Source organism: Pseudophryne corroboree, chromosome 1 (assembly GCF_028390025.1).
Source record: "Pseudophryne corroboree isolate aPseCor3 chromosome 1, aPseCor3.hap2, whole genome shotgun sequence".
Classification (NCBI taxonomy): domain Eukaryota; kingdom Metazoa; phylum Chordata; class Amphibia; order Anura; family Myobatrachidae; genus Pseudophryne; species Pseudophryne corroboree.
Genome location: NC_086444.1, coordinates 166,304,886 through 166,376,974, shown reverse-complemented (window position 1 = coordinate 166,376,974; position 72,089 = coordinate 166,304,886). Strand labels below are relative to the sequence as shown.

The 72,089-nt window shown below is 46.1% G+C and overlaps 2 long non-coding RNA genes across 2 annotated transcripts; one reads left to right on the top strand and one right to left on the bottom strand.

Annotated features, from left to right (window-relative positions):
- The first annotated feature begins 12,594 nt into the window (after window positions 1-12,594).
- On the top strand, window positions 12,595-67,520 carry LOC135058999 (uncharacterized). The gene is made up of 5 exons (XR_010245424.1): window positions 12,595-12,912; window positions 39,063-39,160; window positions 54,193-54,220; window positions 64,253-64,356; window positions 65,057-67,520. It is a non-coding gene; the product is annotated as an uncharacterized LOC135058999 (long non-coding RNA).
- On the bottom strand, window positions 30,241-49,304 carry LOC135059010 (uncharacterized). The gene is made up of 2 exons (XR_010245436.1): window positions 49,062-49,304; window positions 30,241-32,340 (listed from the first exon to the last, which is right to left on the bottom strand). It is a non-coding gene; the product is annotated as an uncharacterized LOC135059010 (long non-coding RNA).
- Window positions 67,521-72,089: the final 4,569 nt, after the last annotated feature.

Sequence of the window (72,089 nt, the reverse complement as noted above, 5' to 3'; positions counted from 1 at the left end):
TCACCAGAACGAAGAAAAAACCTTGTAATGCCGTGAGTAATATACCAAACTTCTTAGCAAATTTACTTGGCGCAGTCGCAGTGCGAACATTGCGCATGCGCAGTTTGCGGAAAATCGCTGCGATGCGATGAAAAAGAACGAGCGAACAACTCGGAATGAGGGCCATTGTCCAATAGCCATATGCACTATGGAAAGTTCAACACAGGAAAACATGTACAGGACACTGACATAGGCCACAAGTAAAAATACATACATTAACAACCACAAACACACACATCTTCATTTTGTAATGAAAGGAAAAATATTACAGATGCAATATATAAATTGCTCTGTGATGTGGCACTCCAAACACACATTACCACTATATGAGCCAAACCAAAAAAAAAAAACAAATTAAAAAATTACACTGCAGTGTTGTGTCACGGTACAAATACAAACTCAAACTGAACAAACAAATAGTGTTTTTTTTTTTAAAAAATATTACATTTTGTAATAATGACATTACACATGTAAGTGGTTTCCAAACCACTTTCCACTACTCCAGCCTCTAACATGACAACCACTGTTTTTGAAACATTGCACATGGATAACCTAAATATAAAACATAGTCCATATTAAAAAACTAAAAATGTCCAAAAGGAAAACATTATTGCAGGACAATTCAATGACACACCAAGTCCAAACTACACATGCAAAATATACTGGGGAAAAACACATGACATACAATAAAGTAAGATGTTACATTGGCTTTTGTATAAAACATTACCCAAAACAATGTATTTGCTGACACACACTTGAAGATGGGAGTAATATGCAACGTGACATGACACACATTTAAAAAAAAAAAAAAAAAAAGGTCATAGAATGTTAATGCAAATACACATGCTCACCATTCTTCCTGGGCCTATCTGAATCCCGGACATGGGTTGCAGAGACTACTTCAGGAGGTATTACACTCCGCATGGGCTCCTCATACTCCAGATATCTTGCAATATAGGGCTGGCCACCACCGGTTTTTCGAGCCGACTTCGCCTCCTTGGCCATTTTGGACTTGACACGTCGCTTTATGTCATAGTACCGTTTGCGGCACGTGTCCTCCGTCCGCTTGACCACCCCCTCACTATTGACAGCAGCAACAACTTTCGCCCACAACACCGTCTTCCTCCATGTTGGCACCTTGGCAGACTCAGGTCCATATAGCTGCCGCTGATACTTCATCAACTCACGCACCAATGCAACATTTTCAGCAATACTACACTTTACATTTCGCCCAGTCTTAGTAGTGGTGCGTGGCTGCGGAGCTGTCTGACTGTCACTATCACTGTCACTTGAGGCTGCTGCAGCAACCTCACCCACCTCCTCCACCTGACTGACCTCCTCCCCCTCACTCACACCCTCCACCTCACCCACCTCTGAGTCACACATAATTGTGTGTCTAAACACTTAACACAGAAAAAAAAATAGACAAACAACACACTCCTCCACTACCACTACACAACTCACACACCCACACCCACACACACACACACACACACACACACACAAACACTGACAAGGGACTATAAAGAAAAATAACTTGGACAAAAAATGAGACAAAACCACAAAAAACAAGACTACAAGAATGACAAGACGACTTTCAAACACAATACCACACTCAGAAATCGCTACCAACACTCCTCACCAAACCACAAATTCACCTACCTCCACAGCACAACCTCCCTCCTCCTCACCACTAACTAAACCCACGAGGTGCGGACGGTTTGGGGCGTATTTATATGGTTGCGCACAGACACTCCTACATCTGAAACACAACCAATCACGAACGGGGATGAAAAACGAAACTAAAAGTGAAAATGCAGCAGGGGTCTTAAAAAAAACCTGCCGCGTTTAACTTAGAAAAAATACCGGAAAAAACAACCAAAAGACGTACGCAAATGACAATGACGGCCGAGAATGGTCCAAAAAAAAAACGACTGGCATCGACATCGGAAAACACGAAAACCATAAAGTCGACTGCTTCGTAACTTTGCGTATATAGTTTCAAAAAGTTGCATGAAAATGCACCCGATACAAAACGAGTTTAAACACTACACAAACCGACTCAAACACGAATATTAGTAAATATTGCCCATTGTCTTCTACGGGAAGCCGAATTGGTCATGGAGTTCAATGCATTCACACTTACTTTCAACCCACACTAATACACAAGGGGGGTAATTCCAAGTTGATCGCAGCAGGAAATTTTTTAGCAGTTGGGCAAAACCATGTGCACTGCAGGGGAGGCAGATATAACATGTGCAGAGAGAGTTAGATTTGGGTGGGTTATTTTATTTCTGTGCAGGGTAAATACTAGCTGCTTTATTTTTACACTGCAATTTAGATTGCAGATTGAACACACCACACCCAAATCTAACTCTCTCTGCACACGTTATATCTGCCTCCCCTGCAGTGCACATGGTTTTGCCCAACTGCTAAAAAATTTCCTGCTGCGATCAACTTGGAATCACCCCCAAGGTTTTCTGTACAGAAAAATATCACACCCTTTGATTGATAGGTTGTCCCAGAGGTAGTACACTTTTAAACAAAATATTACAGTAATCTGCTTTAAAATCGGATAGTTACTTGCTATTGTATCACTATGTTTTCTATCCCGCCTTTAAATTTGATCTCTATTGTGTGGTTTAACTTGCGTTCGCTATTTCACGCAACCTTGAGTGCACACGAAATCATGCGCGTTCCTGTACGTTTACTTCACGTATTTTTTCTACTGTACCACGTGTACACCATGCATTCGCAACTCAATATACCACACTTATAACTATCAATGTAAGCAATAATCCTACTGCTCACTACACCAGGCATTCCCAACCACGGTCCTCAAGGCACACCAACAGTGCAGGTTTTAGTGATTTCCAGGCTTCAGCACAGATGGTTAAATCAAAATAACTGAGCTACTAATTAAGTCACCTGTGCTGAAGCTTGGATATCACTAAAACCTGCATTGTTAGTGTGCCTTGAGGACCGTGGTTGTGAATTCCTGCACTACACAATACACTTCTGTTCCTTACACCCGCCGGAAGTCGCCCACAAGGGTAATCCTCCTTTGAGTGCTCACCTAAACGTTTAGGCCGGACTGCGTTTTGTGTTTTTATAATTACTCCCTTAACAAAATATATCAAATATATAACAAATAAACGTATCCAATTTTATACAGATCTATAATGACTATTACAACCTATGGCAACAATATGTGAGAATGTATGCAAACTATCAGTACGCTTTGTGCGCATTTTCGTGCCCAAAAAAATTACACACAAAAGAAAGTAAATGGCTTTTCCCTGTATTCCCTCAGTTCGCACTAGCACCTCTAAGACTATACAGAACAGACGTGGTCTAACAACATTAGATAGTTTTAAAAACAATACAAAATTACTTAAGACGCGTCTCCACCCTTTGTTGGTAGACCAAAGTCTGTTAGGCCCTGCAAGTCCGTGAGTAAGTGGTGAACCGGATGAGCCCGCAACTGTTAATTCCGTTCAACTTACAGGGAAATGTTGTACCTTATAATACAATGGTTCGGGTCGCTGCGGCCGCTGAATGCAGATAATACCCCTGCGACGTGAATGCACGTAGTGTACGCACGCCGACACGCTGTGCGCACTGTACAGCGACACGTGTGGCTGAATACACTTCTATACACAAACAAGAATGGAATGCAACACCAGTTGTATATGTTATGTTGTGGTCCAACGCAGCAACAAATATTTACTAAAAGGGGATACACACAGAAATACAACAATATCACAAGAGAAGAGCTACAACCAATAGTATATACGTTTGTTCGCCTGTGCCTCCCGGTTCCGGTCCTCATTCAATCTTAGCAAGATGACCTTCAGAGAATAGACTGAGGCTGGCCAGGAGGCCTTGCTTTTATACAATGGTCCAAAACATAATACAAAGGAAACTGTAAGCTTTTCCTTCATAGGTCAAAGGGCTGGTCATTTACAGTACATGGGGGGGTCATAGGTTGGTTTGAATAATTGGGGGCAATGCTTGGTCCAGGTGTACTTGCAGATGTCCTCCACTGGGTTCCCGCCGAATATCACGTGTACAGTAACTACAGTAAGATATGAATATTGTATTCCTGCGCATATCTATGCGCAGGAGCATGCTATAATCTGCAAACTGCGATCGGAATGTAGCCCTTGAAATACTGTACATTTGGATACCAAACACTGTGTCCTAACCTAATTCTGTCCCCTCATATCCTGTAAAGTTGAATATCTATATTGTTCTATTTCTTAAGTAAATGTAACTTGCTGGTGTGGTGTGTGTGGACTATGTGTAAATTATGCACTATGTGGATAAAATATCAGATATGTCTTTCTGGCTTTTCTATGCGAATGCGTATGCTACCGTATTTACTCATAGCACTCGCTAATACGCAGGGCCAATGTACGCAACGTGCGGGTATGCGCACGCACGGCAGAACAAGTACACGCGCGGAGGCCACTCTGTGTGGTGTTTGCACGTGTTGGATGTGGGTATAATATTTTCGACTTTGACAGAACTGAGATCTAAGGTGTATTATATGGCAGTAGTTTCCAAACTGACAGCCGTGACACCCTCGGGTGCATCAGGAAAGGGGGAGGGGCGGGTTAAGGGGGGCATTGCAGTGGTGATGTAGTTTGGTGGTCCACAACCAATTCCAATTATTTATACTTAATTTAATTGGCAAAACCAGTCCCTCCCACTAGAGATGAGCGGGTTCGGTTCCTCGGAATCCGAACCCGCCCGAACTTCAGTTTTTTTTACACGGGTCCGAGCGACTCGGATCTTCCCGCCTTGCTCGGTTAACCCGAGCGCGCCCGAACGTCATCATCACGCTGTCGGATTCTCGCGAGGCTCGGATTCTATCGCGAGACTCGGATTCTATATAAGGAGCCGCGCGTCGCCGCCATTTTTCACACGTGCATTGAGATTCATAGGGAGAGGACGTGGCTGGCGTCCTCTCCGTTTATAGAGATTCGAGAAGAGAGTGAGACAGAGAGAGACACAGTAGTAATTTGGGGAGCATTAGGAGGAGTACTACTACTACTAGTACTTGCTGAAGTGATAGAGAGAGATAGTGTGACTGTATTATCTGACTTGTGGGGGAGACACTGACAGTGGGGAGCAGTTAGAGTCTGAGAGCAGGACTCAGGACTCAGGAGTACATATAACGTACAGTGCACACTTTTGCTGCCAGAGTGCCAGCCACACTGCCATTGTTTGTGACCACACTGACCACCAGTATAATATATATTGTGATTGTCTGCTTAGGACTCAGGAGTACTACTTGCAAGTTGCTGATAGTGTGACCAGTGACCTGACCACCAGTTTAATAATCACCACCAGTTTATGAGTTTAATATATATATATATATATATAATTGTATATAATATATATATAATATTGTATACCACCTAGCACCTACCCGTGTTTTTTTTTTCTTTTTTTTCTTCTTTATACATACTACTATAGTAGCTTACTGTAGCAGTCTGCGGTGCTGCTGAGCTGACAGTGTCCAGCAGGTCCGTCATCAAGTCATTACATAATAAATATATAATATATACCTGTCCGGCTGCAGTACTAGTGATATTATATATACATATATATTGATTTCATCTCATTATCATCCAGTCTATATTATCAGCAGACACAGTACGTTAGTCCACGGCTGTAGCTACCTCTGTGTCGGCACTCGGCAGTCCATCCATAATTGTATACCACCTACCCGTGGTTGTTTTTTTTTTTCTTTCTTCTTTATACATACTACTATAGTAGCTTACTGTAGCAGTCTGCGGTGCTGCTGAGCTGACAGTGTCCAGCAGGTCCGTCATCAGTCATTACATAATAAATATATAATATATACCTGTCCGGCTGCAGTACTAGTGATATTATATATACATATATATTGATTTCATCTCATTATCATCCAGTCTATATTATCAGCAGACACAGTACGTAAGTCCACAGCTGTAGCTACCTCTGTGTCGGCACTCGGCAGTCCATCCATAATTGTATACCACCTACCCGTGGTTGTTTTTTTTTTTTCTTCTTTATACATACTACTATAGTAGCTTACTGTAGCAGTCTGCGGTGCTGCTGAGCTGACAGTGTCCAGCAGGTCCGTCATCAGTCATTACATAATAAATATATAATATATACCTGTCCGGCTGCAGTACTAGTGATATTATATATACATATATATTGATTTCATCTCATTATCATCCAGTCTATATTAGCAGCAGACACAGTACGGTAGTCCACGGCTGTAGCTACCTCTGTGTCGGCACTCGGCAGTCCATCCATAATTGTATACCACCTACTCGTGGTTGTTTTTTTTTTCTTTCTTCTTTATACATACTACTATAGTAGCTTACTGTAGCAGTCTGCGGTGCTGCTGAGCTGACAGTGTCCAGCAGGTCCGTCATCAGTCATTACATAATAAATATATAATATATACCTGTCCGGCTGCAGTACTAGTGATATTATATATACATATATATTGATTTCATCTCATTATCATCCAGTCCATATTAGCAGCAGACACAGTACGGTAGTCCACGGCTGTAGCTACCTCTGTGTCGGCACTCGGCAGTCCATCCGTAATTGTATACCACCTACCCGTGGTTGTTTTTTTTTCTTTCTTCTTTATACATACTACTATAGTAGCTTACTGTAGCAGTCTGCGGTGCTGCTGAGCTGACAGTGTCCAGCAGGTCCGTCATCAGTCATTACATAATAAATATATAATATATACCTGTCTGGCTGCAGTACTAGTGATATTATATATACATATATATTGATTTCATCTCATTATCATCCAGTCTATATTAGCAGCAGACACAGTACGGTAGTCCACGGCTGTAGCTACCTCTGTGTCGGCACTCGGCAGTCCATCCATAATTGTATACCACCTACCCGTGGTTGTTTTTTTTTTCTTTCTTCTTTATACATACTACTATAGTAGCTTACTGTAGCAGTCTGCGGTGCTGCTGAGCTGACAGTGTCCAGCAGGTCCGTCATCAGTCATTACATAATAAATATATAATATATACCTGTCCGGCTGCAGTACTAGTGATATTATATATACATATATATTGATTTCATCTCATTATCATCCAGTCTATATTAGCAGCAGACACAGGCCCTCATTCCGAGTTGATCGGTCGCAAGGCGAATTTAGCAGAGTTACACACGCTAAGCCGCCGCCTACTGGGAGTGTATCTTAGCATCTTAAAATTGCGACCGATGTATTCGCAATATTGCGATTACTAACTACTTAGCAGTTTCAGAGTAGCTCCAGACTTACTCTGCCTGTGCGATCATTTCAGTGCTTGTCGTTCCTGGTTGACGTCACAAACACACCCAGCGTTCGCCCAGGCACTCCCACCGTTTCTCCGGCCACTCCTGCGTTTTTTCCGGAAACGGTAGCGTTTTCAGCCACACGCCCCTGAAACGCCGTGTTTCCGCCCAGTAACACCCATTTCCTGTCAATCACATTACGATCGCCGGAGCGAAGAAAAAGCCGTGAGTAAAAATACTTTCTTCATAGTAAAGTTACTTTGCGCAGTCGCAGTGCGAACTTTGCGCATGCGTACTAAGCGGATTTTCACTGCGATGCGATGAAAAAGAACGAGCGAACAACTCGGAATGAGGGCCACAGTACGGTAGTCCACGGCTGTAGCTACCTCTGTGTCGGCACTCGGCAGTCCATCCATAAGTATACTAGTATCCATCCATCTCCATTGTTTACCTGAGGTGCCTTTTAGTTGTGCCTATTAAAATATGGAGAACAAAAATGTTGAAGTTCCAAAATTAGGGAAAGATCAAGATCCACTTCCACCTCGTGCTGAAGCTGCTGCCACTAGTCATGGCCGAGACAATGAAATGCCAGCAACGTCGTCTGCCAAGGCTGATGCCCAATGTCATAGTACAGAGCATGTAAAATCCAAAACACCAAATATCAGTAAAAAAAGGACTCCAAAACCTAAAATAAAATTGTCGGAGGAGAAGCGTAAACTTGCCAATATGCCATTTACCACACGGAGTGGCAAGGAACGGCTGAGGCCCTGGCCTATGTTCATGGCTAGTGGTTCAGCTTCACATGAGGATGGAAGCACTCAGCCTCTCGCTAGAAAAATGAAAAGACTCAAGCTGGCAAAAGCACCGCAAAGAACTGTGCGTTCTTCGAAATCCCAAATCCACAAGGAGAGTCCAATTGTGTCGGTTGCGATGCCTGACCTTCCCAACACTAGACGTGAAGAGCATGCGCCTTCCACCATTTGCACGCCCCCTGCAAGTGCTGGAAGGAGCACCCGCAGTCCAGTTCCTGATAGTCAGATTGAAGATGTCAGTGTTGAAGTACACCAGGATGAGGAGGATATGGGTGTTGCTGGCGCTGGGGAGTAAATTGACCAGGAGGATTCTGATGGTGAGGTGGTTTGTTTAAGTCAGGCACCCGGGGAGACACCTGTTGTCCGTGGGAGGAATATGGCCATTGACATGCCTGGTGAAAATACCAAAAAAATCAGCTCTTCGGTGTGGAAGTATTTCAACAGAAATGCGGACAACAGGTGTCAAGCCGTGTGTTGCCTTTGTCAAGCTGTAATAAGTAGGGGTAAGGACGTTAACCACCTCGGAACATCCTCCCTTATACGTCACCTGCAGCGCATTCATAATAAGTCAGTGACAAGTTCAAAAACTTTGGGTGACAGCGGAAGCAGTCCACTGACCAGTAAATCCCTTCCTCTTGTAACCAAGCTCACGCAAACCACCCCACCAACTCCCTCAGTGTCAATTTCCTCCTTACCCAGGAATGCCAATAGTCCTGCAGGCCATGTCACTGGCAATTCTGACGAGTCCTCTCCTGCCTGGGATTCCTCCGATGCATCCTTGAGTGTAATGCCTACTGCTGCTGGCGCTGCTGTTGTTGCTGCTGGGAGTCGATCGTCATCCCAGAGGGGAAGTCGTAAGCCCACTTGTACTACTTCCAGTAAGCAATTGACTGTCCAACAGTCCTTTGCGAGGAAGATGAAATATCACAGCAGTCATCCTGCTGCAAAGCGGATAACTGAGGCCTTGACAACTATGTTGGTGTTAGACGTGCGTCCGGTATCCGCCGTTAGTTCACAGGGAACTAGACAATTTCTTGAGGTAGTGTGCCCCCGTTACCAAATACCATCTAGGTTCCACTTCTCTAGGCAGACGATACCGAGAATGTACACGGACGTCAGAAAAAGACTCACCAGTGTCCTAAAAAATGCAGTTGTACCCAATGTCCACTTAACCACGGACATGTGGACAAGTGGAGCAGGGCAGGGTCAGGACTATATGACTGTGACAGCCCACTGGGTAGATGTATGGACTCCCGCCGCAAGAACAGCAGCGGCGGCACCAGTAGCAGCATCTCGCAAACGCCAACTCTTTCCTAGGCAGGCTACGCTTTGTATCACCGCTTTCCAGAATATGCACACAGCTGAAAACCTCTTACGGCAACTGAGGAAGATCATCGCGGAATGGCTTACCCCAATTGGACTCTCCTGTGGATTTGTGGCATCGGACAACGCCAGCAATATTGTGTGTGCATTAAATATGGGCAAATTCCAGCACGTCCCATGTTTTGCACATACCTTGAATTTGGTGGTGCAGAATTTTTTAAAAAACGACAGGGGTGTGCAAGAGATGCTGTCGGTGGCCAGAAGAATTGCGGGACACTTTCGGCGTACAGGCACCACGTACAGAAGACTGGAGCACCACCAAAAACAACTGAACCTGCCCTGCCATCATCTGAAGCAAGAAGTGGTAACGAGGTGGAATTCAACCCTCTATATGCTTCAGAGGTTGGAGGAGCAGCAAAAGGCCATTCAAGCCTATACAATTCAGCACGATATAGGAGGTGGAATGCACCTGTCTCAAGCGCAGTGGAGAATGATTTCAACATTGTGCAAGGTTCTGATGCCCTTTGAACTTGCCACACGTGAAGTCAGTTCAGACACTGCCAGCCTGAGTCAGGTCATTCCCCTCATCAGGCTTTTGCAGAAGAAGCTGGAGACATTGAAGGAGGAGCTAACACGGAGCGATTCCGCTAGGCATGTGGGACTTGTGGATGGAGCCCTTAATTCGCTTAACAAGGATTCACGGGTGGTCAATCTGTTGAAATCAGAGCACTACATTTTGGCCACCATGCTCGATCCTAGATTTAAAGCCTACCTTGGATCTCTCTTTCCGGCAGACACAAGTCTGCTGGGGTTCAAAGACCTGCTGGTGAGAAAATTGTCAAGTCAAGCGGAACGCGACCTGTCAACATCTCCTCCTTCACATTCTCCCGCGAGGAAAAGGCTCAGAATTCCGAGCCCACCCGCTGGCGGTGATGCAGGGCAGTCTGGAGCGACTGCTGATGCTGACATCTGGTCCGGACTGAAGGACCTGACAACGATTACGGACATGTCGTCTACTGTCACTGCATATGATTCTCTCACCATTGAAAGAATGGTGGAGGATTATATGAGTGACCGCATCCAAGTAGGCACGTCACACAGTCCGTACTTATACTGGCAGGAAAAAGAGGCAATTTGGAGGCCCTTGCACAAACTGGCTTTATTCTACCTAAGTTGCCCTCCCACAAGTGTGTACTCCGAAAGAGTGTTTAGTGCCGCCGCTCACCTTGTCAGCAATCGGCGTACGAGGTTACATCCAGAAAATGTGGAGAAGATGATGTTCATTAAAATGAATTATAATCAATTCCTCCGTGGAGACATTGACCAGCAGCAATTGCCTCCACAAAGTACACAGGGAGCTGAGATGGTGGATTCCAGTGGGGACGAATTGATAATCTGTGAGGAGGGGGATGTACACGGTGATATATCGGAGGATGATGATGAGGTGGACATCTTGCCTCTGTAGAGCTAGTTTGTGCAAGGAGAGATTAATTGCTTCTTTTTAGGTGGGGGTCCAAACCAACCCGTCATTTCAGTCACAGTCGTGTGGCAGACCCTGTCACTGAAATGATGGGTTGGTTAAAGTGTGCATGTCCTGTTTATACAACATAAGGGTGGGTGGGAGGGCCCAAGGACAATTCCATCTTGCACCTCTTTTTTCTTTAATTTTTCTTTGCGTCATGTGCTGTTTGGGGAGTATTTTTTGGAAGGGCCATCCTGCGTGACACTGCAGTGCCACTCCTAGATGGGCCCGGTGTTTGTGTCGGCCACTAGGGTCGCTTATCTTACTCACACAGCTACCTCATTGCGCCTCTTTTTTTCTTTGCGTCATGTGCTGTTTGGGGAGGGTTTTTTGGAAGGGACATCCTGCGTGACACTGCAGTGCCACTCCTAGATGGGCCCGGTGTTTGTGTCGGCCACTAGGGTCGCTTATCTTACTCACACAGCTACCTCATTGCGCCTCTTTTTTTCTTTGCGTCATGTGCTGTTTGGGGAGGGTTTTTTGGAAGGGACATCCTGCGTGACACTGCAGTGCCACTCCTAGATGGGCCAGGTGTTTGTGTCGGCCACTAGGGTCGCTTAGCTTAGTCATCCAGCGACCTCGGTGCAAATTTTAGGACTAAAAATAATATTGTGAGGTGTGAGGTATTCAGAATAGACTGAAAATGAGTGGAAATTATGGTTTTTGAGGTTAATAATACTTTGGGATCAAAATGACCCCCAAATTCTATGATTTAAGCTGTTTTTTAGTGTTTTTTGAAAAAAACACCCGAATCCAAAGCACACCCGAATCCGACAAAAAAAATTTGGTGAGGTTTTGCCAAAACGCGGTCGAACCCAAAACACGGCCGCGGAACCGAACCCAAAACCAAAACACAAAACCCGAAAAATTTCAAGTGCACATCTCTACCTCCCACATAACTGAACCTAAGGATGACATATTATAAACACAATTTGCTTCATTTGACATTTTTTACTGCATTTCTCAATAAGAAACTTTGGCCCAGGGGTGCCGTGAAACAAATTCTGATACTCCAGGGAGTCATGTTTCATAAAAGGTTACTAACCACTGGGCAGGCTTTTTAGCAGAATCTGCAACCCAACCTGAATAACCCCCCAAGTCCCGCCCAGCATTGTGATCGCAATCTATTTACAATCACATCGCTGAACAGGTTATAGCAGATTCCCCCTGCATATGCAGCCGCACCGCCACCATTTTCTTTATCGGAACGGCTGTGTGGGACATCACGCAGCTGCCCCAAAACCGGTCTGGCCACCGTTGAGGAGGACAAATGTTCAACGCTGCCCCCTGAGTGACTACCATCACCAAGAAAGCTATTCTTCTGGAGAGGGGGAGTTTAGGAGGCGCTGCCATTCCTCCTGCCATTTCACCACGCCCCTTCTCCCATTTGTGGTTGCCCTGGTTACAATCTGTTACACATGCTCACAGCAATAACAGGTTCTTCTGTCGCAAAAGAAAGTCTACATGCCAGTGCATTGCTGCACAAAAACATGCTCAATACAGTTTTTTATTTATTTATTTTTTATTAAAGCAGGCAAACAGTAACAGAAGAAGCAGACTGTGGTGTATATAGTTCCCATTGCTGTATATGTGTTCTGGTGGAAGGTTACAACGGATCTTATTTTGTATTTGTATTAGTTGGTGTATGAATCTATTTCTGTGTTCTTTAGTTTCCTGTTCTTCTCCAGTAAAGAAGCATGCAACACTCCCTGTCCTGGTTACATTAAATACTCTTATTGAAATATAAGTAACAGATTTAACACTGGCGACGAGGATTAAACTGTTCTTCAGCATGGCTCCAGGTATCAGTGGAGCACCAGTGGGCTGACACAGCACAATTGTGGGGTGCAAACAGGAACAACTCATTCAGACTGCCAGCAGTACCTAACTTGAATAAAGGAGCACGTGAGTTATATCTTCATTTTCTAAGGAAGGGAGGACTAAGTATAAAGAAAAGATGTCAGGATATATTGGCACAATAGCTGCATTTGATGGTACTATAGAGGACTGGAGGGGAGATGTATTAAGCCCGGAGAAGTGAAAAAGAAGTGATAAGTGAAATGTGATAACGCACCAGCCAATCAGCTTCTAACTGTCATTTTTCAAACCTGTAATGATTGGCTGGTGTGTTATCACCTTCCACTTATTGCTGCTTTATCACTTCTCCAGGCTTAATACATCTGCCCCTGGGCTACATATATTGAGAGAGTGGAGTTATATTGTGTTGTTAACGCAGTGCAAGGAGACAGGAAGGTTCCAGTATTACTCAGTGCAATGGGTGCCCACACATACAGTCTGCTGAGGAGTTTAATAGCACCCGAGAAGCCAGCCAACAAGTCCTTTACTGACATTGTGGACATTTTACAAAAGCACTTAAACCCCAAACCATTAGTGATTGCTGAAAGATTCAGGTTTCACAGAAGGAATCAATATGAAAGTGAAAGCATTTCTAAATACATTGCAGAGCTGAGGAAGTTTTCTGAACACTGTGCATTTGGAGCAGGGTTATCAGATGCTCTAAGAGACCTTTAGTTTGTGGGATGAAACACAGACGTTTCAGACTAAAAGATACCCTTGTTCAAGTGCAGAAAAATGTATTTATACATTGTACTTGGCAGTGCTTAAAGTGGTCTTGGAGTGGTGGTGGTGGAACTCATTTCCCCCACCCCCACCCTAATTAAGCAGAGCCAGGACCAGCGCAGGGGATTAAGCACCTAGAGATGGCTACTGACTCACTGTCTCAACACAGTGACTCGAATCATCAGGAAGTATGAATGATTCGAGTCACTCACTGTTTAATGAGTCGAGACAGCTGCAGCAGCAGCCTCTCTCAGCCAGAGGGAGGAAACTCAGTGTGTCCTTCAGTCAGTGTCTTCTACTGAGTGTCTTTATCTGTGATTGGCCAGAGGCTATACCAGGTGACACCCAGTGGGAGGGGGGAGGGAGCAGTCACGACTCACCAGTCAGTGAGTGCTGTGCTGCTGTGCCTGATCCATTTCATGAATCATGATTCATCCTGAGTCAGCCAGTGAGTTGAGACAGTTGTACACTGTGTAGACTCATACCCCTTTCACATCGCACTAAAAACCCGGTATCGACACGGCATATTGCCGTGTCGAAACGGGTCAGTGTGCGATGTGAAAGGTCCTTTTCAGAATTAGCGGGTCGCCTGACCCGGTAATTCAACCCGGTAAAAAAGAAGGGTTATTACCGGGTTGATTACCGGGTCAGGCGCGGTGTGAATGGGAGCCGTTCCGATGCGACACGGCTCCCATTCACAGCATAGGCAGAGGCGGCGCAGGAGATGAGCTCATCTCCTGGCACCGCCTCCACCCCCGCCCCTGCTGCTGCTGCGCCCTCCGCTGCTATGGCAACCGACCCGGTATATTGCCGGGTCGGAAAGCCAGCAATGGAGCGCAAATGCCGGATCCCACCCGGTAAGTACACGTTTCTCTTACCGGGTAGGACCCGGCATTTGCGATCTGAATGCAGCATCAGTGACTCAGTGGATGGATCTGATTCATGCAGCATAAGCCTGCAGGAGGTGGAGCCCCTGTGGTACAGTGTTCTCAACTCACTGTTCCTGCTCAATGTGATTGTGGGTGGCAAACTCCCTGGAGGCTAGATAGTGGATAATATAATAAATCCAAGCCCACCTAAATTCATCCAATTAGCAAAGTATGCAAAATAAAAAATACAATTTTTATTTGGTTTAGTTACAGACTGAATGATGTGTTTCATGGCTGTTAAGCTTTCTCTCCTCAACCAGAAGTAATGTGCATATTCTGTAACTAGTATGCAATAAGTGGTTATTAATAATATATCAACATAACAGTGAATCTATGTTAATATATTATTAACAATCAGTGCATAAGCAGCTGCCTCCCCCAGATACACTGCACAATCACTGCAGCTGAATAACTCCCGGCCTCCATGAGTCCAGCACTGATCTGCCAGCACTGGCAACTCACTGATTGATTCATGTGCAGTCTCTGCAATACATTAAAATACAAATGAGTCATGACTCATGTGCCGAGACACTCACTCGAGACACTTCACTGAACTGAGTCATGTGTCTCAACTCAGTTCAGTGAATCACTTTGCCCATAAAAGCACCTCCTAGTTGCAAAACAAAAAGGGGTGTGGTCTCACAAAGATGGGTGTTATCACTCAATAGTACCCCTTATTCAGATTACGCCTCACAGTAGAATAATCTTAGGAGGCAGGTCCCTCCTCCCCGGCCAGTGCCATCATTCCAATTATATTTTGGAAGATGACACTGGCCACTAGAGAGCAAAGACTCTAGCACAGTGGTAGTCTTTGCTTTCTATGTGCAGGGCCGTCTTCCCGAAGAGATCACCGGGAAGATGGCGCCACTGCCACTGGCTACAGCATAGGCATACTGGGGAGGGTTAGCAAACTGGAGCCCCTGCTGGGCCCCTCCACCAATACACGTCTTTCGGCGGTTTTGGGGTGTTTTTATAACAACATGGGGTCTAATTAAGACCTGTTTGCTGGGCTGCGTTTTTAGCTGTCCTGCGATCAGATAGTCGCCGCCTACAGGGGAAGTGTTGCTGTGCAATTGTGTGCATTCCTATGTGTAGCAGAGCTGCTAAAAATCAGTATGTGCAGTTTCTGCGCAGTCCAGGACTTACTCTTCCAGTGCGATTGAATCCTGCTGATCAGGGCCGCAGCTGACGTCAGACACCCTCCCTCAAAACACTTGGGCACGCCTGCGTTTTTAGTAACACGCCCTGTACACGGTCAGGTGCCACCCACAAACGGCCTCTTTCTGCCAACCACCTTGCATACGCCCGTGCGAATGAATCCTTTGCACCATCCTGCCGTTGACCGCGATGCCCGTTGTAGCCATCCGACGTGCGTCCGCGGCTCAGACGCATGCGCACTTAGGATCTGTTTGCACAGCAGTGATCAGATCTGAATTAGGCCCATGGTGACAACACTGTAGCACAGAGATTATCAACCTTTTACAACTCGCGGCACACTGAACAAGAATTAAATATTGCCAAGGCACATTCACATATAATGGTGATGCATGGTGCAGTTGTGTGTCCTATGATGTCATGTTGCAGCTTCTCCATAGGTAACGCCTGAGCCACATCTGAGAAAGCCAAAAGAGCCCAACACTGCCCGGGCCCAAAATTAGAACTGGCTCTGCAACCACTAAACCCACCAGTATTGATTGTTCCAGGGCCTCAGTAGCGGCAAAACACTGACGGGCCTGGCTGTGCTTCTATGGCGGCACACCTGGAGACTGCTCAGGGCACACTATTGTGCCACCACGGCAAAGTGGTTGAAAAACTCTGCTCTATGGGCTATTTCACACACTCAGATTTTGTCCAGACAGCAAAAAGACAGACAAAAGTCGGCCTTTTTTTTACCGTGCTTATTGCTGTGCGCATGTATAGCAGCAGCAGAAGAAGAAAAAAGCTGTTGTGTGTGAAAGCTCCCATTCACACACATACTACACTGCCTTCAGGGACGGCACGGCCACGGCCCAGCAGTCGGACATTTCAGTGAATAGATCCAGCTGCAAACCGTGACCGTGCTGAAAGCCCACTACAGCAACAATACTTTATTAAAAAACACACACGGGAAAAACTGGATGTTTTTTTGCCATTTTTTTTGCTGTCTTGTCAAAACTGTAGTGTGAGAAATAGCCCTATGACAGGCGGCGGTACCGACAGCATGAAGCCTCCTCTCCCCTCCCCTGTGACAAGCAGTGTGCAGACCTAGAAGGGGGCAAAGCTACGCGGGGGAAAGGGGCGGAGCTAAACGGGACCAGGCTGCAGCCTGCGACACAGGAGGATAACATGCCACAGCCAGCCTTCTCTAGTTAAGTGGATGGAAGGAGTGAGTGAAAGTGTGTGTGTGTGTGTGTGTGTGTGTGTGTGTGTGTGTGTGTGTGTGTTTGTATACAGTATCTTTGAACTATATAAGCATGTGTGACTGTGTATGTGTGTAATGTATGTACAGTGTGTGTGTGTGTGTGTGTGTGTGTGTGTGTGTGTGTGTGTGTGTATCTGTATGTGTGTGTGTGAGTGTATGACTGTGGCATAATGGGTGTAAGCGTCACTAGTACTGGGGGCGTTACGTGTAAGTGTGATTGGTACAGGGGGCATTGCGTGTGCAACCGTCACTGGTACAGGGGGCGTTATGTGTAAGCGTCACTGGTACAGGGGACATTATGTGTCTTAGCGTCACTGCTACAGGGGACGCTATGTGTCTTAGCATCACTTCTACAGGGGGCGTTACACGTGTAAGCATCACTGCTACAGGGGGCGTTACGTGTGTAAGAGTAACTGCTACAGGGGGTATTGCGTGTGTAAACGTCACTGCTACATGGAGCGTTACATTTGTAAGCATCACTGCTACAGGAGGCGTTCCATGTGTAAGCGCTACTGCTACAGGGGGCAGTAAGTGTGTAAATGTCACTGCTACAGGGGGCATTACGTGTAAGCGTCACTGCTACAGGGGCCATTACATGTGTAAGCGTCACAGCTACAGGGGCGTTACGTGTGTAAGTGTCACTGCTACTTGCGGCGTTACATGTGTAAATTTAACTGCTACAGGGGGTGTTACGTGGAAGCGTCACTGGTACAGGGGGCATTATGTGTGAAAATGTTACTGGTACAGGGGGCGTTACGTGTAAGCGTCATTGGTACAGGGTGCGTTACGTGTGTAAGCATCACTGATACAGGGGGTGTTACATGTGTAAATTTAACTGCTACAGGGGGTGTTACGTGTGTAAGCGTCACTGGTACAGGGGGTGTTACGTGTGTAAGTGTCACTGGTACAGAGGGCGTTACGTGTGTAAGCGTTACTGCTACAGGGGGTGTTATGTGTGTAAGCGAAATTACTACAGGGGGCATTACATGTGTAAGTGTCACTACTACAGGGGGAGTTGTGTGTAAACATCACTGCTACAGGGGGCGTTACATGTGTAAGCGTTACTGCTACAGGGGGTATTACGTGTGTAAGCATCACTGCTAAACGGGGTGTTATGTGTGTAAGAGTCACTGGTACAGGGGGCATTAAGTGTGTAAGCATTACTGCTGCAGGGGGCGTTACAAGTGTAATCCTCACCGCTACAGGGGGCGTTATGTGTGTAAGCATCACTGGTACAGGGGACATTATATGTGTAAGCGTCAGTGGTACAGGGGGCGTTACGTGTGCAAGCATCACTGGTACAAGAAGCGTTACGTGTGTAAGCATCACTGGTACAGGGGACGTTACGTGTGTAAGCGTCAATGGTACAGGGGGCGTTACGTGTGTAAGCATCACTGGTACAGGGGCGTTACATGTGAAAGCATTACTGCTACAGGGGGTGTTATGTGTTTAAGTGTAACTGCTACAGGGGGCGTTACGTGTAAAGGCCCCCATCCACTAGTCAGATTTGGGCAGTTTTCTTCAGATTTCGATGCATCTGACCGTCATATCTGAAGAAAAATGTCACATTGGATGGCTCTTCAGATCCAATGCTCACTCCCGTGTCAGATATGTCTGAACTACAGATCTCTGAGGCTGCCCCAACTATTTATCTGAATCTGAAGAAAACAGGTGCACATCGGATTGTTTTTTTTACTTCAGATGTATCTGATCAGATTCATCTGAAGCGTCACTTGACTGGCATCTCCCTGACCACTCCCACCCACCAAGAGGGGGAACAGCGGCAGCAGCAGCATCAGATCAATCACATGTAGCATGTGTGCATAGAGATATATCTGATGCGATCTGGCACATGATATATTGCATCAGATATATCTGAAGTGAATGTAATGAAAATTAAAGCCAGGGTCTGATCCGATTCCCGGGACGCTCCCGGGAGAGTTCAAGAGAAATCTGATGCTATCTGCAGTTCAGACAAGTCTGAGTAGTGGATGGCCACCTTAAGTGTCACTGCTGCAGGGGGCATTACATGTGTAAGCATCACTGGTACAGGAGGCGTTACGTGTGTAAGCATTACTAGTATGTGTGTAATGTATGTACAGTGTGTGTGTGTATGTATCTGTGTGTGTGTATGTATGACTGCGGCATAATGTGTGTAGGCGTCACTGGTATAGGGGGCATTGCGTGTAAGCATGACTGGAACAGGGGACGTTACATGGAAGTGTCACTGCCATGGGGGGCATTACGTGTGTAAGCGTCACTGGTACAGGGGGCATTATGTGTGTAAGCATCACTGGTACAGCAGGCGTTATGTGTGTAAGCGCCAATGGTACAGGGGGCGTTATGTGTGTAAGCGTCACTGGTACAGGGGGTGTCATGTGTGTAAGTGTCACTGCTACAGGAGGCGTTATTTGTGTAAGCATCACTGCAACAGGGGGCATTACGTGTGTTAATGTCACTGTAAAAAGGGGGCGTTACATCTGTAAATGTTACTGCTACAGAGGGCGTTACATGTATCACTACTACAGGGGGCATTACGTTTGTAAGCATCACTGCTACAGAGGGCATTGTGTTTGTAAGGGTCACTGTTACAGGGGGCGTTATGTGTGAAGCGTCACTTCTTAACGGGGCACTATATGTGTTAGTGTCACTGCTACGGTTGGAGTTACGTGTAAGCATCACTGCTACAGGGGGCGTTACATGTGTAAGCGTCACTGCTGCAGGGGGCATTATGTGTCTGTAACTGCTACAGGGGGCGTTACGTGTGTAAACATCACTGCTACTGGGGGCGTTACGTGTGTAAACATCACTGCTACTGGGGGCGTTATGTGCGTAAGCCTTACTGCTACAGGGGGCGTTACGTGTGTAAGCATTACTGCTACAGGGGGCATTATGTGTGTAAGCATCACTGCTACATGGGATGTTACGTGTGTAAGCATCACTGATACATGGGTTGTTACGTGTGTAAGTGTCACTGCTACAAGGGGCGTTACATGGAAGTGCCACTGCTAAAGGGGGGGCAGTGTGTTTGTAAGCGTCAATGGTACAAGAGGCATAATGTGTGTAAGCATCACTGGTACAGCGGGCGTTATGTATGCAAGTGTCACTGGTACATAAGGCGTTATGTGTGTAAGCATCACTGGTACAGGGGGTGTTGTGTGTGTAAGCATCACTGCTATAGGGAGCGTTACTAGTGTAAGCATCACTGCAATAGGGGGCATTACATGTGTTAGCGTCACTGCCACAGTGGGCAATATATGTGTAAATGTCACTGCTACAGGGGGCATTACGTGTAAGAGTCACTACTACAGGGGGCGTTACGTGTGTAATTGTAAGTGCTACAGGGGGTGTTACAGGTGTAAACGTCACTGCTACAGGGGGCGTTACGTGTGTAAGCATTACTGGTACAGGGGACGTTACGTGTGTAAGTGTGACTGGTACAGGGGGCATTACGTGTATAAGCGTCACTGGTATAGGTGGCATTACGTTTGTAAGCGTCACTGCTACAGGGGGTGTTACGTGTGTAAGCGTCACTGGTACAGGGTGCGTTACATGTGTAAGCGTCAATGGTACAGGAAGCTTTACATGTGTAAGTGTCACTAGTACAGGGGGGCATTACACGTGTAAGCATCACTGCTACAGTGGGCATAAAGAGTGTAAGCGTCATTGGTACAGGGGGCGTTACGTGTGTAAACATCACTGCTACAGGGGGTGTTACATGCGTCACTGCTACAGGGGGCATTACATTTGTAAGCGTCACTGCTACAGGGGGCTTTACGTGTGTAAGCGTCACTGGTACAGGTGGCGTTATGTGTGTAAGTGTCACTGCTACGGGGGGCGTTACGTGTAAGTGTCACTAATACATGGGGCGTTGCGTGTGTAAGCATCCCTGCTACAAGGGCATTATGTGTGTAAGCGTCACTGGTGCAGGGGGCGTTATGTGTGTAAGCATCACTGGTACAGGGGGCATTACGTGTAAGTGTCACTGGTACATGGGGAGTTACGTGTAAGTGTCACTGGTACATGGGGAGTTACGTGTAAGCGGCACTGCTACAGGAGGCGTTACGTCTGTAAGCGTCACTGCAACAGGGGACGTTACGTGTGTAAGCATCACTGCTACAAGGGGGCGTTACGTGTGTAAGCGTCACTGCTACAGGAGGCGTTACGTCTGTAAGCGTCACTGCAACAGGGGACGTTACGTGTGTAAGCGTCACTGCTACAAGGGGGCGTTATATGTGTAAGCGTCACTGCTACAGGGGGCGTTATGTGTAAGCGTCACTGGTACATGGTGCATTACATGTGTAAGTGTCACTACTACATGTGTAAGCGTCACTATTACATGACAACTACAGTTGGCATGTATAAGCGGCACTACTACAGGGTTCATTGTGTGTATAAACGGCACTACTACATGGTTCATTGTGTGTATAAGCGACACTACTACAGGTTGCATTATGTGTATTAGCATCACTGCTACAGGGAGCTTTATGTGTGCTGCCCCTTTGTAAAGTATGGGAGGGCGCAAATTTATAAATTGCAGGGGACGCCGAACACCCTAGCACCGGACCTGGACGTAGCCATACCCCTTAAGGGTGTTATTAAAGAAACATTCACATTTATAATGCCACACGCTATGGAGACACCTGACTTAACAAAGCAGTGCAGTGCAAGACCTCTCACCCCACCAACACATCTGCCACCATCATCCGTGCACACAAATTGGTACAAGCGTCCTGATCACGGAATTGCAGAACAGTTCTCAATTAACAGGATCATCTTGCCAAAAGCATTATCTCACACTGACATACCTATGTCAGGAATGATCATTCATTTGTAGTTACCTTTAAATTATTCTAGTGGCCATAGCTGCCTTTGATTGCAAATGCTGTTCCCACAGAAGTCTTTGCGGACTGCGATATGGGCAAAAATACCAAGCTCCAAAAAGGTTAGATTTTTAGGGCTTGCTTTCCACTATCTAATGCCATCTTGGTAGACATAGTAGGCTAGCATGAGTTCAATTCCAGACCTGTATAAGCACTGTGTAACATGTGTGCTTTATAAAGATAGCTGTTAATCTTAAAGTGGCATTTGACATTGTAGCTTATTTTTTGTTCGGAGATGGGGTGTTAGCAAACCAAAAAAGTTAGCAATTGGGTAAAACCATGTTGCACAGCAGGTGGGGCAGATGTAACATGTGCAGAGATGGCGTCACGTGGTGGTAGGCACAACGTATATAAGGGATGGGGGTGGTTAACAGAAAATATATAAGGGTCCACAAAATTATGTTTTATATATATATATATATATATATATATATATATATATATATATATATATATATACGAATATTCAGCCGGCACTAACATTAGGATTCCAACACTGTAATGGCTGCGGTGCCTTCCGTGAGCAGGTTGCCCCAACCCGATATAGCATCCACACTCTGGCTGCACTCAGGCAGACTTCTATAGCGTTTTTACTGTTGAAAAACTTTTATTTTCATCCTACGGCGTTTGGGGGTATAACCCGTAGTACGGCTGACCGGCGGTCTCCTGACCGCCGGTCAGCTTACCGACGCCGGGATCCCGGCAGCATACGGACGCCGGGATCCCGGCGGGGAGGGGCGAGTGCAGCAAGCCCCTTGCGGGCTCGGTGGCGACCTGCGGTCGCCACAGGTTCTATTCCCACTCTATGGGTGTCGTGGACACCCACGAGTGGAAATAGTCCCTGTTGGTCGGCATGCCGACCATCGGGACAGTGACCCGTCAGGCTGGTCGAGGAGGTCATGTGACTGTCGGTCAGCTGACCGGCGGTCACATGAATACCACCCGTCAGGGACATAGCCATCAGGGACATAGATATATATGCTCGAGATACAAATGTGGGACGCCCTGAGCTATCAGTTTCCCTATCCACGTAGACATGTAATGTGAATACCAAGGTATAAGTTCTGGTGTGTATGTTGCATGCACCCTTAATAATGATGGCTTTCACTCAACCAAAACATCATCTATTCTACTGTATAATAGTAGACTAACGCTGCTCCTCACCTCTATGGGGGAGAATTCAAGTGTTTTGCGCACCGGCTCATTTTGATGAGCTAGTAACTACTAGTTCTAGTATGTTTGTCTGTTCATTCCGGTATCACGCAAAAACTACTGGATGAATTTGGATCGCGTTTTCACTATTAGACAGCTTAGTGACCTAGAAAGAAACTGAATTATGTATGATTTTGATGTGACATCAGGGAGAGGAGCAATAAATGAAAAAACAGACACTTGACATTCGGTGCGCGCAGTGTGCAACCTCTGAAGAGGACTCGAATTGTGCTTCAGAGTGCGGGGGGCACATAGAGAATGAATCAGTATTACTGGGACTCACTCACCTACAGGCTTCATAGCAACTGCACCACCTTCACCCACAGTAGTTCCAGGACTGGGTGAGTGGGATTAAAGTACAGCCAGTTTAAATATCTAGGGTTGGTACCTAGTAGATGGAAATACAATGGTGAAAAAGAAAAGCAAGAAAGAAAGCTAAAGAATGTACGCTGTAATAGTTGCATGATGGTATTTACACATTAAGACGTTAAAGTTGTCTAAAATTCTCTTTAACAATGTCTTATCAATAATATTTTACTTTAAACTTTGCCTACATAAAATATCAAGTTTTACTAACATGCTCCTCATCCTGGATGTCACCCCTGGGGTGCTTCATGCAGCTGTTGTTCCTGGAAAAGACATTTCAGCATTATTTACCCACACTTTCACGCTACCCTTCCCCAAGATGCAGAGGAGAGTTATTAAAGGAATGAAAGTAAGAGGTGTGTTTGTGGCAACTAAATCTTCACTGAGATCAGTGGCGTAACTAGAAATTTTTCTCCCCCAAGCCAAAAAATTCTTCGGCGCCCCCGCTTCATGCTCCATAATTGGGAGCAAGAAAGGGATAAATATGGGGCGTGGTTTTGTTGGAGTGGGCGTGGTTTCGCATAAAGGGGCGTGGCATTGCAGGAAAAGACTACCTTATACCCCAGTTTTGCAACCTGCACGCCCAGACGTTAGCCACCACAGGAAAGAAAAATAATCCTGATTCATGCCCCTTACATTATTTGTCATTTTTCCTCCTTATAGTAATGCCCAGTATACATTATGCCACATACTGCAATGGCCCTTAGACATTATGCCGCACACAATAATGCACGACACAATATGCACACACTGTAATGCCCCCGACACATTATGCCACACACCGTAATGTCTGTGACACATTATGCCACACACCGTAATGCCTGTGACACATTATGACAGGAATCGCAATGCCCGTTATACATTATGCTACACACTGCAATGCCCCTGATACATTATAGCACATACAATGTCTGTGACACATTATGACACACACCGCAATGTCCGTGATACATTATGCCACACACTGCAATGCCCGATACATTATAGCACATACAATGCCTGTGCCACATTATGCCACACACTGCAATGACCTTGAGACATTATACCACAATGCCCGTGATATAGTATACCATACACCGTAATGCCTGTGACACATACCGCAATGCCCGTTATGTATTATGCCACACTGCAATGACCCTGAGACATTATACCACATACCACAATGCCCGTGATATAGTATACCACACACCGTAATGCCTGACACATTATGACACACACCGCAATGTCCGTGATACATTATGCCACACACTGCAATGACCCTGAGACATTATACCACATATCACAATGCCCGCGATATAGTATACCATACACCGTAATGCCCGTGACACATTAATACACACACCGCAATGTCCGTGATACATTATGCCACACACCGTAATGCCCATTACACATTAAGTCCTACAGTAAGGCTTCTAATTACTTTTCAATTACCTGCTCGTTGTCAGGGGTTTCATGCACTGGGTGTCATGCTCGTTGCCAGGGGTTTCATGCTCTTGGTTCCATGCACGGTGCCAGGGGTTTTCATGCTCAGGGTGTCATGCTCGTTGCCAGGGGTTTCATGCACTGGGTGTCATGCTCGTTGCCAGGTGTTTCATGCACTGGGTGTCATGCTCGTTGCCAGGTGTTTCATGCACTGGGTGTCATGCTCGTTGCTAGGAGGTAGTCCTTGTTGCTAGGACTGTGCTCCCAGTGCCACATATGTCCCCAGTGCCAGATATTCCCCCACGGTGCCAGGTACTTACATGCCCCAGTGCCAAATATAGTCGTCCCCCCATGTGCCAGGTACACATATACCCCCCCAGTGCCACATATGCCCCCAGTGCCAGATATTCCCCCCCAGTGCCACATATGCCCCCAGTGCCAAATATGCCCCCAGTGCCATATATGCCCCCAGTGCCAGATATTCCCCACCAGTGCCATATATGCCCCCAGTGCCAGATATCCCCCCCCAGTGCCATATATGCCCCCAGTGCCAGATATTCCCCCCCAGTGCCATATATGCCCCCAGTGCCAGATATTCCCCCCCAGTGCCATATATGCCCCAGTGCCAGATATCCCCCCCCCCAGTGCCAGATATTCCCCCCAGTGCCAGATATTCCCCCCAGTGCCATATATGCCCCAGTGCCAGATATCCCCCCCTCAGTGCCAGATATTCCCCCCAGTGCCATATATGCCCCAGTGCCAGATATCCCCCCCCAGTGCCATATATGCCCCCTGTGCCATATATGCCCCCAGTGCCAGATATCCCCCCCCCAGTGCCATATATGCCCCCAGTGCCAGATATTCCCCCCCAGTGCCATATATGCCCCAGTGCCAGATATCCCCCCCCAGTGCCAGATATGCCCCCAGTGCCAGATATTCCCCCCAGTGCCAGAAATGCCCCAGTGCTAGATATTCCTCCCTCCCCCCCTCCATGCCATATATGCCCCCAGTGCCAGATATTTACCCCCCCCCCCCCCCCCCCCCCCGCCGTCGCTTTTTGGAGGGACACGGAGGGCACAGCTCGTCTCTCCTGTGTCCCTCCTGCTGCATCATTTCCGGCGGCCGCGGGTCTAATAGGGGGAAGTGCCGGTTCGGGAGCCAATTAGAGCTCACGGACGGCACTTCCCCCTATTAGACCCGCGGCCGCCGGAGATGATGCAGCAGGAGGGACACAGGGAGGCGCGCTGTGTGCCCTCCGTGTCCCTCCAAAAAGCGGCGGAGGGAAGGAGACTGCAGACTGACATGCGGACGCTCGTCCGCATGTCAGTCTGCTGTAAATCAGTGGCGCCCCCGCAGCCCCTCGCCCCCAAGCCACCGCGAGGACTGCGGGGGCAGTAGTTACGCCACTGACTGAGATACAAATTGCAACAACATGACACCTTGCAGGGAAAGCAAACTCTGTGCAAAAATTGCCTGCATTGCGAAGTTTGGGAAGTTTCATCCGTATGCAGGAGTTCCCATAATGGACCTAATTCAGACCTGATCGTAGCAGCAAATTTGACAGCGGTTGGGCAAACCCATGTGGACTGTAAAAGGGGGGGGGGGGGGCAGATATAACATGCGCAGAGAGAGTTAGATTTAGGTGGGGTATGTTAGGAATGAAATCTAAGTTGCAGTGCCAAAATAAAGCAACCAGTATTTACCCTGCACAGAAACAAAATAACCCACCCAAATCTAACTCTCTCTGCACATGTTATATCTATCGCAACCCCCCCCCCCCCCCCCACCACCTTCCTGCGGTTTTTGGTTTTGCCCAACTGCTAACAAAGTTGCTGCTACTATCAGGTCTGAATTGGGCCCAGCATTCCCAGAGCGTAGTGTTAAACCTTTGATGGCTTTTCCATTGATAGTTGATGGTTTTAAACCATCAGTTAGAAACCATTGATGACTGAGCCATCAATGGTTTAACCTTGTGCATACACTGGCCGTGGTCTGCATTAGTCCATATATACCATCAGTGGCCTCCCAACGATGGTAAAACTAGTTAACATCACTATCAGACCATCAGTGATTGATAATTAGGACCATAACAAGGGGTTTGTGAGCGGCCTCATCTCATGGCTCTAAGGGTGGCATAATTGCTGCCCCGCTGCCCTTGCTTCTGCCTGGAATAGGCAGCTACTCGGAGTGTCCCCAGGATGCTTCTGGCAGTACTGCACTTCCCAATGCTGGCAGCCCCATTCCCTGGAGCAACATCATGATGTCATGCACTTAGAGGATGGGGACAGCACGGGGCACCCTGGAGCCCTGTTATGCCTCTATTGCTTAAGGGTTAACGGCATACCGGAGAGTAGATAGTGCAGTCATTTGGCCCAAAGAGATCTGACTTGTGGCTGAGGATGTTATCTAAAGTTCTCTTTAGATAGAGGGACCATATCATCCCTTTAACCAGGGACGCTCATGGATTACACAGGTTCTGTGGCTAACTGACTTCAAGCCTACATTTCAGCTGGTTTTAATCAGCCACAGAACCTGTGTAATCCATGAGCGTCCCAGGTAAAAGGGATAATATGGTCACTCTACTTTAGACCATACTTGCCTACTTTCGGAAACCAGTTTCAGGGAGATTCTATACTGTATGAGAGCGTGCATGGCAAGACGCTGAAGGGGCGTGTCTATCTCCACCTATGGGCGTGTCTACTGCCGCTCTGAGTGCTGTCCTGCAGTTGCACACAGGAGTCATTGCCACCCTACACACACACACACACGGGTCAGTGCCACCCCACACACACACACACACACGTCAGTGCCTCCGTACACACACACTGGTCAGTGCCATCCTACACACACACACACACGCACACACACACACACACATACATGGATCAGTGCCACCTTACACACACACACAGGGGTCAGTGCCACCCTTCACAAATGGGTCAGTGCCACCCTACACACACACACACACATGGGTCAGTGCTACCCTACACACACATGGGTCAGTGCCACCCTACACACACACACACACGGGTCAGTGCCACCCTACCTACACACACACACACAGGTCAGTGCCACCCTACACACACACACACGTCAGTGCCACCCTACACACACGTCAGTGCCACCCTACACACACACGTCAGTGCCACCCTACACACACACATACACGGGTCAGTGCCAACACACACACACGTCAGTGCCACCCTACACACACACACACACTCATACAAACAGGGGTCAGTGCCACCCTACACACACATACATACATACATACATACATACATACATACATACATACATACATAGGTAAGTGCCAGCCTACAGTTACACAGGGGCCAATTCCAAACTATGCACACACGCTGTGGGTAGAACCATACACTCACCTTGGGACCAGGCACTCCATCTCCAGCCTCTCGTCCAAGTTCTCAGCCACCTCCTAGCTCAGTCTTCCTGCCAAAGCGGTTCTCCGTGCCTGTCCTGTCACTCCCCTTCCCAGATATCTCACTGCCCGCTGCTCCCAATCAGGGACGGATCTAGACTTTTCTTTAGGGGGGCGGTTTACTGTTTAATCATGACTCCTCCCTCTACAGTCCCAACTCCTCCCATCAGCAATCCTAACTCCTCCTCTCTCAATTCTGACTGAACTTTTTGAGTGAGACTGAGATAGAGCTTTGTTATTGTTCTATGTACATGTGACTGTGCTATGGGGTAATTGTAATTATTAGCCCTAGTACCCACACACCAGCAAGTGAGGGGCAAATGCTCTGTAACCCTTGCTCTCCTGGCTCCTCTGTGCTGCTGTGGTATAAGCTGCAGCACATTGTTCTGCCTCAGGCTCTCCCAGGAGAGCTCTCTTCTGCTCAAAAGTGGGCGTGGCTATGACTGTGTTAGGGGGGGGCGGTCGCCCCCTTCGCCCCCCTCTAGATCCGGCCCTGCTCCCAATGTGCAGGGGCAGGGGGGAATGGGGATCCGCTGATGCTGCTGCTGCCAACCCATGTGGTCTCCATGCCTGCCCTGCCTGCACTGGTGAGCGGAAGGGAGATCACCGCTTGTAGGCATTGGTGTGCGGCTACGCATCCTGCGCCGCAGTGTATGGCCATATCAAGCTCCGCCCCCATCGCGTCAGGACCCAGAGGTCACACATGCGCAACCCGGATTTTACATGGGGCTGGAGGATTCCGAGGGATTGAAGGCACTTTCCAGGGCAGCGGTAGACTGGCCGGGGAAACGGGAGCCTCCCGCAGAATGCGGGAGTGTCGGCAAGTATGCTTTAGACCAGGGGTGGGCAATTATTTCAGCTGGGGGGCCGCTTAACACTTCCAGCGAATATTCGAGGGCCACACACAAAATACTCAAAAAGAGATCCCTTTTTACACATTACGGCAGACAGCGTGCCCTTTTTACACATTACGGCAGACAGCGTCCCCCTTTTTACACATTATGGCAGACAGCGTGCCCTTTTTAAACATTACGACAGATAGCGTCCCCTTTTTACACATTACAGCAGACAGCGCCCCTGTTTTTACACACTATGGCAGACAGCGCCTCCGTTTTTACACATTACGGCAGACAGCGCCCCCGTTTTTACACATTACGGCAGACAGCGCCCCCGTTTTTACACAGTACGGCAAACAGCGCCCCCATTTTTATACATTACGGCAGACAGCGCCCTCGTTTTTACACATTACGGCAGACAGCGTCCCCTTTTTACACATTACGGCAGACAGCGTCCCCGTTTTATACATTACGGCAGACAGCGCCCCCGTTTTTACACATTACGGCAGACAGCGCCCCCGTTTTTACACATTACGGCAGACAGTCCCTACCCCCCTTTCCCCCCCTAAACCCATATTGCAGTTTTTAACTCCCCTCCCTCCCCACCCCTAAACCTATATGGCAGCTTAAGCAGTGATCCAGGGGCTGGCTGGACAGGGGGTTTATCTGTTTGTCACAGTGGCAGACGATCCCCGCTGTCCGATGATCCGCGCTGCTGCCGGCCGGAGTCACAGCTGATGTGGCCTTTCCTGCTCCCGCTCGCTGCCCGCCGCTTCTCCTCACTGGCCGCCGCTTCTTCTTCTCACTGGCCGCCGCTTCTCGACCGCCGCTCCTGCTCACTGCAGTGCCCGCCCCCGTGCCTCCCAGCGCATGATAACAGTGGAAATCCCGGCAGCTGACCCTGTGACGTGACCGGGATTTCCTCAGCGGCGCTGCGTCTGAGAGCAGTGCAATGACAAGCGGCATGTCGGGCCGCTTGTCATTGCACTCTGGTGGGGCACAGCGGGCCAGGCAGGATCGGTCCGCGGGCCGCATCCGGCCCGCGGGCCGCCTGTTGCCCACCCCTACTTTAGACAGACATCAGTAAGTACAGGAAGTGATGAGAGCAGATGTACACTGATTTCCATCACAAGCAAGCTCTGTTGCAAATATCTTAAGTCACATAAATGTTTGCAATGATTTTATTGTACAAGTGATTCTTTTCATATAGAAGGAACCTGTATTTAGCTGCTGTGGAGTTAGTGACACACATGGTTTGTTTCAGACCTGTTTCATTTTGCCACAGCATTTTGTGTATTTCTATCTTGGTGCCAGAGTGATTGATCTGCTTGGAAGAAATGTTTGTACTCACTTGGAAGCTGCCAAAGCAAACACATTGGAGGAAAGCGCAGGGAAGCTAGCGGCTCTATACTGTGCACAGACCAGTGTATGGGGAGTTCATGCAGAGGTGAGTCAGCTACATGCAGAACATATACAACCACTTTACACACTTCACTTCAATACATTACATAGAAAAACACGTGAAGGCGACGAGTTGCTCTATCGTTCCCTCTTGATTCTGCCATCATAGGATCTGGGCCAAACTTGCTTAACTGATCATTTTCCTTGCATGAATGGACCCATTAATATTTTATCATCATATTTGTAATCAGCAATGATTACAAAACAAACGAAAACACCTAATTTAATTACTTGTGTAATACCAGTGAGTGAAATAGTAATTATTCCTGAAAGTGATCTGACAGAAGGACGGCTGTATCATGCTGGAATTTTGCTTGCCTGTTAGTTCTAAAGTTAATATATTCATGTGAAGGTAATATAAGCTGACTTTCAATATGGAGGGTTCTAGACATGAACTTCATTTTTCCGTGGCAGAAACCTGTCGCTACAACTTTTCTCTATTCAGTTTGAAAATTGCTTTATGCAAATGCAGGTTTCAATGGGAGAAATGCAACTCTTATGCTGGGTACACACACTGGCCGATATATTGGTCGTTCGAATGGTGTCATTGGCAGACATATCGCGTTGGCCCTGCAGCACAGCCGATGGCTGATATATTTTCGGATATATGGGCGCATCGTGCTGTGTGTATACAGGTAGCTAGCCGTCCTGCTGCAGAGGCCGCTGGTGAATGACAGCACAACTGGGTGGACACATGTAAATGCCCGCCCAGTTGTGACATCAGGCACAACACATAGGGCCAACAATCGGTAAGTGTGAGCTGATCATGAGATACGTTGGCGGATCGGACGGGCGGACAATCCGGTAGCCTAGTGTGTACTCCGCTTTAGTTTGCATTGCCAGAGTTGGTGACAGCTTTTTAATCTCTTAAGGGACACTGGCACATACAATGTATACATCAACGTAATGGTTATTTTTAATTGCTAAACTTTTTGAAGTTTGAATATATATTTATAACTAAATTGGTCAATATATAAAACTATTTTTTTCTTTACTTGAAGTGTATGCCCCCAAATTTCACTCTTCAATCACTCATATTGATGTTGGTCTAGTCATGCAGCATAAAAATGTTTTTTTCCATAGGGATTTCGCTGGGTCAATTATCAACTCTCACACCTTGGTAATGACCGTCTCTGCACAATGAATACTTTTAGGATTTATCTAAGTTATTTTTTCAGGTACACATAAAAGTGAATACACAATGTGATATTATTTTCTATATTAAGTTAAAATTCTCTTGTCTAATGATAAGCCCAGATACTTGGTTGGACCATTACTCAACATTATTTCCACCACTCTGATGGCATTTGTGGATCTCTGAGATGTAATAGGTGCCTGTGAGGATCCTTATTCTCTTGTGTGTTACTATTACAGGGATGTGCAATGATATTATCACTTGTGTTTGTACATGACCATTCACATCACATGAATAAGCACATTGGTTTGACAACAGAATTGTGGAGCTGAAGAAGAGAGGTCATTAGCAGAAAACTCAAATGATAGAAGATGAACTAAAACTAATCAAGTATATTCAAGACTATCAATCCACAATAACTGGTAAGAAATCGGTGCTCCCCAAGCAAGATTATGGCAGAAAACAATAGACCAGCTCAGCATTCCTGTACAGTGGAGAGTCTTTGCAGATCAGCATGTTGTCAGCTTGTTACAACCCGCTCCCAGTCAAATGAGTGTGATCTTCTTTGGTACAATGGTATCCTGCAGCTGGCTCTAATCCCAACAGTGCCTCCAAGGTTCCAGGCTTGTGAATGTGGGATATCTGGCCTCTTGGACTAGCTTTGGCTTCCTGGATGCAGAAAACATTGTTAAAATTAGCATATGGTTACATCCCATCACTTTCAATCTGCACCCAGCCAAAATAAACCTTCTAATGGGGTGATTTAATGTCTAGTATTTGTCAAATAGCAAGACTGCTGAGAGGTTGGTGGGGTGGGTGAAAAGTATCTGGGTCTCTCTAGGAACCTGGGCTTACCAGGAGGCATAATCACACTTTCAGAGGTAGCCATGCCCACCTCAGTGCACAGAGTCATCAAATGGCACCGACAGTTCATGGCCAAACCCTTTGAGAGCCATGCATCCTCAAACTCTCATGGGCAGTGCAAAACCATGCAATGCTTTGCAAACAGACCTTTTCCTGAATGACTATAGGAAGCAGTTCCACAACCTCTTATAAAAAAAAACCCTTTAGGTCCAGATTACATGACTAAGAAAAGAACTATATCAATCATTGCACTCATAGGGATCGGCTACTAGAATGCAGTTGCAACTTAACTGGAAAGCTGTTGACTCATGATATTTTATATGTGCTTAGTGATCTTCTGGAGAAAAGAGACATGGTGATTGTTTTATATTAATCTCCCTTGACCTCCCTGCAGCAGTTGATACTGTCGACGTAGATTGTTATACAGTGCCTGAGGAATTTATGTGGACACAAAGCACAACACTTAGTTGGTTCAAATTGTTTCTCACTGTTAGGTCACAGAGACTGTCTTCAGCATTGCACTTATTGACCTCAGTACACCTGACATGAGATGTTTCCCAAAGCTCTATCCTATATCCCAAGCTATTTACAGTATACATTATACTATATATAATACATACACTATTAGTAATTACTTGATGATCATTGATTATATAATTTTTTTAGAGTAGAGCTTATATACACAAAAAATATAAAAAATAAACAAAAATAAATGTTTTGTGTATTTTGTTTACGTGTTCTTCTATATGTGTTCTCACTTCATTTTCTGCAGGGAGACTTGCTTAGCACACCTTCACTCCGGCAGGAATTTTTTAACTCAATTGATATACTGTATATATTTATAAAATGTCAAGATACTTGTAATGACAGAAAACTCACATGATTGGACACATTAGATCACATGATCTTGTATTATTTCCTATACTAGTGCTTGTTCCTCCTGTTTGGAAGTTGTGGAACACAGTACAAAGCATTGATGAGGTGGTATCGTTGCACAACTATATTGCATAAGTTTTCCCCTCCTCTGCTGGCAGTGTCATCAGGAGTGAGGGTCACTGTTCCACATTTGGTGGGCCTGCCCACTGATTGCTCTGTTTTGGACTCAGGCTCAGTAGCGGATCTTGCCACGTGCAAGCAGGACTTTTGCCCGGAGGGCGCTGGCACCATCCGGAGGGCGCCGCACCATGGCAAGATCCGCTGCTGCTGTGGTGCCCCCCGCTGCCGCGGCCCGCTGTCTGTTTTGAAGGGAAACTAGACGCTACGCGTCTGGTTTCCCTTCGTGGGCTGCCCGCTGTGAAGGGAAACTAGACGCTACGCGTCTAATTTCCCTTCCTGGAGAGGACCATCACTGTAATGATGTGCGGTACTCGTTGACGTCATCGCGCACCGCACAGCAAAGGTCCTCTCCACGAAGGGAACTAGACGCTTAGCGTCTAGTTTACCTTCGTAAAGAGGACCTTTGCTGTGCGGTGCGCGATGACGTCATCGCGCACTGCACATCCTACAACAGTACAGGGGGCGTAACTGACCACGCCCCTGTATGAAGCCATGCCCCCTAATGCCGCCCGGGGCGCCAGAAGCCCCGGAACTGTCCCTGCTCAGGCTATAGCATTGGCATCAGAGATTCTAGGTTTACCTGTCCTGACTGGACCTGGCATTTGGCTATTATCACATTCAGACATTCCTACAGTATAATATTGGAAAGCACTCTGCGCTAATTGATTAAAATAGGAGACCCTTCTTTTTAGCATATGCTCACACAAGCATATTTGACACTCAGCAGCTGAATACAATTCAACTCCTATTAAGGGCTTTCACAAAAATAAGGAATCCAACAATTAGCGCCGTGAGACATTTCTTTGTAAATTCCTACAGTATATCTAACAAAAAAAAATCTTTACATTGGTGTCAACTTTTAGATTTTTATATGGCCATGGATGACATTTTTTTACTTGCCACCGGAGAAGCATTCTAATAATAATAATAATAATAATTTTATTTATATAGTGCTCTTTCTCCAAACAGGACTTAAGTCGCTTTGCAGACATTAATTACAATTATTATTTTCTCTTTTTGCATTGATATTGCATTTGCATATTGAAAATTTGAATTAGAAAATAATTACAAAACACCTAGTACAGAAGATTTAAGTAATACAGCAATACTCAGACCACATAAAAATGTAAAGCAACAGAAAAAAACACGTAGAGAGCATAGTAAGCATATTGCAGGGTTGAAGCCGGTCATTTGGGTTATAGCTTCTATGGGTTATATATTCCACCCATGAAAAGTACCAGGTGAGGCAGCCATGTTGGGGGCACTGCGTAGGATTACCCAGGATGGAATAGGTCACCCCCAAAAGAAATCACACAAATTGGGTGGTAGCAGCGTCCTAACACTAGGATTGTTATTTTATGTTGTTTTGTTTTATGTCTTTGTAATATACTGTATCTGTGTATACTTGTGATTGATGTCGACCCTGTTTTTCTTGGAATGTGCTTTGTTATCTTATAGAACAACACTGTTTTGTATGTATTTTCTGTTTTTCAATTGATATTGCATTTGTGTATTGAAAAATTTAATTAGAAGAGAAAGAATTTAATAAAAAAATAAAAATAAACAAAAGGCATTGATTCACTGCATTTTCCAATCCCAAATCTGGGGTACATGTGGTATGTGACCAGGGTCGGGGGTGTGCAGGAGCCTTCCCAACCCAGCTTCACTGCACCACATCTATCAGACAAGGCAATACAGGGTGGGGGTCCCAGGGGGGCCGGCACCCGCCTGCCGTCCTATGTGGGATGCAAGAGAGGAAGGGCCTGGGAGAGGAGGCTGCTGTCTGTAAGGAGGACTGTGGATGTCAGAGGGGAGTGGGCAGGGCCGGCAACAGAATTCTTGGGGCCCCATACAACGATATCTCTAGGCCCCCTCAGATGATATATATATATATATATATATATATATATATATATAAAAATATGTGTGTATTTATTTATTAAAGCGCAATAGAATTTGCACTATATAAGAAACTGTTAATATATATATATCTTTCTACAAATATATAAATATGTATATTTCTCCTTCCTCCCCCCTACACACCACAGTCTGTGTCTCCCTCTCTCCTTCCTCGCACACACCTCACAGTCTGTCTCTCCCCAATGACTCCATGCTGCATTCCCAGCTCCCCCATCCCATCCCATAGCCCTGTATCCACTCACCAAGCCACTCTTACCATGGGGAGAGACTCGCCTGTGCTGCACTCCCCAGACCAGAACACAGCACAGCAGACCCTACTAGAAGAGGCCAATGTAGGGCACGGGAATCCTGGCCAGCGGTGTTGCTGCCATGTCCTGTCACTTTGTGCAAGAGGCTCCTGTCACTCTAAGGCTGTGGCCACACTGCCTACAGCTCTCTGCTCTATTTGGACAAGATGGCTTACATCCCTGCCGGGTACTTATCAGCATATACTTGGGGCCCCTCTGATCCTTGGGGCCCGGTACAGTTGTCCCCTTTGTACCCCCTGTCACCAGCCCTGGGAGTGGCTGTGTAACACCTGGCCATACACAGCAAACACCAGGCCCAGGGGTCTCCCTCTACTCCTATTTCAGTAAGTAGTGTCTGTGTCAGTAAGATTTATCTGTGTAAGTAAGTGTCCTGAGAAGAAAATTTGGTAATTCCCCTCTAGAGGAAGTTGTAAATGTGTTTGTGTCAGCAAGTGTGTGTGTTAGTAAGTGGTGTCTGTGTCAGTAAGGGGCAGGGCCAGATTAACAATGGGGCTGATGGAGTTACAGCTCCAGGCCTCCACAGAAAAATAGGACTATCCTCATGACTGCATGATTATCACCAGCCACCAGCTAGCCACATGGTCGGCCATAAATTATAAGTATTAATTTGTATTTCTATTTTCCACACAAAATATTGCAATTTTTGTACTTTTACATAGTTAGGGAGACATTGGGGCTGATAGTGTACGGGGTCTACATGACTACAGGGCACTGCCACGCCCACACAGCACTGGTCACACACCCTCTGTTTCTCATAATAGGCTACATTAAAATCACATTACATTTGTTCATTTTTGATGCATGAAAACATATACCACTGTGTGCACATAAAATTTCAGCCACAAAAAGATTTTTTTTTTTTAAATGTTCCTTTGTATACAGCAAATTTGGTCCAGATGAGCTGCATTAAAACTCTGTTTCTGGCTATTTAGGTACAATATAGCAAATACCTTATAAATAGAAGCGGCAGCTAAAATATAGTTGCCACTATATAGGTCAGCGCTGAAAAGGAAATTGTTTTGTCTTCTCATAATAGGCCCTTGAACATTTTCAGCCCCAGGCCCCTTATCCGGCCCTGGTAAGGGGTATTGATTAGTAAGTGGTGTCTTTGTCAGTAAGGAGTATTGGTCAGTAAGTGGTGTGTGTATCAGTAAATGGTATCTGTACAGTAAGTGTTTTTGTATCAGTAAGTGGTATCTATGTAGTGTGTGTGTGTGTGTGTGTGTGTGTGTGTGTGTGTGTGTGTGTGTGTGTGTGTGTGTGTGTGTGTGTCAGTAACGGGTATCTCTGTCAGTAAGTTGTACTGTATCTGTGTCAGTAAGGACTGTCTCAGTAAGTATGTATGTGCTAAAAAGTGGTGTCAGTAAGTGGTGTTTGTGTCAATACGTGTAGATGTGTCAGTAAGTGATTGTGTTAGTAAAGTGTGTCATTAAGTCTGTGTCAGTAAGCGAATCTGTGTCAGTGAGTTGTATTTGTCAGTAAGGGGTGTCCATGTCAGTAAGTGTATTTGTGTCAGTAAGTGGTATCTGTGCCAGTAAGGCGTATCTGTCAGTAAGTGGTGTCTGTGTTTGTGTCAGTAAGTGTTTGTGCCAGTAAGGTGCGCAATACTGCCGGATGTACTGAAGAGTCTCCAATATGTGTAGACAACACAAAATCATTCCACAAGTATGGTAGTATGCTATACTGCTATACTGGAGAGCTGATAGAAAAAAACAGAAAGACCCCAGGTTACCATATAAGGAGCAGTTACTAGCACTTACTGTGACCCTGTATGGTAATAATGGGCACATATCAGATGCCGCAGCACTAACTGCACTCCTGCCTTGGACTCAGATGACATCACTGGAATGCAGCGAGTCCAATTATCACAAACTGATGTTTCAGAAACTGCCCAGGAGGCATCTAACAATCACAACCTTTCTTCAGGATGTAAAAGGGCTCAACATATTTATGAACAGAGGTACTGGTCATACTTAGAAACAGACTGAAATGGGGAAATTCAATTGACAGCAAAGAGAGCAAGTTGCCGATGCCATGGCATTAAGGGGTACTAAGCCTTGGATGGAGATAAATTGGACAGTGATAGAGTCTATTTACTAAGGGGTCTATTTACTAAGCCTTGGATGGAGATAAAGTAGCTGGATATAAAGTACCAGCCAATCGGCTCCTAACTGCCTGTGGCATAGCATTATCTCCAGTGACTATCTCCATTCAAGGCCTAGTAAAGAGACCCCAAAGTACCAGCCACTCAGCTCCTAACTGCCGTGTCATAGGCTGGGTTTGAAAAATGAAAGTTAGGAGCTAATTGGCTGGTACTTTATCTCCGTCCCCTTTATCTCCATCCAAGGTTTAGTAAACAGACTCCTTAATTACTGACAACAGCAGCCCGACAACCCTATGGGGCAGCGAACACTTGAGCGAGATACCGCCGCTGTAAAGTGCGGGGGGGGGTCGTGCGGATGTGACCTTGCAAATTTGTTTGGCAGCAATTGGACTCCCCCCAAAGTCTTCATGTAAGTTTGATCTGACATGGAATCACAACACTAAACACAGAGCTGCAAACATCTGGAAAGCACCCATGTCCTTCTATACTAAAAAGGGCCTGGAGATCAAACCATTTTTTGTGTATTTTGTGCCATTATATAATGTATATGACAAATTTCTAAACATTATAATTCAAGATAATTCCGTTTCACATTTATCTTAATTTTGCAAGTTTGAGAAATGTTCCTCCCAGATCTCTAAGAGTGCGCAGAAAGCACTAGGAATATTTAAGACATTCATCTAAGATTTGTAGGCCATTAGTCTGCCCTTTATTTACTATGAACAAAACATGTTGTGTTTGTGGATAGATTGGAAACAAAGACAATTACTTTTTCAGAAAAAAACTTTCATTCTAATTACGTGACTAGCTTTGTATAGTCCTTCATCAAGGCTTAGACATGTAAACTGGTAACATTACACAGATATTAGTAGTGCTAAGCAGTAGAATGGGTTGGGGAGGTTAATGAGGAGCTTAATCTACGCTGAAGAAAATATCATCAATGTAACAGTTTTTTTCAAACCTTTTCTGATTGTCTTTATTTCAAACACTCTCCTTCATTCACCAATGTGGGAAGCAGGGAGGATTTACACTCTCCCATTAGGACTGCATTCAGGGTTACATTAGTTAATGAAAGCAGTTTTTAGTGTTTTGTCTTCAGGTCTATTGAGCAGATAATTGTATCCATCATTATCCAGCAGTGACGAGTGTGTGGATTCTCTTACCTCCCAGGATGAGTTGTGCTCAGGGATCTCAACATCTGCAGTAAATTCTTGCAACTTCTCATACACACTGCAAGGTAATTCTACTTCTTATGTTAATATACTGGTGCAGAATGGCATTCAAAAGCTGCTGACTGAGAGCATTAAATAAACAAAACTTATTTTATTGTATTAAATAAGTAGGGTGATTGTGGTGTTCCTCATAATTAACAGGTTTATTTTATTTCTATGATCATAGCATTGCTGTACTGTAACATATAACAACCAATCAGACACTTTCTTTCACCTCTCTATGCAGTTCAGAAGCATAACGATAGTGGGTGCAGGGGATGCTGTTGCTATGGGGCCAGGAAGCATAGGGGGCCCACCTCACATCCACCCAGACAACACATACCCTCCAACAATTTACGCATAAAAATTGGTACAAATTTGAAAAGGGGGCATGGCCATGGGTAACGGGGCATGGCCACATCCCTTTTCCTATACTTTCAATGGAAATTAGGAGAGCCAAAAATCGGTACAGACCATAAAAAAGGTACTGTACCTGCCAAAAAGGTACAGTCGGAGGGTATGACAACATAGACATCAGCGCAGAACACTAGGAGTATACAGTGATATATCCATCCTCCCATTCTCCATCCAGGAACTGGGACATGCTTACCAGACATGAGGTTGCTGAGAGTGTCTGATTCTACCCCATGGTATAGTGTGACAAGGGCATTTGTATACGCACCAAGCTCCTCTTATCTCTATGCAGCATGATCCCAGACACTATGTGTCCTAGGTAGCCATATAACAGCTCTTTTCACAACTGAGTGTATGCAGTTGTCAAATTGATGATTGTTAAGTTGACACTGCATATGTCAGAGCCATATTGTTGGCACCAGTACATCGACATGTTACTATGCTACTGCAAGGTTTAGAATAACTAGAATAACTTTATACATGCTGCATTTACAGAATGTTTAAAGTTAGATTAGTAAAACTGTTCAAATGCTTTAAGTTTCATTTTCTCTGACACGGACAGTGTGGACATAATTAATAATTGCACTATGTATTCCACTGGAAGCCCTATCCTGGGCTGTTGTGATTGGCTGTGATGGTTTGAAGCAGCGACAGCAGGGAGCAGATTCTGGAACATCTTCTATGTAGGGAGAGACAGGTTATATATCCCTTAATGTTCCCTCATCTGTCACACTGCTTTCTAACCACATTTACTGGGTCGCACCCAGGATTTGTATATTGGTACATCCGTGGTGCGACCCGGCAAGAGACCTCTTTCAGACCGCGGCCCGATGCGGCTTATTGCAGGGTTGGTGATGTCACTCATGACGCATGCGGAGATGGCGATTGGAGATGAGATTATCTCCAAGCGCCACCTCTTCCTATAATGTGAACAGGTGCCGGGTAGAATCGACCTGGCTTACCCGTTCAGACTGCACCACCACCTAGGTTAAAGCCATGTTCAACCCTGGTCGCTACCTGAGTGGAAATACCAGGTTGCTTGACCCGGATTATTTCAACTGACCTCTTTCAGACTGCACAGCATCCCAGTTTCACATGCAATAACCCAGTCTGAAAGGGGTATCATGGACATATGATGTACTGAGAGGGGATAATATGGGGGCACTGTGTGTACTATTGAATATCTTGGGGAACACTGTGCATACATAGAGGTGTATTGTGGGAGAGCACTGTGTGCAGAGGGGTATTATGGTGGAGGGCACTGTGTAGTCTGAGGGGTATTATGGGAGTGCTGTATATTACAAGGGGTATTATAGGAGGTGCTGTGTACACTGAGGGGAATTATGTGGGTGCTATGTATGCTGAGCGATACTATAATGGGTGCAGTGTATACTAAGGGGTATAATGGAGAGTGCTGTGTGTACTGAGGGGTATTATGGAGTCACTGTGTATACTGCAGGGTGTTATGGGACTCACTAGGTGCTATGGGTCACACTGTGAGTTCTCAGACTCTCTTACCTCAGCCCTGTTGCTGATTGATTGATTGATTGATTGATTGATTGATTGATTGGCATGTCTTTGCTGACCAGTCATCTCAGGATGTTTCTGTTTGTTACCACTTCAGCACAGTGCTCCTTTGGCACGGGCTCATGAGTGCCGCCATCTTGCCTGAGGTCAGCTGACACCATTACAGCTACTCACAGAATCTTACTTCTCACTTGACTCATGTTTCCAATCCCAATGCAGTGAGACCTATATATAAACCATTTCCTGGCACTAGCACATTGTCATTTCAACTTGTCTCACTACTAGTTCCTGATCAGTTCTCTGTTGCTGACTTCTCCTGCATCTCTACCCGGGGTCTCTGCTTTCCATAATCACTTCCTGCTCTGTACTATTATTATCATTATTATTAATTTCTCTGACGTCCTAGTGGATGCTGGGACTCCGTAAGGACCATGGGGAATAGCGGCTCCGCAGGAGACAGGGCACAAAATAAAAGCTTAAGGATCAGGTGGTGTGCACTGGCTCCTCCCCCTATGACCCTCCTCCAAGCCTCAGTTAGATTTTTGTGCCCGGCCGAGAAGGGTGCATGCTAGGTGGCTCTCCTGAGCTGCTTAGAATAAAAGTTTAGTTTAGGTTTTTTTATTTTCAGTGAGTCCTGCTGGCAACAGGCTCACTGCATCGTGGGACTAAGGGGAGAAGAAACGGACTCGCCTGAGTGCAGAGTGGATCGGGTTTCTTAGGCTACTGGACATTAGCTCCAGAGGGACGATCACAGGTTCAGCCTGGATGGGTCACCGGAGCCGCGCCGCCGTCCCCCTTACAGAGCCAGAAGAGACGAAAAGGTCCGGAGAAATCGGCGGCAGAAGACATCCTGTCTTCAGACTAAGGTAGCGCACAGCACCGCAGCTGTGCGCCATTGCTCTCAGCACACTTCACACTCCGGTCACTGAGGGTGCAGGGCGCTGGGGGGGAGCGCCCTGAGACGCAATATAACAGTATATACCTTAGGTGGCAAAAAGAATACATCACATATAGCTCCTGGGCTATATGGATGTATTTTAACCCCTGCCATTTTTACACAAAAAAGCGGGAGATAAGGACGTCGTGAAGGGGCGGAGCCTATCTCCTCAGCACACAAGCGCCATTTTCCCTCACAGCTCCGCTGGAAGGACGGCTCCCTGACTGTCCCCTGCAGTCCTGCTTCAGAATCAGGGTAAAAAAGAGAAGGGGGGGCATTTTTGGCAGCAAATAACGATAATAACAGCAGCTATAAGGGAATAACACTTATATAAGGTTATCCCTGTATATATATATAGCGCTGGGTGTGTGCTGGCAGACTCTCCCTCTGTCTCTCCAAAGGGCTAAGTGGGGTCCTGTCCTCTATCAGAGCATTCCCGGTGTGTGTGCTGTGTGTCGGTACGCGTGTGTCGACATGTATGAGGAGGAAAATGATGTGGAGGCGGAGCAGTTGCCTGTGTTGGTGATGTCACCCCCTAGGGAGTCGACACCTGACTGGATGATTGTATTTAAACAATTAAGTGATAATGTCAGCAATTTGCAAAAAACTGTTGACGACATGAGACAGCCGGCAAATCAATTAGTGCCTGTCCAGGCGTCTCAGACACCGTCAGGGGCGCTAAAACGCCCGTTACCTCAGTGGGTCGACACAGACCCTGACACAGATACTGAGTCTAGTGTCGACGGTGACGAGACAAACGTAATGTCCAGTAGGGCCACACGTTACATGATCACGGCAATGAAAGAGGCATTGAACCTTTCTGACACTACAAGTACCACAAAGAAGGGTATTATGTGGGGTGTGAAAAAACTACCAATAGTTTTTCCTGAGTCAGAGGAAATAAATGAGGTGTGTGATAAAGCGTGGGTTTCCCCCGATAAAAAACAGCTAATTTCTAAAAAATTATTAGCATTATATCCCTTCCCGCCAGAGGTTAGGGCGCGTTGGGAAACACCCCCTAGGGTAGATAAGGCGCTCACACGTTTATCTAAACAAGTAGCGTTACCGTCTCCTGATACGGCCACCCTCAAAGAACCAGCTGATAGAAGGCTGGAAAATATCCTAAAAAGTATATACACACATACTGGTGTTATACTGCGACCAGCAATCGCCTCAGCCTGGATGTGCAGTGCTGGAGTCGCATGGTCGGATTCCCTGACTGAGAATATTGATACCCTGGATAGGGACAATATTTTGTTAACTATAGAACATTTAAAGGATGCATTACTATATATGCGTGATGCACAGAGGGATATTTGCACCCTGGCATCAAGAGTAAGTGCTATGTCCATCTCTGCCAGAAGAGCGTTATGGACGCGACAGTGGTCAGGGGATGCGGATTCCAAACGGCACATGGAAGTATTGCCGTATAAAGGGGAGGAGTTATTTGGGGCTGGTCTATCGGACCTGGTGGCCACGGCAACGGCTGGAAAATCCACCTTTTTACCCCAGGTCACTTCACATCAGCAGAAAAAGACACCGTCTTTTCAAACTCAGTCCTTTCGTTCCCATAAGTACAAGCGAGCAAAAGGCCACTCCTTTCTGCCCCGGGGCAGAGGAAGAGGAAAAAGACTGCACCATGCAGCCGCTTCCCAGGAGCAGAAGCCCTCCCCTGCTTCTGCCAAGTCTTCAGCATGACGCTGGGGCTTTACAAGCAGACTCAGATATGGTGGGGGCCCGTCTCAAGAATTTCAACGCGCAGTGGGCTCACTCGCAAGTGGATCCCTGGATTCTACAGGTAGTATCGCAGGGGTACAAACTGGAATTCGAGGCGTTTCCCCCTCGTCGGTTCCTGAAGTCTGCTTTACCAAAGTCTCCCTCCGACAGGGAGGCAGTTTTGGAAGCCATTCACAAGCTGTATTCCCAGCAGGTGATAATCAAGGTACCCCTCCTGCAACAAGGAAAGGGGTATTATTCCACGCTGTTTGTGGTACCGAAGCCGGACGGCTCGGTGAGACCAATTTTAAATCTGAAATCCTTGAACACTTACATAAAAAGGTTCAAATTCAAGATGGAGTCACTCAGAGCAGTGATAGCGAACCTGGAAGAAGGGACTATATGGTGTCTCTGGACATCAAAGATGCTTATCTCCACGTCCCAATATACCCTTCTCACCAAGGGTACCTCAGGTTTGTAGTACAAAACTGTCATTATCAGTTTCAGACGCTGCCGTTTGGATTGTCCACGGCACCTCGGGTCTTTACCAAGGTAATGGCCGAAATGATGATTCTTCTACGAAGAAAAGGCATTTTAATTATCCCTTACTTGGACGATCTCCTGATAAGGGCAAGATCCAGGGAACAGTTAGAAGTCGGAGTAGCACTATCTCAGGTAGTGTTACGTCAGCACGGGTGGATTCTAAATATTCCAAAATCGCAGCTGATTCCAACGACACGTCTACTGTTCCTAGGAATGATTCTGGACAAAGTCCAGAAGAAGGTGTTTCTCCCGGAGGAGAAGGCCAGGGAGTTATCCGAGCTAGTCAGGAACCTCCTAAAACCAGGCCAGGTCTCTGTGCATCAGTGCACGAGGGTCCTGGGAAAAATGGTGGCTTCTTACGAAGCGATTCCATTCGGAAGATTCCATGCAAGAACGTTTCAGTGGGATCTACTGGACAAATGGTCCGGATCGCATCTGCAGATGCATCAGCGGATAACCCTGTCGCCAAGGACAAGGGTGTCTCTCCTGTGGTGGCTGCAGAGTGCTCATCTACTAGAGGGCCGCAGATTTGGCATTCAGGATTGGATCCTGGTAACCACGGATGCCAGCCTGAGAGGCTGGGGAGCAGTCACACAGGGAAGGAATTTCCAGGGCTTGTGGTCAAGCATGGAAACATCTCTTCATATAAACATTCTGGAACTAAGGGCCATTTACAATGCCCTAAGTCAAGCAAAACCTCTGCTTCAGGGTCAGGCGGTGTTGATCCAATCGGACAACATCACGTCAGTCGCCCACGTAAACAGACAGGGCGGCACGAGAAGCAGGAGGGCAATGGCAGAAGCTGCAAGGATTCTTCGCTGGGCGGAAAATCATGTGATAGCACTGTCAGCAGTGTTCATTCCGGGAGTGGACAACTGGGAAGCAGACTTCCTCAGCAGACACGACCTTCACCCGGGAGAGTGGGGACTTCACCCAGAAGTCTTCCACCTGATTGTAAACCGTTGGGAAAAACCAAAGGTGGACATGATGGCGTCACGTCTAAACAAAAAAAACTGGACAGATATTGCGCCAGGTCAAGGGACCCTCAGGCAATAACAGTGGACGCTCTGGTAAAGCCGTGGGTGTACCAGTCAGTGTATGTGTTCCCTCCTCTGCCTCTCATACCAAAAGTACTGAGAATCATAAGAAGGAGAGGAGTAAGAACTATACTCGTGGTTCCGGATTGGCCAAGAAGGACTTGGTACCCGGAACTTCAAGAGATGCTCACGGACGAACCGTGGCCTCTACCTCTAAGAAAGGACCTGCTACTGCAGGGGCCTTGTCTGTTCCAAGACTTACCGCGGCTGCGTTTGACGGCATGGCGGTTGAACGCCGGATCCTGAGGGAAAAAGGCATTCCAGAAGAAGTCATCCCTACTCTGGTCAAAGCCAGGAAGGATGTAACCGCAAAACATTATCACCGCATTTGGCGTAAATATGTTGCGTGGTGTGAGGCCAAGAAGGCCCCTACAGAGGAATTTCAACTGGGTCGTTTCCTTCATTTCCTGCAAACAGGACTGTCTATGGGCCTAAAATTAGGGTCCATTAAGGTTCAAATTTCGGCCCTGTCGATTTTCTTCCAGAAAGAACTGGCTTCAGTACCTGAAGTTCAGACATTTGTAAAAGGGGTGCTGCACATACAGCCTCCTTTTGTGCCTCCAGTGGCACCTTGGGATCTCAATGTGGTGTTGAGTTTTCTAAAGTCACATTGGTTTGAACCACTTTCCACTGTGGACTTAAAATATCTCACATGGAAGGTGTCGATGCTGTTAGCCTTGGCTTCAGCCAGGCGTGTGTCAGAATTGGCGGCTTTATCATATAAAAGCCCTTACTTAATTTTTCATTCTGACAGGGCGGAATTGAGGACTCGTCCTCAATTTCTACCTAAGGTGGTTTCTGCATTTCACATGAACCAACCTATTGTGGTACCTGCGGCTACCAGGGACTTAGAGGACTCTAAGTTGCTTGACGTTGTCAGGGCCTTGAAAATATATGTTTCCAGGACGGCTGGAGTCAGAAAATCTGACTCGCTGTTTATCCTGTATGCACCCAACAAGCTGGGTGCTCCTGCTTCTAAGCAGACGATTGCTCGTTGGATTTGTAGTACAATTCAGCTTGCACATTCTGTGGCAGGATTGCCACAGCCAAAATCAGTAAAAGCCCATTCCACAAGGAAAGTGGGCTCATCTTGGGCGGCTGCCCGAGGGGTCTCGGCTTTACAACTTTGCCGAGCAGCTACTTGGTCAGGGGCAAACACGTTTGCTAAATTCTACAAATTTGATACCCTGGCTGAGGAGGACCTGGAGTTCTCTCATTCGGTGCTGCAGAGTCATCCGCACTCTCCCGCCCGTTTGGGAGCTTTGGTATAATCCCCATGGTCCTTACGGAGTCCCAGCATCCACTAGGACGTCAGAGAAAATAAGATTTTACTTACCGATAAATCTATTTCTCGTAGTCCGTAGTGGATGCTGGGCGCCCATCCCTAGTGCGGATTGTCTGCAATACTTGTATATAGTTATTGTTACAAAAATTCGGGTTATTATTGTTGTGAGCCATCTTTTCAGAGGCTCCTTTGCGTTTATCATACTGTTAACTGGGTTCAGATCACAAGTTGTACGGTGTGATTGGTGTGGCTGGTATGAGTCTTACCCGGGATTCAATATCCTTCCTTATTATGTACGCTCGTCCGGGCACAGTATCCTAACTGAGGCTTGGAGGAGGGTCATAGGGGAGGAGCCAGTGCACACCACCTGATCCTTAAGCTTTTATTTTGTGCCCTGTCTCCTGCGGAGCCGCTATTCCCCATGGTCCTTACGGAGTCCCAGCATCCACTACGGACTACGAGAAATAGATTTATCGGTAAGTAAAATCTTATTTTCTTCCCGTGCTTACGTGGGTTTCCTCCGGGTGTTCTGGTTTCCTCCCACAATACAAAAATATACTGATAGGTTAATTGGCTCTCAGCAAAATGAACCCTAGCGTGAATGTGTGTGAGTGTGCATATAGTAGGGAATATAGATTGTAAGCTCCGCTGGGGCAGGGACTGATGTGAAAGGCCAAATATTCTCTGTAAAGCGCTATGGAATATGTGTGTGCTGTATAAATAACTGGTAATAAATAATAAATATATTAATAGTATCTTATATAGTGCAGCAAATTCCATTGCGCTTTACAATTAGAAACAACAGTGATAAAACAAAATTGTGTAATAACAGACCATCATAGAGATAGGAAGGCCCTGCTCGCAAGCTTACAATCTATAGGGAAATAGGCATTCATACACAAGAATAGGTGCTATCTATTGCATAATGGTCCACCAGATTGCAAAGGTTCTTGGTGGGCTGTGGTCAAGAGGATGGGAAAGTGAAGAAAGAAAATATGTGAAGATATATGTGGGGATGTAATTGGATAAGAAAGTTCATGAAGGTTATGTGGGTAGTTCTGGAATTTGATAAGCTTGCCTGAAGAGGTGAGTTTTCAGGGAACATTTGAAGATTTGGAGACTAGACAGTCTTATTGTACGTGGGAGGGCACTCCATAGAGTTGGTGCAACCCGAAGAAAGTCCTGCAATCATGAACCGGAGATATTTTGCGATAAACAAAGAAATGCACATTAGTGTAGTTTGGTTAATGACCTTGTGTGTGAGTAAAAGTATTTTATACTGAATATGGTAGAATACAGGTAACCAATGGAGGGACTGACAGAGTGGATCTGCAGACTATGAATATTTAGCGAGGAAGATTGGCCTTGCCACTGCATTCAGAATGGACTGTAGTGGTGAACAGTACTAGTGTACTGTACTAGTGCTCATCTGTGGTTCATATGTTCCAGTTGGTGCTCAGCCTTCCTACACCATTGTGCAACTATCCACACAATGGTGTGCAGCTATCTACACAAATCCTCTTACTATCTGCAGCTGCCAACCTGCAGACCTACCGGTTCCTTGTGCACAATCTTCACAAGTATATTCCTGCAGTGACCACCGTCTGCTATAATAATGTGCAAGTCTCAACAGCAGCCTCTGTCATACAGCTCAAATGACCAATTAGCTGATTTTCATCACAGCACCTGAACTGTCTACAGGCATCCAGCGCCTATTACCATATCTTACCTGCATGGAGCTCATGTAATAGCATACCTCCCAACATGACCCTCTCCAGGAGGGACAGAATGCTCTGCTCCAGGACTTCCCTCTTCATTTAAGATTGCCATCATCTGTATTGAACAGGTTAATGGATAAGAAAGGTGTTTCGCCACAGGTGATGGCAATCATACATTAAGAGGGAAGTCCAGGAGCAGAGCATTCTGTCCCTCCTGGAGAGGGTCATGTTGGGAGGTATGTAATAGAGCACAGGTTCTCAAACTCGGTCGTCAGGACCCCGCACGGTGCATGTTTTGCAGGTCTCCTCACAGAATCACAAGTGACATAATTAGCTTCACCTGTGGACCTTTTAAAATGTGTCAGTGCGTAATTAATACACCTGTGCACTTGCTGAGTTACCTGCAAAACATGCACTGTGTGGGGTCCTGAGGACCGAGTTTGAGAACCACTGTAATAGAGTGTTTCCTGCATATTCAGCTCCAGTCTGCATGACTCACACTACAAAATATCACTCCAGCCTGCACTTATCACACTGCTGAATATCTAAAATCTCCAGCATGCAGTTCACTCTCTGCAGAATATCAACTCCAATATACAGCTTCATCTTGGAACTCTAATACTGCAGTCTTCAGTCCTTTGCAAACCTGAAACAGTATTTACAATGCCAATTATCTCAGCTACAACTCACCAGTCACTGTGCATACATTATGTCCAGTACTTAGTTCCAAGCCATCTGTTGCCAGCGTCGGACTGGGGCATGAATGGGCCACAGGGGGAATGCAGTGGTAGGGGCCCATGCATAAGGGGGTCTGGCCAGTTACCACGTGCTAAGGTCATCCATAACAGAGGCTTGGACAGCCATTATAAACCATTTAACTAACCCTCTAACTGTGGGGGTGGGGTTCTCAGGCAGTGGGTCCCATCAGGGAATTCCCCTGTACCCCGTGGGCCAGTCTGACCCTTTCTGTTACCATATATTCCACTGTGTTCCAGTTTCTACTCACCTGTTATACACTGTATGGTCCCAGTCCAGTCCAGTCTGCATTCTCTAGTTTGTACCAGCGCTTCCCATGGTCTCAGTCCTGTGCCCACAACAAATAGAGAACCTGACATTGTGAACACTGCAGTATAATATGGGAGTGTTGTATAGAATCGGGAATTGGGCTATAAGAGTACAACATGACACGGTTTCACACAATGTTAAGCTAATCAAGCCATGAAAACATTATTTTAAGCCCAGAGTAGCAATATGAGCAGGTGTGCGACTGCAGTGGGGCCCAGAGGCTCCGGGAGCATAACATGAACAACCACTGTAGAAAGAGGTGTCTCTCTATAATCATTAGGGGCCCTTTCAGATGTTGCTGTGGGGCCCACAAAGTTCTATCTGTGCCTCTGATGCTACAGTACCCTGGTAAGAGAGAATACCTCATTTGTTGGTATAAATTATGTGCCTAAGTCAGTACTGATCGCAGCAGCAAATTTGTTAGATTTGGGTGTGGTGTGTTCAAACTGAAATCTAAATTGCAGTGTAAAAATAAAGCAGCCAGTATTTACCCTGCACAGAAACAAAATAACCCACCCAAATCTAACTCTCTCTGCACATGTTATATCTGCCCATTAGCTTACAAATTTGCTGCTGCGATCAGGTCTGAATTAGTCCCTATATCTGATTTGTGCAATTTGTTTAAGGCCTCATAACCACTATCATTAAAAGTCTTAAGGGGGTACACACGGAGAGATCCGTGTTAAAAATCTAAGCAATCTGACTAGATTCTAATACAATACAGGTTGAGTATCCCTTATCCAAAATGCTTGGGACCAGAAGTATTTTGGATATCGGATTTTTCTGTATTTTGGAATAATTGCATACCATAATGAGATATCATGGCGATGGGACGTAAGTCTAAGCACAGAATGCATTTATGTTTCATATACACCTTATACACACAGCCTGAAGGTAATATTAGCCAATATTTTTTTATAACTTTGTGCATTAAACAAAGTGTGTCTACATTCACACAATTCATTTATGCTTCATATACACCTTATACACACAGCCTGGAGGACATTTAATACAATATTTTTAATAACTTTGTGTATTAAACAAAGTTTGTGTACATTGGGCCACAGAAAACAAAGATTTCACTATCTCACTCTCACTCAAAAAAGTCCGTATTTCGGAATATTTGGAAATGGGATACTCAACCTGTAATACAATACATGTAAATGTGCTTAACAATGAAGGCCCTCATTCCGAGTTGTTCGCTCGCTAGCAGATTTTAGCAGCATTGCACACGCTAGGCCGCCGCCCTCTGGGAGTGTATCTTAGTTTAGCAGAATAGCGAACGAAAGATTAGCAGAATTGCGAATAGAAAATTCTTAGCAGTTTCTGAGTAGCTCGAGACTTACTCCTACACTGCGATCAGCTCAGCCCGTTTCATTCCTGGTTTGACGTCACAAACAGGCCCTGCGTTCGGCCAGCCACTCCACCGTTTCTCCAGACACTCCCGCGTTTTATCCTGGCATGCCTGCGTTTTTCCGCACACTCCCAGAAAACGGTCAGTTTCCGCCCAGAAACACCCACTTCCTGTCAATCACTTCAACGATGAAAATTCTTCGTTCGGACGTGAGTAAATCTACTAAGGTTTGTGCTAAAATACTTAGCGCATGCGCACTGTGTACCATGCGCATGCGCATTTTTGCCTTAATCGCTCCGTTGCGAAAATCGGCAACGAGCGAACAACTCGGAATGACCCCCGAAATCAGTTGTTTCTAGTATCAACTTAACCACTGACATTTTCATATACATGTGTTTTTTTCAAGTAACTTCTAGCTCCCTGAAAATCATTTAACCCATATGAAACACATCGATATCTGAAATGATAAAAAACACAGCAGAATATCTGGTGCTACAGAAATAAATGTTAATAATTGTTTGAAGTTGTGTTTTTAAACACAACTCTATTGCCCATGGCTATGTGGTTATGGATTTAGTGTGTGTGTTACCTTAGCTGATCCCTCCACGGAAAACAGAAGTAGTGATGACATACAATGCATGTACCATGAGCAGCACCTACAGACTGGCAGGGATTATGTTGGCACCTTTAGCGGCTCGTGTATATAATAACAGTTATAGATCTGAGTATGACACTTGTCCTTTGCTATGTAAATTCATCAAATATAGTTTCATACTGAGGATAAACCAAACAAACTCATTGTGAAGGAAAAGTTGGATAACTAGTGATTTGCTTTAGACTTACAAACTGAAGCTAAAAAAATAACAACCCTTACAATCCAACTCCTAAATCTTCCATGTCAGCACATGTCAGTCAGCCAATGTGCTTGTAATAGCCGGGTTCAGTATGATTTGCTGGCGGACGGAATGCTGGAGGTCAGAATACTGACGCCAGCATCCCAATCGTTGATATCCCAACAGGGGGAGTTAAGACAGGGTCCCCCCTCTCCCTTACTGCCTAACCCTAACCCTTTCTGCAGCCTAACCCTAACCACCCCTAGTCAGTCGAGATTTCATACTGATCCCCTCCCCGTAGCCTAACACTAACCCCCCCCCCCCCCCGCGCAGCCTGACCCTAACCCCCCCAGGTAGTGCCTAAACCTAACCCCCCTGGCCCTAACTCGCCAGCTATACTTACGGTCGGGATGACGGCTGTCGTGATTCCGGAGTCAGCCTCCTGACCTTGTAGGGATTCTGGTGTTGGCATTATGATGGCTGTCGGGATTCTAGTTGCCAGGATCCCAACAGCCAGCATCTTAACCGCATCCCTACTAGCCAAATTTACCAGTCTGTGTGGACTTGTGACCAGGGTCGTCTTAACAGCAGTGTAGGCACCTGGGCAAAGCAATGCACTGGGGCCCCTACCCATCCTCCAGCAGTAGGGGTGGGGGGTGCTATCAGCAGCAGCTTTGATGTCCCATGGGCGGTAGAGGGTGTTCTATCTTCCGCTCAGCATGTAGGACCTGGAGCAGTAATTTCTACTAATTACTCCTTTACTGCATAGATGGAGGGAGAACACTAAATTGTAAAAGGGGGCATTGGGCTAAATGAAGGGGCCCCAGTACATGATTTCCAGGGTGATAGGGGGTGTTTAATACGCAGGGGAGGGGTGGATAGTGGAGTGGGCTTAATATTCATAATTTTCCAGTGGGAGGGCAACTTGCTTGACTGCAGATATTTCCAGTTTCTGGAAATAGATTTCTTAGCTTTTAATGGGATAAAAAAAATAGATAGTCCCACCTGTCAGGAGGTACTGGGGACTTAGGGATTAGCGTTCAGGAGCCAAAGCAATCCACTGACGAATATATAAATCTGCATACCAGGTGTGTGAAGCTGGCAGGGCTGTGGAGAGCCACACGGGCCCTGGTAAAGGCAGTTATGGCTTTTAAAAGGGACGTGACAACGGCCTTTACTATAAAAAATGTTATTATGAAAATTGCGACCCCGTGCGCTCCACAGGGCGTCATCATTTTAATGCAGGGGTACAGGGGGGGGGGGGGGACCTGCTTCCTACCTTACTTGAACGGGAAACGGGTCCCTCCATCCCAGTCAGCACTATCTTCCCAGTGATATTTGGGACGATGACGCTAGCCACTAGAGAGCAAAGAAGATGGCACAGCTGATGCTGGCAACAGGAATACTTGGGGGATCAGACCCAGGCCCCATCAGTGCCCCTCCAGCAGCCTGGGCTTGGGTAATTTGTACCTGCTCCTCTCCATGGTACCTTAAATGTGCATACAATCCTTCGATTTCTCTCACAGATGCTGTTGAAATCAAAGGATTGTATGCCCTATGGCACAAGTGTATGGGCTACATAAGCTTTCCTAGTGCACCTAGCCTTCAATGGAGAACCGGAGATTGCAGCCTTCTTACAAGGAGGGTCATTCCGAGTTGATTGTAGCTGTGCTAAATTTAGCACAGCTACGATCAGGCACTCAGACATGCGGGGGGACGCCCAGCACAGAGATAGTCCGCCCCGCATGTCAGTACCGGCCCCACCCCCACAGAAATGTAAAAGCATTGCACAGCGGCGATGCTTTTGCATTTCAGGAGTAACTCCCAGCCAGCGCAGCTCCTGCGGCTGGCCGGGAGAACCTCTTCGCTGCCCGGGTCGCATCGGCTGCGTATGACACAGACGCCGCGGCCCGCCCCCCCAACGGTCCGGCCACGATTGCGTTGGCCGGACCGCGCCCCCTAAATGGCGGCTTAACACCGCCGTCCAGCCCCCTCCCGCCCAGCGAAAGCCTCTGCCTGTCAATCAATGATACAATGGCCTTCGGCCGGCGCATGTGCAGATCCAACCCAATCGCTGCGATAAACTGCAGCGAGCGATCGGGTCGGAATGACCCCCAATGTGCAGACTTAATCTGCCCCCCCCCCCCCCCTCCGGTGTGTTAGCTCCCTATCTGAGTACTTTTGGAGTTTTCCTTCCCCTCCTCTCCACTTAGTGCCATTCACAATCGGTTAAAAAAACTAAATTATTTTCTGTTTATGTATAACAGAACTGGCATAACCCTGGGATTCCGGCTCTCCTGCTCCATTTAAAGATGCACTTCTTTTGTTCCTCAAAAAATCCTTACCATTTTGTACTGCACCTGAAGAGGGGTGGGAATTACTCACTGGGGTGGGACTCTGCAGAGTCATGTTTGTGACAAGCAGCCTGGCAGCCAATCAAAATAGCTCCCATGCATCCATCTTTGCAGCGAAGGGGCCACTGAGCACTCAGTCTCAAAAATGTAATCATTATATCACAAGATTGCCATGAAACACTTACCCGCTAACTGCTGTCATTTTTCTCTGACAGGCAGGCTGGACCACAGCTTCATGCCCAAGTAAGTAGATTTTTTTTTATTAGCTCTCCACACTTCATCATTATTAAAGCCATGATAGACTGCATTGCAGAATAAGCCAAAATGTTCAATGAATTTAGCAATGTTTTTTATTTGAAATAAAACTAAAAAATGACAGAAGGTTATTTAATTGGCTGTTTGCAACAAATGTCTGGTTTCTGTAGCATTAGAGAATGTTGTATCACTTATTTATTTTCATTCCCTTAGCTAGCCAGACTGGAACTTTAAAGCAACCTTTTGCAAGTAAATCTCACAAGCCCACATTTATATACATGTCTAAAGCAAAAAACAAAAACCCTAAATTTAATGTCATAGAGAGAGCATTTATTTTGTAAGATGCCCAGGATTACATCTGATGGCACCAATACTGACCCTACAGTTGTGGGAATAGTGTTGGACTGGGGAATGAATGGTAGGGGCTAATGCTTCTGGGGTGGAGTCATATACCAGAGGGGGTGTGGCCACCGCCACAGACTTTGGGTAAGAAACCTTGGTGTAGTTTCCATAGTAGTGAACCAAGCACCCATGTTTATCAGTTGTTCACCAGCAGTAACTGACCCTCTAACAGACTAACCATGTATTTCCAGGGCTCAGTCTGGAACCTGACCCATAGAGGAGGGATTGGGACCCCCAGGGAGTGGGGCCCACTGGGGATTTCCCCTGTACCCCTGTGGGCCAGTCTGAGCCTGAGTGGGAGTCAAATGTAGAGAGTACAGTGGTACTGCAGGAGAATATGTTGCTACGGTGTTGTGATGGTGTTGCAGCAGAAGTAAGGAAATGTGTTGCTATAGGAGGAATAGACATAGCCAGATTAATGAGGGGAAGCAGGGCACACTGTAGCCTGGGCCTTCTCTGTCATGGCCAACCCCCCGGCCAGTGCACACTGACATCACTAGCTTTCCCTCCTATGCAACACCAGAACCAGACAGCCAGAATGCGAGCAGGACAGTATGCAGTGCAGGCAGAGACACAGGAGTATCAGATTTTATGAACTATCATTGGAGCTTCCCAACCAGAGGAGAAATAGGAGGTTGGAGAGAGTTGTGACAGAGGGTGGGATCCCTGTGTCACTTACAGCTCTCTCCACACCTGGGTGTCTGAGTCCTGTGTAACTTGTTATTTAATGAGAGTCTAGAGAGAGAGAGAGAGACACACACAAAATCCTCCTGAGTCCTGTCCCAGTGTGTAAGTAGTACAGAGGCTGCTGCTGTTTTTGCATGTGACAAGATAAATTATAGATTTTATTTTTCTATGTGTATTTTAAGGTTGTTTAATTTGTCTTTGTTCCACTACAAGTACATTTTATAAAATAGTTGTCTTTTAATTAGGTGGAGCTATAAACAGTACCCAGGCATTATTAAACTATTATTTAAATCTAACTTACACCATTGGGCTAAATTTAATATACCCAATCCATACATCCCAACATGACCCGTTCCAGGACAGACAAAATTCTTAAATTATGATTGCAATCACCTTTGTTGAAACACCTTTCTTATCAATTAAATAGTTCAACACAGGTGACTACAATCATATATTAAGACTGAAGTCCATGTAAAGAGCATTTTTCACTCCTGGAATGGGTCATATTGGGAGGTATGCACAATCATATACACAGCTCCCCCTCCCCCTTCCACCAGGGACCCCCATCTAAAGTGCCCCGGGCACCCCCAAGGCTTAATCCGGCCCTGGGAATAGGGAATGTGTTGCTACATGGGATGGCCCCAGCCCCAGTGGTGGTTGCTCTATAGGGACCTTTTAACACTTTTCATGGACTTTTCCACTAGTTAATAGTATGTGTTTTATATGTTTAAGCAAGTAATGTTTTATTTTGGCCCCTTTAATGAGTGTGGTCTTCCAATGCAGCCCTCTGACTAGAAATGGTTGTGCACCCCTGATTTATACCATCAGGCAGAGCTGTACATTGCCCTCAGATACAGTCTGCTTTACTGATACAGTTGTATCCAGTTTAGACAACACAGCAGAGATGTGCTGTACATTAAACGAGTACTTCTCAGGAAGTGAACATCATCGGTTCCCATTTCTTACGTGAGACCAAGGACAGGTTGTTACTGGTACTATATTACAACTGTCAGTCAACCTTGCCTGATATTGAAAAGGAGTGGTAACGTTTCATAGTAAATGGGGTTCTTGCACATGTGTCATTATACACCACTGCTGCAGTTGTGCTAAACAGCCCCTTTCACTTTGCCAGGTCCCATGTGACTCGGCCGTGCCAAGTGTCATATTCACTCAAATGTGCATCTTATTCACACTACAAATACAACTGGAAGCTACAGAACTATGTGGCTAGATTGCACTAATCAATTTGATGTGCGATAGTTGTACAACTGTGTGTGAGTCAGTCTGAATCTGTATACGAAATGCTACTGTGCAGCGGCCAGGTTTTTTGTCACTCCAATTTCAGATGGGCTTCATATTCCGGTGCGGTTAAAGTCGCAGCCCAGCGTCTCTAGTACAGACTGAGTGATGTTTCGCCTGCAGTGCAAATAAGATGAGAAATCTAAAGGGAAAGTCACTTTGCTACACAGCTCGGCGTGGCTCAGTTGCCCCAGACGTCACGTGCTATGTGGCATATTGAGGCTTGGTGTATCAGGACACATATGTATATTACTACTTTGAATGTTCACGCGCAAATCCATATTATGAAATTATTTTAATCCACTAACTCTTATATGTATACACAATTGGAAGCAGATTGGTTTGTTCAACCATTCTATTTACCTCTCTATGTGGGGAATTCAATTGCCAGTAATCCCTTCGCCCAGCTGAATCAGTGCGACAATAGCCATGCTGTGCGGCAGCCCGATCTTTCGCGGAAATGTTCCCTGCACCATATGGTAGCGAGCACTTTTGTGCAAATCTGGCATTGGGCCAGCCTGGTGAAGTGTGCAAGATGAGGTGCCATTGCCGGCTTTAAATGCCACAGCAAAGGCAATTTGCACCCTTTGCCACCAATTGAATCCCCCTTAGTACCTGTTTCATTAAACTTAAGCTTCTATGTCAAATTATTTGATCAAGGGGGCTGATCTGAGCTCTCTCCCTCTCACCCCACCTTGATGATTGTGTACCAGTTGTATTGTTTGCTATACTGTAATTGTTCATCTTAAGTTATTTCCAGGTGACTATTTTGCCCTATAATTATTCAAACCATTTTGTACATTGTATTTTCCTTGTCATGAGTTGCTTGACATAACCTGCTATCATTTTTGGATCATTTTGTCTTTGTGTTTTATATTGTAAATAAAATAGATATACAAAAGCGAAGAAAATAAAAGAAAAATGAGCTTACAGTCCCTCTGATGCTCATTCTTCATGGACTGTTCTAGGTGGAAACATCTATGGATGTTACTATTTGTAATTGTGACATGAGTTGTGACTTATATATTACAATTGGCCTGTGCGTAGCCACCTTACCTGCTTTTGCCAATTTGTTATCTTGTAACTTAGTTTTCTATATAGTGATATACAATGTATTTGTATACTTTTGTTTATATTTGAACACCCATATGTTACTCTTATAGGTGCTCAACTACCCAGGTAATGCATTGTTTGCTATCTCACTTTAAATGCACAGAGTGGCGATAAAACACTTGTCATTAGCACAATTAGTTATTACAGCCATAGGAGACGGAACAGGGGAAGCAATGGGGTGGCTCGCACCCCCCTAAATATATGCGAGGCACCAGTCAAAGTACTGGGTCACTGTGTGCAGTGAGGCCACCATCCACAGTTAATAGGGACAGTGTCAGGATCAATGGTGGCTCCAGAGGTAGGGCGGATGAGCAGTACAAAATTCAAATAGGGGAGCCACACCAAATGCCACCTTAAGCACTGGCCGGGACTCACTGGCAGTTGGCAGTTGGTGTGGCTCCCGTATTTGAATGCACACCCACCTCTGGAGCTGCCACTGATCAGGATGGAGATAATATCCTTTTCGTCTGCTCCACCTCCTTCCTCCCTACAGCCCTTCTCCGACTGCCTCCAGGGCCCTACTCCCCCTACACCCAGCCAGGACTGGATTAACAAAAGGGCAGATGGAGCCAGGGACGTGCAGTCAGGGGAGGCAGTGCCTCCCCTGCCATTAATGATTAAAATAATATAAAGAAGATACTTATGACACAGCTACTGTGTCATAAATATCTAATTTAGCCTTTATATTATTTCAATCATTTTTAATGTGTGAAAACCAGTTTTATATGTGTTTTGGAGGCACCGAGAGCCAGCTGTGAATGCGAAAGGACTGGAACCGGGGAACGGGGACAGACATTGGGCATTAATAGCCCATTAAAAAAAGCGAAAGAAGCGGCACCTCTAGTAGTGCCTCTTTGACAGGGGCGTGCTTTCAGCCCATATGAAAGCACGCCCCTGTTACTAGAGCAGATGTGATAGGCCAGTGCCGGACTGCCCATTCTGCACATGCTGTGTGCTCGTCGGCAGGGCGGATTGGTCAGGCAGGACTGTCCATCATCAAGCCACCCACATTCCCAGACCGGCTGCCGCATGTGCCAACCACCCCCCACCCCGCCGAGCTTACACCGGCAGCGGCCAATGGTGTCACCCCACCGCTATTCCCCGCTGGAGTATACAGTAGCCACAGTATTACCTCTTCTAAAGCCGCATCAGGGAGAGCAGGGCTCCAGCGGAGGTCCCGGGGCTGCCCTCCGACAGCTGTCAGAGTCAGCTGTGCTCGGGGGAATGTCTGTACTACGGACATTGGCCAGCCCCACTGATGGCACTGCTGCAGCTAGGTATGTATATGTAAAGCTGGTGCAGAGATGCAGCGCTGAACCCCCCGTCCCCCCCACACCCTCCCCCCCTCTTCCCAACCCGATTGCAGGCTGCGTCGTCCACCCCCGTGTCCGAGCTCCCCAGGACAGCGCAAGGAAGAAACAGGTGTGAGCTATGAGGTGCGGAACCCATCACTTCGACTCAAGAGTGGCTGGGACCCAGGAGCTGCAAAGAGAAGGTGAGATCCTTGTCTAACATATACTCACCGTGTCCTTTCCACTGCCATCCTGCCCGCTTCTTCCCACCACTACTCCTATCCTGCCTCCCTTCTATTACTCCCTTCTATTACTCCCTGTCTGCCCCTCTACTCTGCACTACTATTACTCCAATCCCGTCCCCAACTTTCCACTACTTCTTCCATCTTACCCCCTGCTCCTTACCATTACTACTCTTTGTGGGTCATTCCGACCCGTTCGCACGCTGCTGGTTGCGCGGCAGCACAATACGCACGTGCGTTGTTGCCCAGCGACAGCCATTGCCAGGCAACGACCAGAAGAAGAATGAAGAAAGTGATCACTGGCATGATCGCAAGAAGATTGACAGCAGGAAGGTGTTCCGGGGCGGCAAATCACCGTTTTGAGTCCAACGCAGGTGTGTCCAGGCGTTTGGAGGGCGGATGTCTGACGTCAATTCCGGGACCTGCATCGCTGGATCAATCGCGCAGGGTAAGTAACTCACCCATAGGTGGCGGCGTGTTGATCGCACAGGCAGTAAAAAGTTGCTGCATGCTATCAACTCGAAATGACCCCCTTAGTCTGGCCGCTGCTCCCCACTACTACTCTCAGCTTGTCCCCTGCTCTCCCCCACTTCTACTCCTATCCTACACCCTGCTCTCCCCCACTACCACTCTCAGTCTGTCCCCTGCTCTCCACCACACTACTACTCTTAGCCTGTCCCCTGCTCTCCCCCACTACTACTCTTAGCCTATCCCCTGCTCTCCCCCACTACTACTCTCAGCCTGTCCCCTGCTCTCCCCCACTACTACTCCTATCCTACATCCTGCTCTCCCCCACTATTACTCTCAGTCTGTCCCCTGCTCTCCACCGCACTACTACTCTCAGCCTGTCCCCTGCTCTCCACCACTACTACTCTCAGCCTATCCCCTGCTCTCCCCCACTACTACTCTCAGCCTGTCCCCTGCTCTCCCCCACTACTACTCTTAGCCTGTCCCCTGCTCTCCCCCACTACTACTCTTAGCCTATCCCCTGCTCTCCCCCACTACTACTCTCAGCCTGTCCCCTGCTCTCCCCCACTACTACTCCTATCCTACATCCTGCTCTCCCCCACTATTACTCTCAGTCTGTCCCCTGCTCTCCACCGCACTACTACTCTCAGCCTGTCCCCTGCTCTCCACCACTACTACTCTCAGCCTATCCCCTGCTCTCCCCCACTACTACTCTCAGCCTGTCCCCTGCTCTCCACCACTACTACTCTCAGCCTATCCCCTGCTCTCCCCCACTACTACTCTCAGCCTGTCCCCTGCTCTCCCCCACTACTACTCCTATCCCGTCCCCTGCTCTCCCCCACTACTACTCCTATCCCACACCCTGCTCTGCACTTCTACTTCTCCCATCCTGCCCCTGCTTCCCACTATTACTCCCACCTTGCCCCCTGTAGTGGCGGAGTGTATGGAGCTTGTGCTCCATGCCTCACAGTACAGTAACCATCCTAACTAACACCCCTGCTTCTGGAACATACCCGTAATCCGCCCTACCCCCTGTCCTCCTGAGCATGCATTATCCCCCCCCCCCCTCCCCAGGCCAGCACCTTACCATCTCCACCCCACCCTGCCCACTGGAGCCCTAGACAAAGTACAGTCATTAGCAGTGGCAGTAGCGGGCATTGGCTTTATGGCTGCAGTGCCTCACCAGCTATAGACCTCACCGCACGCCACTGGATGGAGCTGCAGCTTCAGGCTTCCCATCAAAATAGACCCACAGCATCTGCTGTAGACAGGAAAAAGTATTTCCTCTTACAGCATGCCTGCTAGCTGCCGTCGCGCTGAGGCTCTGCCCACTGAAGCTCCGGGCCACCTCCCCTGTCACACTGTGACTCAAACATGGCAGCCGCAGCGCAGTGGAAGACTTTACTAGCCCTCTCTGCACCACATAGGGCAATTATTCAATCGATATATCACGCCCGATCTCCCGTCTACAATGTATTATCCCCGTTATTGCCCCTATCCTGTCCATAGCAGTGGGGTTTAGCCGCGAAAAGCTGAGCTCCTCTCCCTCCCCACGTGATGTCTCTCTTCCCTTGTGCTTGTCGGCACCTATTGCCCTAGAGTTGTGTGTATGCAGACACTTCCTCTGGCCATACCATGAGCACCACTGCTAGACAACAACACACACGTCTGGGCTTGCCAGCCACACCAGATCAGTAAGGCCGAGTGTTCTCTGCCTCTTGACTGTGTCATCTTTCCCTTGAACTGAAATCATTATCCTTACCCAAGAACTGGAGTGACCATAATCAGCTATACTTGAGTTCTTTATATAATACTAATTAGATACTGTGCGCTTTCTTTCATGTCATTATTTTATCATTCTCCATTTTCCTTCATTTACTTTATGATCATTTTTATCTGCCACTACTAATTTACTAATACTACGGTGTGCCCATCCATGCAAGCCCCAATAGATGATAGATAGAAAGGTAGATAGATAGATAGATAGATATATAGATAGATCCATCTATTTATCTATCTATCTATCCATCTATTTATCTTTTTGCACACTAGCTTTGGCTGTTTTACCTCAGTCTGCCCCTTTCCTCGTCACCCCCATGGTCTGTGCATCCCCTCTCTCTTCGTACAGCCCTGCGCACCCTCCTGTACGCATCACGCACACTTTGCCAGGAGCGACAGGGGTTGGCCAGCAGCCTGCTCCCAGAGTACTGTGCAAGCCTCCAGCATGATGAGAGCATCACGCTCCCAAAATGTGCGCATTAGGGCGTGTGGCCTCGCACGGCATGAGACTACGCAATGAAAGTCTCTACTCTGCCCTCCCCAGTGTTGGGCGATATATGCTAAGTGCCATTTTTCTTTTTGTCATATTATGGTCACATTATCAAGGATTGCTTCCTTTTCTTCATAGACTCTCACTTTACCCTTTACACTACACCACCTATGCAGATCACACCCCACAACACTGGCTACACCATATCACTAGCAACATCCCTGTGGCACGGGGCAACCCCCCCCCCCCCCCCATGGCACACAATAGGTTTGTCATACATTGTAGCTACAGCCCACATGGACCTTTATCTGGCACTGCACCCAAGTCCAACCCCTACAGTGTGTAGCTAGTTACTGTGGACCTCCTTTGGGGCCATCGCTGTGCACTACTCACCTCTAATTTTATATGTACATCACCTCTTCCCCATCAGCTCTCCTTTGTCCTGATGTGGTACCCAGTAAAATTGGTATGCATACCCCTTTAAGAGCACTCACTGATCTGCAGCAGGCGAAGGCACTGGCACAGCAGGAGTGAAGCTGAGCTCATGGTCCAGTCATGTGGTCCGAAAGAGGAGAGCAGATTGGATAGAGGCAGCTTGGGAGAAAGAGAGCCTTCTGAGGAGAAGAAGAAGGAGGAGCGGTGAAGTGGAGACAGAGGTGCTGGAGATGCAGGCAATGCGGAGCAGAGTGGGAGCTGAGGACAGGGCCAGCTGCAGGTTGCTGGGCGGTGAGAGCAGCACTGCAGAAGTGTGAGCAGTGGGGTGCAGCCGCAGAGCTAAGTTACAAAGAGCGGGTGTTGAGACCCTGCAGCCGGAGACCGGTTAACGAGGAACCAACAAAAGCAATTCCAGTAAACATATACCACTGCTCCAAGGGTATGAGTGAGTACTTAGAGAAATTGACAGCCCAAGCCACGAGAAAGTATGCCCTCTAAACTCTGCAACCCTTGTAATTGACTGTACAGTGTTGAAAGAGCGCAGCCAGCAGCGCCATAGTTTACAAGCTAAACCCATTGAAGAGGATCAACAATACCTTAGTGATGCAAGTTCCAAACAAATACTGAGTTTTTGCAAGTATAAGGGAGACATTTGTTTTGAAAGACTGAGTTCCATGCAGGGCAAGGCTGACATTTATTTCTACAAGGACTGATTGATTTATGCAAATATAAGTAAAGTCCTGCACTGTGAGAGACTGAGTTTGTTCTATCCAAAGCCCCTTATTGTTAAGTGAGTTGCAATTGTCAAGTGATATTATCTTTCCTTCGCTAGCTACACCTTCTTTGGATAAATGACTGAGTATAATTGAGATTGGGGGTCATTCCGAGTTGATCGTAGCTGTGCTAAATTTAGCACAGCTACGATCATTCACACTGACATGCGGGGGGACGCCCAGCACAGGGCTAGTCCGCCCCGCATGTCAGTGCCGCCCCCCCTCCCCGCAGAAGTGCAAAGGCATCACACAGCGGCGATGCCTTTGCACTTCAAGAGTAGCTCCCGACCAGCACAGCATTAGCGTGCTGGCCGAGAGCTACTCGTCGCTCCCCGGCTCGCAGCGGCTGTGTGTGACATCACACAGCCGCCGTGGACCGCCCCCCAATGGTTCGGCCATGTCTGCGTTGGCCGGACCACGCCCCCTAAACGGCGGCTTAACACCGCCATCCAGCACACTCCCGCCCAGCGACCACCTCTGTCTCAGAGGCGATCGCTAGGCAACGACGGCTGCCATGCCCCGGCGCACTGCGTTGCTGGCGCTTGCGCACTTCCGACCCAATCGCTGTGCTGCAAAAAACTGCAGCGAGCGATCAGGTCGGAATGACCCCCATTATCCCAACCCAGGATTCCCCCGTGCATCTGCGTGCTCAATACCTCATTGACACACTATGGGACAGCAGACTTCAACCAGAGCTCCAACGATATTTGACGGTGAAGATATTTATACCTTGGCTAGGGAAAGCTATAAAGTTATTGTTTATGATTACTGAGCATGTTTTCCATTCTTCTTATCGCTCCATTATAGAATGGAATGCAAATAACTGATGCTATTATTTGTGATTCCAGTTGTTTTATGATGATTTGTGATTCCAATAATATTCTTCATCTGTGATTCAAACCAATTGTCTTTTGCATACTGAATGATCCTTTATGGTGTGAACTGATGAAGATTATTTTATCCTATTCTTCCTGATGCTCAATACTTTTGTCATTTTTCAAATTCAAAGTCAATTAATCAACCGATCATCTTCAATCCAGAGTTCATTACAGATCAATAAAAAGACCTCCTGTTGGAATCACTGACTCACTTCTGATTTGTATGAATCTATACTACCTCTCTGAACACGGTGCTACTGGACAAGGTACGGGGAACAACATTTCATGGGAAAGGTCCATCACATAGCCAACCAACACCTGTGATATCTATCTCAACCACTTAGACATAACTATGCCAACCGCAGGGGTGTTATACTTCAACCCCATTTCCTTGAAGCAACCCTTGACCTCCCCACATATTTAACCATGTTCAGCTAACATGGCATGGATCCTGTCTCTTTGTCTTCTACATAAAGCCACTCACATGTTAAAGTTATGTTTTTGAGGAATATTTATTATAAACATTTTGTGGGAAATCACCTGAAAAATAGGGATACCCTTTAAATGTAAATATCCCTGAAAGTTTACTGCAGCAGATGTCAAAGCTATCTGCTGCACTTTCCCTGGTTCCCATCTCTGTCATCAGGTAGATAGTGTGGCAAGTAGGTAAAGCTGCCTATGAGGGGGCAACATTCAGTGATTTAGGGGTGCTAATTGAAATTATATATTGTCCTCTATCAACCAAAAAGTTTGTGGTGCCCCTGATTACAGCATACAATACCCACGCAATACACTGTCATCTCAGCCTCTGTTGTTATTATACAACACACTGACAGGTGATAAACCCCCTATTTTATTCCTCACTTGATACAGTAAATTATATTTAAATAATACAGTGTCATCTGAAGAGGTGGATTTTTAACTATGTTCTTTTTTGGTGCTAAAAATATTTCTCTATTTCTCAAGGACGTTTAAAGAGCTGGGACCATTCAGAAACTACCGTATAGCATGCTGCTTCCATACCTGGTCCGATGGCACCATCTCTCCAATGATATATTCGGAAAGAGAGCAAAAATTTAGAGATTTCAGAATCTTTGCTATATCCTGTGTGGCAGAATCTTTCTGCCGGATGTGTATAAAGAGGGGGTCACCAAACAGACAGACACAGTGTTCATTCCAGGGAGCGATTTACAAGAGGATGTTGTACGTGTGCAGTGTCTGTGAAGGCCGCATGCACAGTGCCCTTTTTTCTGTGATTTCTGCGTGGTCACTGGGAAAGTAAGTATAGCCTATAGGTGCAGGGTGTGTGGTGTGGGCCCGCACTAAGGTCGACCCTTTCATAGTGCAGAGTGTGCGGCATAGGGCCTCCCTGGAACCATGGGCCTGTTAAATCAGCCACTACTATTTCTGCGATTGTCACTAGCACAAGACTGTGTGCACATCCCCTAAAACTGAAGACCTCTGTATTAGGAAGCCCAGTGTTGCAAGTAGAATTTTTCCTTAGTGGTACTTAAAATGGGCGTGGCCATGTGTCAGGAGGGGGCATAGTCACACAAAACTAGGGGAGTAGCTACATGACAATAGGGCCATGGCCACATTATGCCACATACCGTAATGCCCCTTACACATTATGCCAAACACCATAATGCCCATTACACATTATGCCACACACCGTAATGCTTATTACACATGCCACACACCATAATGCTTATTACACATTATGCCACAGAGTGTAATGTCCATTACACATTATGCCACACACCATAACACCCATTACACATTATGCCACACACTGTAATGCCCATTACACATTATGCCACACACTGTTATGCCTTACATATTATACCACACAACATAATGCCTATTACATATTATGCCACACACAGTTATGCCACTAACATCATTTTATGTCCCACACACAAAAATGCCCCTGAGAAATTATGCCCCAGTGGTGGGCTAGTGGTACTGAGTAAAACCACCATATTTCTTAATGGTACTCCGTACCACACCGTACCACCCTAAGAACAACTGTACTTGTCCTTTGCTCCGGGCACTGACAACCCAATAGCAACCCTAAATGGCTGTCTAGCTGACTCCAGGAGTGGATGAGTGCTAGTTGGCTGCGACTGAACCCGGATAAAACAGAGGTCCTTATGATAGGACCGCAACATCAAAGGACAAGACTGCAGCATAGCCAATCAACTGGACTTACACTCGGGGATTCGGAATTACAAACCACTGATCTTGCGCGGAATCTTGGCGTTGTCCTGGATGGTGGCTTGACACTTAAACATTAGATATCAGCCACAATCAAATCCTCATTCTTTCACCTGAGGAACATAGCCAGAATCAAGCACTTAATTCCCTCAGATGATCGCCAAAAGTCATCCACGCATTTGTATCATCTCGATTAGATTACTGTAATGCCCTCTACCTTGGTCTCCCAGCAAGAGAATTGCACCGCTTACAGCTGGTGCAAAACACAGCTGCCAGGCTGTTAACCAACCAGCCCCGTTCTAGCCACATAACACCCATACTCTACTCCCTTCACTGGCTGCCTGTAAGATGGCGAATCATCTTCAAGATTGGCTTACTGAGTTTCAAAGCACTACATGACCAGGGCCCAAGGTACCTGAAGCAGCTACTGACCCCATACTGCCCAACTCGATTACTGCGATCTGTAGATGAAGGACTTTTAGCAGTACATAGAATCTCCCGTAATTCATCTGGGGGTCGAGCTTTTAGTCATGCGGCTCCGACTCTATGGAACTCACTTCCCCACACAGTGCGAGAGGCCCCAACTATAGAATCCTTCAAAAGTAGACTCAAGACTTTCCTTTTTACTCAAGCATTCCCATAATTGTCCCTTTAGTATCTCCATGATTCTGTATTTTTTGAAAATCTGCTCTGTACTTCATTATTTCTGTACTATATTATGCTATGTATCTGTTAAGCGCCTTGAGTCCTATTGGAGAAAGAGCGCTATATAAATAAAATTATTATTATTATTATTATTATTATTATTATTACTTTCAGAACTGAGGAAGCCACAATATGAAGTTTATAGAATGGACTGTAATGTGGAGGTTATTACTTGAGTGAAGAAGATTTTTCCCTGAGCTACAGTTGTATAGATATAAGCACATGAAATACTGGCTTGGTTGTTTTAGCTGAGATGAGCACATATAGGTTCAAAAAATAAACTGTAAAAGGCCACGCATAATACCAGCACATCTGCGCCCTTACACTGAGTTGTAAAATTCTCGCAATGCATCAAGCTCTGCCCCAGTGGCATATGCGCCAGGTTTACGTCAAGCGTTCTTGCACCCAGATACAATTACACCCTGAACTGGGTTTTTATGTGTTTTGGTAAAAACACATTTACTATTAGGTTTGATTTAAATTGAATAGCATCTAAAATAATACAGATACAGATTTATTAGTCCATCTCGTGTACAAATGGAATTATAAAAAAAATAAATGTTAAAATCCACCCAAAAAATAAATTGTATATGTATATGTTTGATTAGCGGACTACCCACCAATCAGTTTTTATATGTGACTTAATAATCAGGCAATTGGGAGCGGTTACCTGGTGCTGGTGTCAACCTTTTTCATTGGCATGTACTTGTATGAGCCTTCTGGCTCCAGCATGTACAGTAATTTGGCTACTGACTGGCATGCAGGAGCCTCCGTGTAGATCTGCTTTTGTTCAGAAATACGCAAACACCCCCCTACAGTTCTCATTCATTGTCTGCATGCCCGTTCATTGCCCATCCTGTCCAAGCACGGACATAGCCAGAACTTTGTGGGCCTCTGTGAATGCTAAATTGTTTCCTCCACAAGTATTTAAAATGCCCGCTCTAATATATATTGTAAACGCCTGCACATCTTATTACCATGTGCCATGAATGTGCGCTATACATAGCAAAACACTGCATCCCATTAGATGAAACAATACACCCACACATTATCTGAGTTCCAAAGCTCATTGATGTATATATTTGTTATTAAAAGGATATGGATTCAATATATTACAAAGTACTGTATACCTATAGTTACATGGTTACAATACACTCACACAGTAAGCAGTTAAAACATACAGATACATATAGTTACAGTTACATACCAGCATACAATACCATTCCCTCAATGTATCTTATATCTCTCTCTCTCTCTCTGTAAAGTAATGCTGGGACTCCATCTTCCTCTGAGACCAAAACAGGAACTGCCTTCCTGTGTGATCAGCAATGTGTTATCTAGTTTGGGGGAGGGGACTCTCATTCATGATGAGTCACTGGTTTATTCGTGTGCTGTACAGGTTCAGCCTTGGGGACGTCCAAAGGGGCTGGCCTGAGCTTCCTGTCCACTACCTGTTTGGAATATCTATTGTTCTAATAAAAGTGATTTTAGCTTTTATACATGTAATCATAACTATTTGTTGCAATGTCCTACAACTTAATAACATGTATCAAATGAATCTACACATTAAGCTGGTTGCTTAAATACCAAAGATGACAGGTGTATCTGGCTTCGTTCAAATAATACACATACATGACATTACTTCATTATATAATTTTAAATCATCATGATGTCTGGCGCTTGATATTATTATAATTATGTACTGTATGAAATAAGTGTCGAATCCATCTCTGTGGCATGTCCGTGTAAATGCGTATGTTACCATATATTGCTGTGCTCGCTGCGCGTATTTGCAAGTATAGATACTCATAATGTGTGTAGTTTGTGTGTTCTCTTTATGTAATATTTTTTACTTTGACAGTCCACCCTTTGGCAGTAAACAATAACTGCCGTCAATTATTAACATAAGAAAAAAATATTTCATACCATAATCGGTGACCTAGACACAAGTATGTATGCATTTCGCAAATCAGACACTTGACTATATTTGGGGAAGACAGGGAGGAGGACGAGACATCCTCTATATGCACTCGGCGGTCACGGGACCACTGGTTGGCTGTGGGACAACATTCAACCTATAGAGTATGCTGGGACAGTGCTTTGGCCTATAATGTCTGATTTGCGACAAACATTTCACACATAAATGTACCTATGTCTGCAATGTGTGAATAGCCATTGTCTGATTGTTCCTGATTACCTCCGAACTCCATAACTACTAGACCTTTGATTTTTCTCTGATTTTAACAAACTGATCGGCTAATCCTGGGATCCTATAAGGAAATCACTCCTTCCTCCAGAACCAGTTCCAGTCCCACACTCGACTCCTCATAAAAAACCTTGCAAAAATAGAATATCCTGAAAGAAAATGTTTGTCAGCGGGAAAGAGAGAAAAGAGAAATAGAACAAAACAACTCTTGTTCATAACAAATCAATTACAATGACTGGTCTTTCTGCAATCCTTTAGTACGCTCAGGTAGTGTTCAACAGTGCCGCCTCTCAGTCTTCACGGAACAGAGTATCTGGTGATACTTTTGCGATCTCACTCCATTTACGAGTTCCTTCCGGACTACCGACTTTCCTGCAATGGGAATCGTGGACCCAAGTCTCTCTCTCGGTTACTTTCACTGGGATAGTGCTGTCACCAAAACTTGGTATGGTCCTTCCCACCTGTCTATTAGGCAACCTGAGCGTAAGAACAATCACACAGTCTCTTGGTTCACAATCAAGACAGTTAGTATTTGGCATACCAGCAATCTACAGTTTCAAGTTCTTATGTCAAGTTCTCAAATGCTGGCTCATCTCAATAAGGTACTGTACTGTCACCTCATTGGTGTATTTCTGATCATTGTGTGGATCAATCATGACATGAGGTTGTCTTCCAAAAACAACCCCCAAAAAAAGACACAAATAGCAAAACAAAAACAAATTTCAAAGAGGGTGATTCGTTGAGTGAAGATCTGGGAGTGGTTCCGAAGCTACATAATACTAGTGGCAGTATCTATGATCACAATAGTACAATTTCAAGCTTTGCTCCTACTTCCAGGGGTACCATTATCTACACACAAATTTCTGCGCAATTTTTCTTTGCGGTAACCACAGCAGCATCCGTGGCGGCAGGAAATGCCTCTACCCAGTTTGAGAAAACATTAGTGCACACCAATACATAACAATAATTCCTAAAGGGTGTTAACTGTACGAAGTCGATTTGTATTTCCTGAAAAGATCCGTCTGCAGGAGGGATATGGGATGGCTCTGTTGGTATTGCTTTACCAATATTCTTCCTCAAGCAAGCAAGACAGGTCATTGCTCTCTTACCTGTATGAGAATAGAATCCTGGCGCACACCAGTAGACTCTCATCAGTCTGCACCTACCCTCTTTGCCTAGATGAGTCAGACCGTGTGCCTCCTCAGCTAGACTTGGAAGGTATGTTCTGGGGGCTACTGGCTTACCGTGTCCACCTGCCCACAGTCCTGAGGACTCCTGGCCATACCCCTTTGTCCTCCAGACTGCCTTTTCCTGTAGGGAACACAAATTTTTGTATCTTAATTTAACTATCGTGTGTTTGCAATGTAGAGTACCATGAGCATAACTCAAAAAAAAAAGAAAAAAGAAACATCTCTAGAGGAGAGAAAGAAGAAGAAAATGAAAAAGAAAATGTCAGGTTTGCAATTCACCAACAGGCATATCAGTGTCTATACAAAAGTTCCCTTCACCAGTATTCCCATTCTCCACCCCTTGTGCATGACAAGGCACACTGCAGTAATACTGGTGTCACCGTGCTGTTGAGATATACTGGGTTCGGGCAGAACTCTGTAGGACCTAGGCATGTGGAGTTTGAACTGTACTTGGGTCCATGTATTGTACTACCCTGTGTGAACGCAAAAGACGAAGAGGAAACTGTAGAGAAACAGAATAGAGGTTGGTGACAGATGAGTTTGTAGAGGTGAAGAAGATTTTATAAAAATTTGACAACTGGATTGGGCACTACGGGGAAGTGATTCTCTACTTGGTCTATACCCCTAAAAAAAAAATTATTTGTGTCTTATCTCTACTGGGACTATCCCAGCCATCAATCCAGTGTCCTGTCCATCCTAAGTTCATAGGGAACCCGGTATCTGTGAGATAATTTCCTCTACCTGTGATGGACATGCATCTAGAACAGCAGAATGCGACATTAGTCTTCAAGTTTTGTCAAAGGGTAATGTTGCATTTATTTTGTTCTTCCCATTAGCCGAATCTGTGTTTTCTATATGACTTATGATTCCTTACTATATGTCCCTTGGTCCCGTCTATGTGTTTAATAATGTGGCTTGTGTTTTCTGTCTAGGGGATCTATATTGAATATGTGTCCTACTACTCCTACAATCTCTGGCAAAATGCCCTTCCTTCCTACAAGTGTAACATATTATTGACCATTAGGGATCTGGGGTTTGGACTTATGGGTCTTTCCTGTATGCGCCAGTATACTTACCGTCCTCAACCTCTCCACCTGTTGTTCTCTGCGCCTAGCACTATTCTTGTGATGTTCAATAGCACACTATCTAAGATTAGCTACTGTGACCCCTTTCCAATTTTGCAAAGAAGTCTGCACCCTGACACTCAATGCCTTATTGAGCCCGTCCATTTGCACAGAGACAGCCACCTCCCATTTGCCGAATTAGTGTTTACCAGTGATCTTATCCAGATGGAGAGTTTTCTATTACTGCAAGAGACAAAAAAAAAAAAAAAGTTTAACAAGCTTCTAGGTCATGCAAAGTATTCATTCAATCCTTCTCATCCCGTATTAAGGGTCTGTACATGGTCCAACAAACATTTCCGAGCTCATCTTGACTAGGGGCATTACTAGGAATGAATACTTCTTATATGGTAACTGAAAGAAATACCCTGGGGTTACCTTGTCTCTGTCAGCTTTCCTACTGGCAAATACTAATGTGCAGACAGGTTTTTTTCTCCATTTCTGACGTTACTTTCTTGATTTTTTTGTTTTATTTTTTGGAGTTTTACTATATATGTACACGAATGATACCATACTTACCTGTTCCACTGGTCTCTGCCACTTCCCCCACAGGCTACTGC